The sequence below is a fragment of the Pteronotus mesoamericanus genome, unplaced genomic scaffold (assembly GCF_021234165.1).
Source record: "Pteronotus mesoamericanus isolate MK-2021 breed Mesoamerican mustached bat unplaced genomic scaffold, CSHL_Meso_final contig_169, whole genome shotgun sequence".
NCBI classification, from domain to species: domain Eukaryota; kingdom Metazoa; phylum Chordata; class Mammalia; order Chiroptera; family Mormoopidae; genus Pteronotus; species Pteronotus mesoamericanus.
Window position 1 is genome coordinate 14,660,409 of NW_026555068.1, and position 71,425 is coordinate 14,731,833.

At 47.3% G+C, this 71,425-nt stretch overlaps 1 protein-coding gene across 1 annotated transcript; it reads left to right on the forward strand.

Moving 5' to 3' along the window:
- Nucleotides 1-7,361: 7,361 nt before the first annotated feature.
- On the forward strand, nucleotides 7,362-56,268 carry PRAG1 (PEAK1 related, kinase-activating pseudokinase 1). The gene is made up of 6 exons (XM_054566088.1): nucleotides 7,362-7,450; nucleotides 11,857-12,273; nucleotides 14,238-16,081; nucleotides 36,847-37,004; nucleotides 47,749-48,506; nucleotides 55,044-56,268. Exons 2-6 carry the CDS (start codon nucleotides 11,944-11,946, stop codon nucleotides 56,208-56,210), a joined length of 4,257 nt encoding a protein of 1,418 aa, XP_054422063.1. The 5' UTR covers nucleotides 7,362-7,450; nucleotides 11,857-11,943; the 3' UTR covers nucleotides 56,211-56,268.
- The last annotated feature ends 15,157 nt before the right edge of the window (nucleotides 56,269-71,425 follow it).

Below are 71,425 nucleotides of genomic sequence, written 5' to 3' on the forward strand. Positions count from 1 at the left end.
ACCATAAAGTTCAACTGTTTTAAGTGCACAATTCAATAATTTTTAGTAAATTTGTCGAGTTGTTCAATCATTATGACAATCCAAATTTAGAACATTTTCATCATCCCATAAAACCTCACACATTCATTTACAATTATTCCTTGTTTCCATACCCCACCCCCACCTCAGAGCTGGCAACCACTAATCCACTTTCTGTCTCTACCAGAGTTGCCTTATCTAGATATTTCATATAAATGGAATCAACACATTAGTCTTCTGTGTTTGGCTTCTTTCACATCGTAATGTTTTTGAGATCCATCCATTTTTTTCACATGTATCAGTTTATCAGTATTTCTCTCTTTTTTTTTAATACTGATAAGATATTCCATTATATGGAAATATTACATATTGTTTATTCATTCACCAGTTGATGGACATTTGAGTTGTTTCTACTCTTTAGCTATAATAAATAATGCTGTATAAACATTTGTATGCAAGTTTTTGTGTGGACATATTTTCATTTCTCTTAGCTGAGCCTTATGACAAATTTATAGTGAACTCTTTAAGAAATTATCAAAGTGTTTTCCAAAATGACTGCAACATTAGGAGATTTTCTTCAGGCTAACTAAACAGATCTTTCCAGTGGGGTATTTTATTTTTTGTGACCCTTCTTAATGTAAAATATTCTGCTTCTTTCCAACTCTGACCCCAGCTCAGTCAGAAAGCCAAGCAGTGGGTGTTATGAATTAATTCCTCAAACAGTTCTCATTTTCACATCCTTGACACACAGCAGAGTTCACATTAAAACCAAACAACCTTGAAAGTTCAGAAGAACAGTGTTATGAAATGTTTAATGAGACCTTGGACAAGTCACGTTTGTCATTTAGAGACTCCACGTCCCCATTTGTCAGTGAAAGATTAGACCTAGGCAATCTCTAATGTCCATTAATGGCATCACTGGAAATGTGTGTGGGTCCAGAACAACCCCCTGATGGGCTTTGAGATGTGTCTTAGCTCACACTGCCTGTGTGAGGAGGGAAAGAGTTTCTCAATTGTGCAAATGCCAGCTCGGTTAAGGAACTGGGACGTCCCCCAAGCGGGGCCACCAAATACTGAAAAAGACGGACCTACGGATGGGAGGGTAAGCATTCTCTTCCTAGAGCAGGCTGAAGGAAGGGACACTCTGACCTCCTTACAGTAAACTATCTGGCATTACAACCCCAGGGGCCATTAATGAACAGGTTTCCTGTATGTCATGTATGTTCCTTTGAGTTGATTTTTGAGAAATCTTTATTTTCTGTCTAGAAACAATATATCACTCATCGGCACATTTTCATTTTAGTAACTACATCAGTTTCCTAATTACCGTATCAGCTGCCATAAAAAAGTACCAAAAACAAAACCAAACCAAACCTGACTGACTTAAAACAGTAGAGATGTACTCTCTCATAGCTCTGGAGGCTAGAAGTCCAAGGTTAAGGTGTCAGCAAGGGCCGGGCTCTTTTTGACAGCTCAAGGGAAGACTCTCACCTGTGTCTCCTTGCTTCTGGTACATTCTGGCAATTCTTGGATTTCCTTGGCCACTCGATGTGTCTCTTCAGTCACATGGCCTCTGCTCCCTTTGCATCTTCACACTGTGTTTCCTGTGTGTGTGTCTGTCTCTGGGTCCAACGGTTCCCCCTTTTTATAATGACCAGTCATGCTGAGTTAAGGACTACTTTACTGACCTTATTTTAATTTGACCTCCATAAAGACCCTACTTCCATATAAAAGGTCACATTCTGAGGTATTGAGGGTTAGGACTTCAGTATATCTTTTGGGAAGGTGGGGCAAGACAATTCAACCCACAACAGTAATATTTTGGGAGAAAAATGAGGTTTGCAATAAGAGATCTGTCACTGAATGCATGTCTAACTGTAATTATATTATAAAAGGGGAAAAAACTGTTTTCTTTCTTCAACACCTGACATCTGAGCTCTTGATCCCAAAGAAAGATCATAACAATCTTGAACTCTTGGCCCTCAGTCCCATGTGGTTGGAGATTCTGATATCCTGCAGTTATTTAAATAATAGCTTTCAGTTTGGGGGTGGAAATCTATTCGGTGCTTGGAATGTGATACTATAAATTACTTAGAATATTTCATCCTGTGGAGAACTGCCTAGGACTAAAGTCAGGGAGAATGGGGTATTGAAAATGTTTTTTTTTTTAAAAGGTTGAGACACAGGACAGGGATCAACTGATAAGATTGCTCGAATACCCACATCTCAGAGAAAGAAAAGATAACCCTGGGCTGGCAACTCAAAAGAGCTGATTATCACCGAGGAGGAAAGAGGAGTGAGGGAGGGAGGGGGCCGAGTATGCTTGCTGGATGAGGCTTTAACTGACTTACTGAGATCCTATCCTTGAAGGAACCCAGAAGGGCTGCTCCCAGCAAATTTTCAAAAGTCCTTTTCCCTCCCCTTCCCCCTCTCCTAATTCTCTCCGTGGTGGTTTTGGGACCCCAGATACCACCAGCACGGGTCCAGCACATGTCATGGCTTCCAGGTTCTCTATCCTCCCTCACCCGGAGTCGCCCTCCTCCCCTTGCTAAATGCTTCTAGTCCCTACTTGCAGCCTTATCCAGCCCGCCTATCCCATTCCATTTGCCTTCCCCCTGACTTAGCTCTTTCACAGGGTCTTTTGGAACCTCCTGCTGTTATAAACAAAGCCCCTAAGAGCTTCATCTGGACTCAGACACTCCCCAGCTCATGAATTAACTGAAACCTGGACTTCCCCTGACAACACCTCCTCCCTGGTGAGCCCCTCCAAGACACTTCTCTCCATACCACTCTGGGTTTCAAAAGCCTGGGAGAGGGGGTCCACACTCCTTTTCTTCATGACTTCTTCTAGATTCCTGTGTCTCCAGCTTTTCAACTCTTCCAATCGTCTTTCCTCCTGCTTCACCACACTCCCCAGCCTCTTCCGCTTTTCCTGCGGCTCCAAACACCACACGTGGCAAGGTCACCTCACTCAGCACATGGCTCGCACACACTTCAGGCTCAGGAGACGGCAGACTAAACCCTCTGACTTCCCTGTTTATACTTATGATACCGTCATTAATGCTGCCCGTCTCTGAGGCTAAAGTTCATCTCTGATTCCTTTCTCTGCCTCAGTAACAGCACCGACCTTGGAATATCTGTGAGGTTTCAGTGAGAGAAGGGACGTAAATCATTTAGCATGTAGGGTCTGAGACAGCACAAGTGCTCCATAATGTAAACGATGATTAATGAACATCTTACTGTTCATGATGAATCAGTAGCCAGCCCCCGTAGCTTCCTCTTAGTGTCTTTCAAAACCACCCATCCAACATCTATTCTTCCATTCCCCCTGCCACCTCCCTTATGAAGGCCCTTTACCTCCCACCTGGACAAGAGATAGTAACTCTAGGCCAGTTTCCTTGTCTCTAATCTTCCCTCCCACTTCCTGGCCCATCTGAGATATAAGGTCTAGATAGAGCTAATGAAAAAAAGCCAACTTGGATAACACCATTCTGCTACTCAGGAGTATCGGCGCTCTTCTGCTGGCTCAGTTGGGGGCCCAGCCTTTACTGCCGAGTGTCATGCTGCGTTCCCAGCCTTGTCTCCAGCCAGACGGGTTAGCGAATCTCTGAAAAAGCCTCTGCCTCTCCCATGTCCATCCCTTGGTGGCTACCGTCTCTCGGTCTGGAAAGTCCCCATTGTCCACAAATTAAAATCCTTCTCACCTAAGTCCTCTTCCTTCATGAAAGCACTGTTTGTTTCTGTCTTCCGACTCCCTCTCACAGTGTCTATATTTGGTCTCTTACTCATGTTTCTTTTTCTCCCTCTAGTACTTCATCATGTGCCTCATAACTAGAGGGCACTCAATAAATGTTTATTGATAAAAAAATTGACCACCTTTCTCACTTTAAGGGGAGAGACCCTCTGCTTTTTGAGGTCTGTTCTCCTACTGGGGACATATCTCAGATGGGATATCTTTGATCCAGTTTTCACACTGCCTAACCCCTCGGATACCCCAGCTGGTATTTTCTCAGTACAGTCATGCGCCGCTGAGCAATGTTGATATACTGTGAGAAATGCGTGGTTAGGTGATTTCATCACTGTGCGAACACCACCGAGGGCATTTACGCAAACTTAGATACTATAGCCTACACACCTAGGCTCTACCAGATAGCCCACTGCTCCTGGACTACAAGGCTGTACAGCAGGTCACTGTACAAAACAACATAACATTAAATCAAGCACAAGAGAAAATGATGCAATCAGGAGACAAGGGAAACTCGACATGTATGAAGCTGCTACATGTATGAAGTTTGTTTGGCAGCAAACTGTTTTAGAAGCAGAAAGAGTACACTCTAAAATAAAGGTAAATAGAATGTATAGTAAATACATAAGTCCATAGGATAGTCACTTATCATCAAGTAGTATGTACATAATAGTATGTCCTATACTTTTATACAACGGGCAACGCAGTAAGTTTGTTTTTGTCAGCGGCACCACAAACACATGAGTAACGCGCTGCCTTACAATGTTATGATGGCTACAACACCCCTAGTCTAGAGGAATTTTTTATCTCCATTACAATCTTAGGGGACAATTGTCATACGAGCTGTCTGTCATTGACTGTAATGTGGTTGTTATGCAGCGCACAACTGTAAGTTAATGCTGTACATTTCCTCATCCTGCCTTTTTGCCTTTCTAATTCTGAACGACTTTACCTTCTCCACCCTCAAGCCCCACCTGTCCCAGCTCATGTCCCTATTTCCTGAAATTTAACTGTTCTCTTGTACAGTACGGTGCTCATGGATTGAAACCCTGAAGGGAATCACTCTTCTTCAAGGTCTGATCTGTATCAGGGAACCCAAGCCCTACAGTGCAAAGTGTCCTGAAAATGGACTGATAAGCAGGTAGAAGCAGAATGCTGTGTGTACACAAATTGCCCTGCATTGCAGGGTGCAGTTTGGAAGTTCAAGCAAGAATTGTTTATTAAAATGCATGAGCCTACCATAGCTTTACTGAGGAGATAACATGCTTAACGGTCACTGGTGGAGAACCACATAAGAAAATGGACATTTTATGTGGATCTAAGGGAGCCTTTGGAAGTATTTTTTTTATTCTTTTCATTAGACAAGATGAAGCTACCTTTAGGCCACATTGCTGGCATAAAAAACGATGCACATTAGATGTCAGCAACTACAGTATAATGCATGTATTTTGTGTGAGCCCAGAAAAACGCTTGAGAATAGTTTATTTTGCAGGAAGACTGAATTAACACTTCGATTGCTGTTCCATACCACAGAGCCTCCTCCAATCTTGTCACCCTAGCAAGCCTTTTCTTCAGCCAGTTAACGCAGTAAGGACAGATGAGGTGAGGAGGAGGAAATACAGTGGGGAGGTGAGTGCTCGCTCTGTAATCAGTCCTGTCAGGTGAGTACCCCCCCCCCCCCCGGGGCCTCACCGAGGAGAAACCTCTCCTGAATCATGGGAACCTGAAGCTTCTCAAACACTTGCATTTGCCCTCTCACGGGGCAGCCGAGTTGCATGCACCTGCTGATGTCATTTATTTCTCCAGCACAGATCACTTTGTACCTGCTTGCCTCGTGGGTGTTGGTAAATGAATGGGCTGGACCCTTCAGCTTTGTTGGATGCTGATGGAGCCTAACCAGTCTGGGTAAAACACCAGTTTTCCCTCACTTTGGAAAAAAAGAAAAAGAGTGCTGGCTCCGGTACTTGGAGAGCGCGGCCTGGCCCAGTGGACGTGCCCATCAGCGGAGCCAGACTGTTCGAGGTTCCAATCCCAGTATTACTGCTTATCAGATGAGGGGCTCAGGCGAATTATGGTCCGTTTGCATCTCAGTTTACTTCTATAATATGGGGAGGATGGCCCGCCCACGGGGTTGCTTGGCACAGGGTAGGTACTTCAGGAATATTAGTTCCACTTCCATCCCTCTATGCCTTCTCCCAAATTCCATATTTATCAGAAACATTGGAGCATAAGAAAGTATTCTCCCTGCTCCTTCTACCTTCCTCCTTTTTTCATAGAAGCCAAACCTCAAAAGTATGCCTCCTCCCTGTCTCTAGTCCACCTACCTTCTCACCCTCTAAGTCTTGCTACGTCAAGCTAGATCGCGGGAACGCAGGAACAAGCCTTCCTTTACTCAGCGGGGTGGGGCTGGTAGGTTCATCCTGATAGGCTGCCGCTCACAGGACCCTCATTGGAATTACAATACACTGACTCCCGGGGAGGCGCGGAGCTGAGAAGAGGTCAGCAGGTATTTTTCCGGGGTCGTCTTCCTGTTCCATTTCACCTCATTCCTCAACCCAGGCAAGCGAAAAGTTTGAGCCACCTTGGCGCTGGCTGCCTGATGACACACTCAGGTCAAGGTGTGAGCCTGTGTTAGGCAGCAAAAGGAAGGGAGGGGACTGACTGGGCCTTAGGCTGCCGTCCTCTCGGCGAAAAGATTTTTAGCCCGAGGACTCTCTCTGACTCGTTCCATCTCAGTGAAAGAGTCACTTGGTGGAGACGGCGCAAACACAGGTGTCGTAGTGACCTGCAGAAGACCTGACAGGCCCAGGGTCTTGGAAGATCAGCTATCTCCAGTTCAACTCTTGCATTCCACATCCAGGAAAGCACAATTCAAAGAGATTAAGCAAGTTGCCTGAGGCTTCGAATCGGTCCAGAGACTGGGCAGGACCTGGAACCGGCCGTCGGGATTCCCAGCCCGCCTGGGTCTGGCGCCACCTTCCTCCCAAGGACGTGAGTAATTGACGATCACGGTGCCCACGCAGCTTTCAGATCCCGTCTCGGGTCTTGACCTCATCATTCCACCCGCGACCCCTCGTTTTCTGGTTCTCCAATCCAGAGCTGGTGCTATACCCTCTCAGTCCCCCCCCCCCCCCCCCCAACTTTAACCACCCCTTGGCCCCCGCAGAGCCTGCTAGATGAAGGAACACCTATGCGAACGTCGCGGAAGGCCGCAAACACCGAGAAACTCGACCCCGCAGAACCGCGCTGAGCCATCGCTGGGGAGGGGTGCCAATGGGGGCTTGGCTCGGGGTCAGACTGCGCCAAGTCTGGGGCTGGGGCGGAGCCTCACGGTGGGGAACGGGAGGGGCAGGAGGAGGGGCCGGGCGTGGAGAGTTTGGAGGAATCGGGCTGGTGAGAAGGATCCCGCCCGGGAGGGAGCGGACGGTGTGCGGGACCGAGGGAGTCCCGGCCGCGAGCGCGGAGTGCAGAGGTGCCGCGGGAGCCCGCCGCGCGGCGTCACCGGAGGCGGAGGGGGCGGAGCCGCGTTCTCAGCTGCCACCCCGCCGCCGGGCTCGGCAGACGACACCCGCCCGCGGCCGGGCACGCACCGCGCGCACACACTGTCCTAACAATGCTCCGAGGCGCCCTGCCGGACGGCTGGCGGCTCGGCGACCGACGGCGAGGCCGGGAGAGCGCGGCCCCGAGGTGAGCCCGCGACGCTTTCTCCAAATTCGGCCTCTTTTTGTTTAGCAAACGTGGCCGTAGAGAGGAGCTTTAGAGGAGCGCTGCGATCACCGGGCGGGAGATCCCCTGTCTGCGTCCGCTGGGGTGACAGGCGGCCGCTTGGGGCGGGTGGAGCGTCCGGACCGCGTGCGCCCGGGGTTGTGCCCGAGGCGGAGGCGCAGAGCCCGGAGGGCACGGGTGCCGGAGGGGTGTTTTCGATTCATTCGAGAATTGCGCTCCTGGAAACGGGGAAACTTTCCTTGGAGTTCCGGGAGGGGAAACCGACTCTTGTGCTGTTCTTGCCGGCCCCGCTGCTCCTTCTGGGGCAAGACTGAAGAGTATTGGGACTGCTAGTGCGGAGACTTCCTTTCCGCCGCAGCAGGGTTGTCAAAGGAGCGGAGAGGGGGGTGATGGTTTAGGGCCCCAGGGTCGTGGCTGCCCCTTATGCGGCAGCGGGTTAGATGCCAGCTTCAGAGTCTCCAGAGGTACTGAGATGATGCCTTTTTCCTGAGCCATGGCTGAGCCTCCTGTAGGGCATGCCGTGGGCATGTTCAGAACCCTGGCCTCTGCTGTCCCTTCCCCAGCCGCCCCCGTCCCCACACACACACAGACAAAATAGAACCTCGCCACTTTCAGGTGCTGTGAATGGGAATGGAGGCAGGGCCAGCTAACTGTGTAACAGTGTATATCTCTCTGCGATAAAGCCCAGCCTGCAAGCACATGGCTGTGCAGAGCCGATGGGATAGCAGAGCCCAAAGGTCTAGGGGCCAGTTTTGCAATGCCTCCGGTCCAGAGGCAGGCTCCTGAGGCCTTATTGATCACTGGCTAGAACTGATGTTAACAAACCCTTCCCTTTTTGAAACTGAAATTGGACATGAAACCCTGGGGAATTCTGCAGTTGTTTTCTTATTGTGGGGTCTTGTGGAACTCAGGATCCTGACTGGTTCAGACTGTAGTGGGTCTAACCCAGAACACATTCCTGCTCCTGAGATTAGATTACATAGCATTGGAGAAGACAAAAAGGATATAAAAAGTTGGGTGAATATCATGACTTGCCCTCTGAGTATGTGTTTGCAGGTGTGTGTTGGTGTGTGTTTGGAGGCTGTCGCTTTTCTCCTTTCAACAGCCCCTGCCAGTGGGTTGTTGAAATCCAGACCCTTTCCGTACATATTTTCTTTTTCTCATGTTGCATTAATTTAATTGTAATATATGTAAATTTTATAGAGGAGTGTTTTCTGGTATTCTGTCGTTTCAGGGGAAGGCATAAACAACTTTTGTTGCAAGTATGAGGGGCAATATTATGAGCCAAAGTATTTAATTCTGTGGATCTGGATCTAGCCAGCATTCTTCATATTCTTTTAAAAAGGAAGTGGGAATCTGTCTGACAGCTTCAGTCTTGCATATTGTAGCCACAAGTCTAGTGCACAGGTTTGCAGAGGCAAAGGTATTTTATCATGACTTGGATCAGAAAGAATGCTGAAATCTTTTTCTAGTCTCACACGGCTGCCTCCCACAGAAATGAGGGAATTTGCATAATTCTGGGGGCCGCCTCCCCTCAGAGGTAAGGAATGTGGGCTGGTAAGGTGCCATTCCCAGGCTGGGGAGAGCTAGCTGGTAGGCGAGGCGCTGCTCCCGACCCGTGAATGCCACTTGAGTTTTTCATCATCTTTTACTTAAAACAAATAGAGATCTTTTCAGGCCCTCTCTAAACAAATAGAACTGGAAAAGATCTTTTCGTGCTTGACCTGGTGGGAAGTTGTTTGCTATGACCGAGAAACCGGTTTAAGAAGATGCTGCGAGCCCGTGATGGGAAGAAGCCCGGGGCTCTGTTGACCTTGGCGTCTCTGAGCGGTCGTGCTGGTGAAAGTTGTGCCCACTGTTAGAGGATTCCAGAGCCCGGACGGGAGCCGAGGGGGTGCTCATTGACCCCGGCGGTGGGGGGGCAAGGGGTTCTGAAGGACGCCTCTCCATGTGGGTAACCCAGAGCCTGCCCCGAGTCCCCGAGGGAGTGGCTACAAAGTCTACAAAGGAGGGGGACGTCTGGCACCAGGCCACCATGACAAGTTTGTTGCTCTCAGTCGTCTGTTGAGGAAATGAGATGTGACCACCCCAAACAACTTCTTCATGGATCTATGGTAGCTCTGAGGAAGGAGTTAGACGCCCAACCCCTCAGATAGCCCAGCCTCATGAGGCACTGCAGGAATGTGGGGAGCCCACCCGGAACTGGTTTCCAAGCTCTCTTCCTCCAGCCCACCGAGGGGCTCCAGAGCCTCTCCCTGCGCTTCAAGGGGTGGGGGTTGGGGGGCTGCCTTTTCCGTGGCTGGGAAGATGACCTTCCTCAGCTCCCGGGAAAGAAAAGGACCTGCTCCTCACCTTGGGGCAAGAGTGTGGAGACTTGTACTACTAAACACCAAAATGCTCCTCCGCTTTTTCCCTCTTTCAGAATTTAGCAGCAGAGCTCAGGCCAGGCCCTCTGTGGCCTGGGATTGTAGGAGAAGGAAAAAAAATCCCTGCTGTCCTCCTCTGCTGGTTGAAGCTTAGTGACCTCTTCTGGGCAAGTTGGCAAGGGATGAACCTGCTCCTTGGGCGTAGGGAGAAGAACCTAACCTGCAATCATCTTCAAGGGAGGCATGTGTGTGATCCTAACAACGGTTGCTGAAAGACAAATATTGTCTTTTATTTCAGAATGTTCTTTTAGCTTTAAAGATGCAGTGCTTCAAGGTTACCTTTGGAGGGAAAAGAGGCAAACATAGCTTCGGCATTTGTTGAATAAGCACTCCTGTCTGTGAGTATGGGAGATCAGAAAGATAGCACTTCCCACAAAGATTCTGGAATGATCTTTGGGACACCTGGCTCATTCCACCTCGTTAGCCCTGTTGATAGTATAGAGAACGTCAGCCTCAAAGCAAGTTCTCACGGGAAGAAAGTGGAGAGCAAACCTGGGGCAAAACCCTCCCTATTTAATGAGAATCTGTTCACTTGAGGTTCTTAAAGACTGTTTTCTAAGGGATAGTCTCCTTATGAGGAAGTCGCTTTACTTAAAAGAGGACAAAAGAGCTTTCAGTCTAACCCAGTGATTTTCAACCTTTTTCATCTCATGGCACACATAAACTCATTACTAAAATTCTGCAACGCACCAAAAATATTTTTTGCCAACCTGGACAGCAATTGTTGTGTTGGTTGTGCCCCTTACTATATAGTCAGCATCACACGTTGTAAAAATGCTTGTGGCACACCGAGTGAAAACTGCTCGTCCAACCGGTGACACGTGAGGCGAGGAGCTGCCAGCAAAGTTGGCTTCCCTTTGCAGAGCCACCAGACTCTCTGTGTCTTATGGACAGGTCTTAGTTTATGTGGCTGCCATGGTTCTCCCATCTATATAAATGGGAGAGAGCCGCCTGACACTGTGTTACTCAGGTTAATTAATTGATACCTGCAACCCTTTGGGCTCCTCCTTGATGGGGAATTTACAAGGTGCTGTGATGCAAACGCTCTGCTTTCGGTTTTATTCTCAGAGGCAGCTTTCAGCCAGCTGACAGCCTTAACTCCAGGGTTATCATTGGGAAAATTACTGCGTGATCCTCTCCCCGCTCTCCTGTAGCCTGTCCTGCCACCCCTAGACCACAGCGCTGCGGTGCATCTACATTTCTGCCTGCTTTCCCCTTGGCCTGCAGCTTCAGCTCTGCTGAGCTCACTGAGCACGGGGCTGAATGATCTATATGAAGCAGGGGAAGGAGGTAAATTCCCAGGATGCCAGACCTTCTGACGAGAGTCCCCTGTGGGGCCAGGCTGGCACCACTCCTTTCGTCTTTCTCACCCTGCTCTGTCTCCGCCTGGTTTCCAGTTTTGGATTACAGCCCTGATGTTAGGGCCTAGGCTTGTCCCGCCCCCCAGCCCCCGACTCGTGTAGTTCTTGGTTAAAAATTTTGGCTTATCCTCCAGAAGCCACTGTTTGTATTCGCTGTACTACTCAGTTCTTGTTTCCCTGGGGCAGCCCCAGGCTCTAGACCCCTAGCGGCAGGGAATGCGTGGATGAGATAACAGGCTTCTCATCTCTGTCATTTCTTTTCATTTAACTGCCCTCAAGTCTCCAGGTGCTTGGGATTTCCAGGGACTGAAATGTCCTTTCTGTTCTCTGTTCCCGTAACAGAGCTGTGTTTAGTTTTTACAGCTTCTGATAAGGCCACGCCACGAGAGAGTGACTAAAAGCCTTATGAGAAATGGGTGAAGGCCTGGGCATAAATGGAATATGAATCTTTAGCCTTTTTCCCCCTCCTTTCCTCCTTCCTCCCCCTCTTCTCCCCAGTCAGACTGTCAGACCTTCAGCGATAATGCACTTGTCCTCTGGCGAGGAGACCTCTGAGCAGGCCAGTGTTCTTCCTTTCCAGGAAGCAGCTCTGTGACCCACATCTGCCTCCCACGAGACCACACCAGAGAGCTGGGTGCAGGATGAACCAGCGCACTGTCCGCCTAAGATGCACCAGACCATCCGACTGAACCCCGAGAGCCCGAAAATGTCCGCGTGCAGTGACTTTGTGGAGCACATCTGGAAGCCTGGGTCCTGTAAGAACTGCTTCTGCCTTCGGAGCGACCACCAGCTGCCACCTGGCCGTCCCCAGCCCAGGGCGGGCAGCCTGCCCCCTGCTCCCCGCCTGCCCCCCAGGCCTGAGGACTGCCGCCCGGAAGATGACGGTGTGAACAGCTCGCCCTACTCCAAGCCCACCATAGCTGTGAAGCCCACCATGCTGAGCTCTGATGCCTCTGATATGTGGACAGAGGCGAACGTGAGCGGTGACGTCCCACAGGTGAGCCTGACTAATCCCTGGTGTTTTTACAGGGGCTTTTCCGGTTGCCGGACTTGGTGACGGGCTGGCAGCCAGGAAGGGCCATGACAACAAGGCTCCCACAGGACAGCTGCCCATCCGCTTGCCTCAGGACGGCTCCTTCCTGACAGTTGCCCCCTTATCTGTTTGCTCCTTTAGGCTAAGGACCATTAATTCGCTCCCTCAAAGTCTATTTGGAGACTGTATTCATTATTTATTTGGATAAATATCAGGGCACACAAAATGAAGCTTCTTAAGACTTTTTAATCAATGATTTTAAATCTGTGAACAAGTAGCAATATGGGGCAAATTCCATGCACCCGCCACGATTTGGCCTGTGTCAACAACCATCAACTCATGACCAGTGTTGGTTCATCTCTGCCCCTCCTTCCCATGACTTTAAGTCATCACATCATTTTGGTATGTCTTTTAAAAAAACAAAGTTTTTAAAAAAGTATAACCACAATACCATTATAACACTTAAAAATATTCTCATTAATTCCTTGATAATATCCCATTCCCAGCCTCGTGTTCGTATTTTCCATTATGAAGCTTGGATTTTACCAGCTTTGACTTAGGATCATTAAAAAGTTACATCCCTAGAGAATAGGCCATTCAGCTCAACCCACAGGTCACGCTTGCAAAGGCATATTATTTAGAGGGCATGGAGAGTCTGCTGCCTCCAGGTGTGCTCACAGAGTGGACATCTGGGACATATTCTTTTTTTAAAATTTTTTAAAAGATTTATTTATTTTTTAGAGAGAAGGAAAAGGAGAGAGAAAGAGAGGGAGAAAAACATTGACGTGCAAGAGAAACGTCATCGATGGGTTGCCTCTCACAGGTCCCCGACCAGGCACCTGGCCTGCAACCCGGGCATGTGCCCTGATCAGGAATTGAACCAGCGACCATTTGTTTGCAGCCTAGCACTCAACCCACTGAGCTACACCAGCCAGGGCTGGGGCATATTCTGAGAGCTGCTTGTGACCTCTTTGTCTGTTTTAGTTTTCCCAAACGATCATAATGAGTGAATCAGAAAGGGTGAGTGACGTTATGTGAAATCAGAGGTCAGGGTTAAGTCGAGGGCGGCGTCATCGAAGAGAGGCATCTCCTGCGGTTGCACTGAGCTGTTTCCCCTCAGAGTGGCTCATTTTTGGTGCGCCAGTTACATCCTCTCACCAGATCAACCTTCGCAGACAGGAGCCAGGACTCTTTCTGTCCAGAATCATCTTGGAAAGGAGCCATGCAGGGCCAACTTCGAGGCTGCGGCTAGAAGCGGTATCAGGGGAGCCTTAGCAGGGGAGAAGGAGGGGACAGTGGCTCCAGCGGTGAGAATGGCCAGTTCGCCTCACTGTCCCATAGCTCAACTACTCCAGCCCCTTCGGCAGGCGCAGGCAGAGGTCACTGCCTGCCGCTGGGAGAAGGAGCAGCTCTTTGGCACAGCCCAGCCCCGAAACCACCCCTCGCCCTCCCACCTACACCCCCACCACTCACCCAAGGTGTTTTTAAAAGCCTCATGACTGCTTTCTTCAGGAATGTATCATGATACAGTTATCAAAAGACTAACAAATGCAAAACAAAAATTAAACAAAACCCAAAAATCGATTTCCAAAGCCTGTAAGGGAACTTATCTCATCCAGCAGTTTCGAGGGAGAAGGCAAAATGTCCTTTTCTAGAACCTTTTTCTAGGGGATGGTTCCCCCCGCCCACTCCACGTCACCGAGCTGAGCCTTAAGAACGACAGGCTCGGGCAGACCACAGGCCCCCTGGGGCCCGGCTGCGAGGACAGGGCTGCGGGGAGGTCTGGCGGCGGGCGTGCTGCCCTGCTTCTGCGCTGCGGCCAGGAAGACAGTTTGCAAAGTCACGGCACTTCCTTCTCACTTTTTCTCTCTCCTTTTTTGTTCTCTGACAAGGTCTAATGTGAGTCTTTTCACCCCGGGGCTGTGTAGGTCATCTGGAGACGGCCCTCCGTCAAGCTCCCCTTCCCGAAGCAGGAAGACCGGCCCATGGTTTACCCGGGCAGCCTCCCTGGCGTTCAGAAGCCCGCCGGGCCCCCCGCCCCCGCGGACGGCCACCCTCGCTGCCCGCCCGTGTACGCCACGGTCGGCCTGCACAGCCCAGACGCCCGGGGGGAACGGAACGCCGCCTTCCACCCGCTGACTTTCCCCGAAGAGAAGGCTGGGCGAGAAGAAAAACCCACGTTTCCCTACCAAGAGCTGACTTCCACTCAGGAGAGCTTCCACCAGAAACAGGCTGCCTTTGGCAGGATGACATCAGGCTGTCACAGGGGTGCTGGGCGCCACCCCTCCCCACAGCCTCTGCGGGAGTCCCTGCCCTCGGAGGATGACAGCGATCAAAGGTGCTCCCCCTCCGGGGACAGTGAAGGGGGAGAATACTGCTCTATCCTGGACTGTTGCTCCCTGAGGCCTGCACCCCAGGACCCCTCACAGGCCGAGGGACCCCCGTGCAGGCCTGGCGGCGGGGACTGCTCTCCAACATGCTGGGAGCAGAGACTGTGTGCGGGGCCCGCTGAGGACACGAAGCGCGTTTTGGGCTTCCCGAGGGAGTGCTTCAGCCAGGGCTCCACAGAGAACCCGCCCCGTCTGGGTCCCAAGCAGCTGTCCCCTCCCTCGGAGGCCACCAGTTCCTGTGACGGTCTCTCCTGCGGGAGCACCAGCAGCGGCACCAGCAGCCCCTTCCCCCCACCTCTTGAGAGCGATTACTGCTCTCTCGCGAAAGAACCTGTGCAGGGGAAGCCGCAGGACTCTGGCTTCCCCTCAGGAGCCTCCAGCAGGTGCCTTGGGCCGACCGGAGAGCCTCAGCCCCCAGCCCACCCCAGGGAGGCTGTGCAGCCTGAGCCCATCTACGCTGAGAGCACCAAGAGGAAGAAGGCGGTTCCAGTGCCATCCAGGCCACAGGTCAAGGCACCGCAGGCAGTAGCAGCCCCCGCCCACGGCCCGGGCCAGGGCCAGGTACGGACAGCTAACACCTGGGCTCAGAAAACGGCATCTGGCTGGGGCCAGGACAGGGACGGCCTAGATATGGCCCCCCAGGTGGCGGCCACCATCACAGTCATGGCGGCCCACCCGAAAGAGGACCACCGGACAATCTACCTGAGCAGCCCGGACTCCGCAGTGGGGGTGCAGTGGCCACGCCAGCCTGCGAGCCGGGACCCTGAGGCGGGTGATGAGGAGACCTCCGCTGGGCAGGGGAGGAGCCCCAGAGAAGGCCGCCGTCATGATGGGAGCGAGAGCGCCTCCAAGGGGCGGCCTGCCATTCCTCCCAAGCTGTCCAGGAGTAGCCCCGGAGGGTCCCCTGTGTCACCGTCACCCTCCCCACTGTCAGACCTCAGCGAAGGGAGCTCGGGTGGGGGCACTGGGCCTCAGTCTTCATCCAGGTGCCCCGCCGACCCCACTTCCTCCTGCCGGGCCAACGGTGTCGCCAGCCGTGACTCTGCCAAGTGTTCCCCCCCGACTACCACCTCCTCAGCCTTGGACCAGAGGCGGCCCCGGTACCAGACTGGGGCCTGGAGTCGTCAGTGCCGGATTGAGGAAGAGGAGGAAGTGGAACAAGACTTGTTGAGTCAAAGCTGGGGAAGAGAGACAGAAAATGGCACTACGGACCCCTCGAACTCCTCTACCTGGCACCGTGTCTGCCCCGCAGACAGCTCCTCTGGGCAGAACGACAAAGCTGGGACTGGGATGAGCAAATCGGCCTCTTTCGCCTTTGAGTTTCCCAAGGACAGAAATGGGATTGAGACCTTCTCACCCCCACCACCTCCTCCAAAGTCAAGGTGAGTACGAATGTCCGTGTGTGACTCAGGCCTCGCCTGGCAGGACACGGGTCTTTCCGGAACCTTTCCTGCCTGCACCAAAGGCCTTCAGCCCAGGTTTGGAGCCCTGCACTCAGGACCAGTGTCTATCCAGCCCTCGTACCTTTAGGTAAATTTTTGAGAGCTATCGCTCTTTTTGGGGGGCGCGAACAAAGCTACAAGCAGCGCCCTGCCTGGGATCGGCAATTTGGAATGAATTTTTCCAAGACGCCCTGCCAAGCTGTCACTCTTTCCCGGTGCCCATAATTTTATCCTCTGGTGCTCTTTTGTACCTGTCTCTCTGAAGTATCTTCAGTGGGCTTTTTCAAGGAAACTCTGAAATTCTCCATTGACTTAAAGAAAGAAGGAGGCTGTGCCTCAGGATTTGGGGAGGCAAAGGGGCATTGCCAAATGGTCACTGCAGGAACTGCCCCCACCCCGCCACGGCCAGGAGGCCTCAGGGCCAAAAGCAGAATAGTAGGAGGCTCTGTACATGGTTAGTGACTCTCAGATGTGAGTTTTTAAAGGGAAAAAAAAGTGTAGTTTCACTTTAGCGTGCTGAAACTCACAGCTTTCTCCACTGCTTCACTGCTATCTCCTGCCAGTTCATAGTACCTTTCAAAGGCCCAAGAAAAATAAATGCCTTTTTAAAAGTATCCAGTTGTTCATGGAATTTAAATTCTGGAGGAAAAATTTCCCTCTATTAAAGCAAAACTGATTCTTATCAGGAAAAGGAGAAACCTGCTGTTTTTCAGAAAAAAAAAATTATCTTTCTGTTCAGACTTTCTCTAGTCACATCATTTCCGGTGGTTCCGCTTCAGATCCTGTACGTCCAGGTTGATGTCAGAAGCAGGGACTTGACCACAGAGAGAAGCAGCTGTGATGCTTGACTTTGAACATCCAGGTGTCTAAGGCTGTGAGGTGTTCTAACGTGGGCTCTTTTCATGGCCACGACTTTGTTCTGGTGTTGCATTGGCCGCCTGCCATGCCAGGTAGACATCCTCCAGATTCTCCAGGGAATTGCTGACTCTTTGGTTACAGTTTCAACTCCCTAAATGAAGGAGGGGTTCAGCAGCGAAGAGGCGCTCCCATGTATATGGCACTTGCTATGGACTGGGAGTTAGACATACTAACTCGTTTGATCCTCGGAACAGCCTCAGAGGTAGGAATTACCACACCCAATTTACAGACCACAAAACAGAGATAGAGCTAAAGGAACCCGCTGAGGTTACATGGCCAAACCTGGCAATCTGGCTCTTGAGTCTGTGGTCTTAAACACAGAGGGCACGTCAGCGGGCAGAGGAAGTGAGCAGGGCATGAGAATGAAACCGGGGCATTGTGTCTGTCTGCCTCAGGCCTGCGTAGGTGAGTAAGAAACACTGGTTTTAGCAATAGCAACCCAGTTCATATTGCATCTTTCTCACCTACAGGCTGAATGATTTTGAACAAGCCACTCGCAATGCCTGAGCCTCCAAGTTACTCTTCTCTAAAACAGGATGACAATAACCATAATAACACCATTTATTGAAAGGCTCACATGAGATTCACAGGAACCAATGCAGAGGTTAGTTGTTATGTAGGCAGAAGCTGTTGACTATGACAGGGACACCCACAGCCTATGGGATTAAGCTTGGCCCAATCCCAGACATGCCACCTAAGCTTTGGAGAAGGAACTAAAATTTTCTTGTTTAAGCATAGTAGGGCCTGAAGAAACCCCGGTTACCATAGCAATGTGTTTAAGAACGAAAATCCAACCAAATAAAGTTAAAGATCTAACGGGCTCTGTTAAACAATTCATGAATCAGGCAGCATCTCTTCTAGTAAATACGAAGGTGCTCCAAGGAACTGTGTAAAATCAAAGGCTTTTATAGGCACAGACAGAGTGGGACAAGGAAATCATAAAAGAGCATTATTTCAGGCAAGCTCACCTTCCCTTACCAGGAGGCAGGCGGTCCTATAGGGCAGATTTCCTCACTAGGGTTGACCAGAAATTCCAAACTGATTGGTTTAAAATTCTACTCTTGGGAGAGGCTAAAATTACAATTAGATTAGATATTAGGTCTTGGTGGGACTTAGCAAAAGTGACTCTATTTGGGGCCTGTTGTTTCCTTTCAACAATCTGAGAGATGTGATCAAAATGGAAGGCATCAACACCACCCCTCTATAGTAGTTCTCAAAACTTCATTGATCCCTTTTTGTCCGCTGAACCTCTCTGGTTGCAATTTAAGGCTCACAGTTTTTTTTGGGGTAAATCCTGTCAGGCACAAACCCCTTCCACTAAGGTGGCATTGTTAATGAGTTCATTCTCAGGAATTGTTGCCTTCGCCCATTTGAGCTAAGAGTCAGTTAGGTTTCCTCCTAACCTGAAGTAAATGTTCTCCTAAGTTCCAGCCGTTACACACCTTAGCAATGGTCTGAGAGATCCAGGTGGTGGCATTACCTTTTACTGTGGCCAGTGCCAGGGTTAAGGGAAAGTAGGAAGTCTTGATCTGGTCTCCTGGGCAGAAGCAGTCTACATTACTGTGAGCTGCTTCTCTTTTTAGTCTAGCATTTGGATAAAAGTTATAGTCATCCTTCTCAGTTCATTCAGTCTCATGTAATTAATTCCTCTTTTGAATCTTTTTTTTTTAATGAGTTCTGGAAATTTCCACCCAGCTCTGCTCTGTGATCTCAAAGTCATCTGAAATCTGCACTTGTCAGAAGTCCCCTCCGTGAGTGTCCTTGAAGATAAAGCCCTTTCTAGGAACACTTTAGTAAACTGTCAGAGTAAAGCAGTAACTATAAATGACAGATGACTTGAAAATGTCCATTGTTAAAGATCTGGTGTGAGTTTATCATAATGGAATTGACAAGGAAATTTGGTCATTCCTGATACATGCAACATTTTATAACATTATACCAGAACATACTATTTTAGGAATTTCATATAATTACTACAACACTTTTAACGTATACTTACACTAATACAACATTAAGCTTAGTATTCTTATTCAAAAATACTTCCCATGTATATTAACTTATCAGATGAGCCTAATTATTTTAACATCTCCCTTCTTATGAGGTGTGAGAAGAAAATTTTTTAAGTATTCAAGGAGCTGTCTAGAAAATGCCAAGTTAGCTCGAGGTCAAAAAGACTTCACTTGAAATTCAATTTGGGGGAGTTTGTTAAAAATAGCAAAAGGTTTTAAAACATTTAGTCAAATAGGATCATAGTTTACTATGAAACAATACTTAGTTATCCATTCAACCAAAGTCACAATTGAAGGTTTCACAGGCAAATAATAGAAGATTACAAGGTTCTGAGAAAAACTTAGCTCTTTTAATACCAACAAGATTAGGTCTACCAAAAACATACACCCTGCTTCCTTGTATACAGAATTGTTCCCTTACTGTTTTCTAGTAGCTTTAATTACATATAGTAGAATTCTTAACCCTTACAGACCTTTCATTTCTAGTGAAAACTAAGAAGTAAGCAATTGTGAACTGTCTTGGTAGACTTATAAATACTTTCTATGATTTCTAGAAATGGGATTTCTCACAAAATTTCTCAGTATGGCACAAAATATGTTTAAACACCAAGAGACCCAAATCTTATCTTTAGTTCCTCTGTAAAAGGAAGCCACAAGTAGGGGGTGAGGAACCTCTCTGTTTAGTAATTAATGTTTTAATATTTTATTTTAATTGGAAATGATCTAGATATTTTATAAATTTTCATCATTTAGCATGATCCTAACAAAACTAAAGTTTCAAGTTACGGAAGAGATTTGGAGTAACTGTTTAAAAAGTTCACCTAACAACTTTTTATCCTACTTACGCTTATTTAATTTACTTGTCCCTAACAATTATGTTTAGATTACTTACGAAAATTTTCCGAGATGGAAAAATATTGGAAGGTCTTGGAGCAACATACAAGGTTAACGTAATGTCTTCACTTGGGTCATCTGTTACATGGGTTCCATTTCTGAGGATCAGTGCCCCACTCCCCTGCACTGTGAACAGAGATGGCGGACCTTGTGCTGTGTGTTACGTTCACTTCAGAACCCGGGAGGAAGGGGCTGTTTGACGCAGGGCAGTGTTATCGTACCTACCCTCGCTTCGATCCATCGGCTTTCTAGGACCGTTACGAAAGAACAGAGAATGATTTCTAGTTTGCCCGCGGTCCTGTTTTACAAAACTGACTCTGACTTGGAAGGGAAAAAAAGGCTGTTGGGAATGACTTGGCTTTCGTGTGGTCTTGTTCTGAATGCTTGGCAGTCGCTTATCTGTCTGTTGGAGATACTGTCCTCTGTAAACTCCCATGAGGGTTCCTGAGAAACCTCCTGCTGTAATGCCATGTAGGACAAAGGTCCTCAGGGCTCATTGGATGGGCTGACAGCGCTTCAGCTTTCAAGGTGTTTAAGCGTGTGCCCAGCCCTCCTCCCGGCCGGGTGAGGCAGAGCCTGGGTCCTTCCTTACCTGCTGCTGCCAGGGCAGCCTCCTGCAGCCACAAGCTCACACCTGCTGAGACGGGCGGGTCTGCCGAGTCTCTTGGTCACCCTGCTGTGATTTAGAGCAGAATGAGAAAGCGAGGAGTGAGGGAGACTGCTGGCTAGAAAACTAAAGCCTGCAGGAAAGGAGAGCGGACTTCCCAGTTTGAATGTCAGTGTCAAGGCTCAAGGCAGTTTAGTGAGAGCAGAAGTGCCTGCGGAAGTAATTAAAATGCGAAAGAATCAAATTTATTTCTGCCTTTTTTTCCTTCCCAGATGCGAATCTGTTTTTAAATGGCTTGTGGCTTTTGAGTGACAAGGTCAGTTGCAGGAGAATCAGCTGATTAGTGCAGACAAACATCTCACAGAGAAACCCCAGATTAGGAAGGTAGGCCTGCGCTCAGAGGTGGAATTGGAGGACAACAGGTGAACGGAAATAAGACAACTCTACATGGTTTTAGTTTTCTAAACAGCCTTTGGCCCTTGTGAGACTGATGGGAAGAAAGGAAAGTTTCACCAAGAAAGTGAGAGATGACTTTGTTCTGCAGTTGTCACTCATATTTGTAATTGTCATTAGCGGGGATTCTGGGGAGCAGAGACCAAGTCTGCTCTTGGGCTTTTGGTCACTCTTAATGTTCCTCCCTCCCTCCCATGCTGCTTCTCCGCAGACAGGTGGTGACAGTGTCCTAAGTGCACCTCCTTTTTTGTCCATGAATGGGGCCACTGCGCTGACTGAGCCATCGACTGACTTCCTTGTGTGCTCTCGGTCACACGGTCTCTCAGCATGAGCCAGGGATGGGAACAGAGGGAGTGAGATGGGAATTGGCCCCCAGTCCCCACATATCCAATTGGATTAAAGCTCCAAATGCTGCTTTTTCACTCTGGTGGCACTTTCTGCCACAGTGGGTTATGGGGGCGGGGCGTGGGAGGTGCGGCAGCCTATGAGGAAATCCCATCGCCTCGATGCATACTGGGTTTTTCCATGTGGCATTTTGAAAATCACGCTTTGTATTAGAAAGTGCTGTATGTACTTAGAGAACCTTCTCTGACTATGTTTTGCTTTTTTGACAAAACTGAAATAAGTTGAAGGAGGTTGAATGGGCCCAGGAGAGAATGAACACTGGGCATACTTCAGGGAGAGAATTCTCCCCCGCAACCCCATACACAGAGTTTGGCAAACATAACAAAGCACGTGTATCAACAATGCAAGTTTATGTTCTGTTCCATGCCAGGGGCAAATTACTATTTGGCTTCTTCCCATGAGCTTGTGGATAGAGCCTAAAAACACCGGGCATCTAATGATGCCACAGCACTGAGGATTAAGATCGATTCTTATCTTTCTATTCCATAATTAAAAAAAAAAAAATCCCTGAGTTGAATAGTGGTGTAATATAAAATATTTATGACATTCTTTCCATTTTTAAGCATGTGTCCATGGCTCAAACTCAGGATTAGAGATTCTCTTAATTCATCAATATCCTCTAATGGCCCCCTTTCTGTTACACTTTGTGCAAGGTGTGAAAAAAGCCAGTGACTTCCCCTTAAGGCCCCTGAGGGTTGAGTTGATATAATTAACACAGCAGATGTGTAATGTGACCACCAAAGGCTCACCCCTGCTTTGATTCCCCACGAAGAGACTGGTTATCATGGCAACTGCATTCAGCAATGCAAGGTAAGCTCAGCTTGGTGCGCGGCAGTAGTCCTTCCTTTTGACCTGATCCAAGATCAAGGTCAAGCTTGGTACAGGCATATAGATAACCATTTATTAAAGAAAAAAAAAATGCCAGATGCTTCTTGATGAAGAGCGTGCTTAGCCATCTGTAATTTCATAATCTCCTGTTTGGTGCCTGGCACAAAATAGATGCTCAAGAAATATTCGTTAAATAGTTATAGGCAGAGAATACTCCCATTTATTTCAGTTTCTCCAAAAGTACCTAACGCTATGCTTTGAAATGGTTAAGAAAGGAACAGAAGCTTTAAATACTTGTATCAAAGTTCCTTTCAGAAACCAGGTCTCCTCATTGCCCCAGTGCTCTGTTCATGCCTCTGTTTGGGTCATTAACACAGAGTGTCTTGCATTGTATGAAGTTGGAACCATGTTAATATCCATTCATGAACTCCTTGGTGTACTACACAGGAACCATGTTTCTTTTTCTTTATTTTTCTTTTTTCTTTCTTTTTTTTTACTTTCCTATGGGATGTCTTAGCACAGTGCCTGGGATTACTGAATTAGAAAAAAAAGGTCAGTGTGAACTACAAATTTTTCACTGGACACCCCATTATAATTCTGTTGCTAAACTTGTTCTACAGAACATTGTCACCTTCAGTTAAAGAAGCTGAGGTTAATAATTAGCAATGCTTCAAGGTGGGTAAACGCCATGCGGGCACAATGCATCCTTTCATGGATTTAGTCCCCAGTGATTGTATGTTTCACTTTTGCTACTGTTTTCTCTTACCTGGCTCTCTTTTCTTAAGCTGAGCAGGTGTGTGGAGCCCACCCTTTCTTGCCACAGAATGTTCCTTTCAGGTAGTAATCACCTAAGGACTTGTTCCCCCACCACCAATGAGTTGCACGGAATTCTAGGGTGTGGTTTTGCTTCTCTGAATATAGATTTTCCATGTTTTCTGAGGCAGGTTGGAAAACACATACCTGGGCCATATGATCAAACTCCTCTTATCTCAAGTGATCAGAGGGTCTTTGTTCCTGGAATGGTCAGCCTACAGTTTGGATGTGGAACTCACCAACTCGTTAGAAACTTGTTCTATTTGTGTCGCAGTTAACTTGTTGCTGTTTTAGGACCGTTAGTGTGCTGTGAAAGGGTTTGCACTTCCTTCCACGAGGGTTGATAGACCAACTACAAAGAACAGTCAGCAGCCCTTTCTGCAGCTAGTGATTTTCAGAATTTAAGATCAAAGTCTTCATCCTCTATGCTGAAATTGCTCATTATTTCTCTTCTGACTTTTGGGCAGATCCCTAAAAATGTCGGGCATGGGGTGCTCCTGCTGGTTCCATACCACTCTGTAAAAGTCCCTGCTGCAGTTAGCTTCTGTCTAATGCCCTGGACAGCTTATTCCCTGTGCCTCTCTAACAGGCTGACTTGCATCAACAACTGTCCTTCATTGGGGGAGAAGTGGAACTTCAGATCAAAGACTACTTTAAAAAAATCCTTCCCTTTTTACTCAGATATTTTACTCTCCGGTTAATTTTAGTAGCCATCACTATCAAGTGATGTCCCTGACTTCACTGGTCATTTGTTTCTGAGCCATTTCATTCCCACTAGTGTGTGTGCTATAAAAACTAAGGTTTGAAACGCAGGCAGATAACTGGGGGTGGTACCGCTGCGGCGCTGAGCTGTATGTAGAAAGCCCTGCAGAGTGGCCCCTGCTCTGCAGAAGCTCCTCCACACGACAGCCAAACGACAGTCAAATGAGCCACAACACACCTCCATTGGATGAATACAAGAACAGTTGAGATGAACTGACATGTATATAAGTAATATGACTTTGGAGAGCAGGAAGAGAGCTAAGAAGAATTTTAAAATCAGTCATAGAGGCTGACCACTGAAATAATTCCTACGATTATGTGCAGATGAAAAGGAAGATTTTGTGATTGCCCCTTTTTGAACCATGAGGGCAAAGAGGCTGGATCCTCCATACCAATTCTGGCCCATTGGAGCAACAGTCTGGAGCTCCCTGTAGGAGACAGGGAGGCCATGGGTCCAGCCTGCAGGACAGCTTGCTGCAATCAGTCCGCAGTCTTCAGGTCATGGGAGAGGGGCGTGCAGACATGGGTGCTGGCTATTGGCCAATCCAGCTGTAGAATCTAAAATTGACCACCTATCATGCAAACTCATTGGTGGTTGACAACTGCTCCCTGTACGAATTTAACAGTTCCATACCTGGGAGGGGACCTGTGATCTGTCCAGCCCAGGTGGCCCTGAGCAAAGTATTTGGCAAAGGGTGGTCATCCTCTTGGATGACAGCTTCAAATTCCAGACTGTAATGCCAAAATGTTTTGTTTCTGCTTAATGAGTAATTATAAATATTTCATGAATTTTAATAAGCGATTATGACTAGTCCACAAATTTTTGCAACTTGGCATTTTAGTAAATGACAGTTACCATTAAATCTATTATCCAGTATTTAAAGTCTTATTTCTCTTTATGGACCTTACAATAACTTTTTCAGTCCTTAAATCTTGTTAAATAATGTGTGTCCACTTAGCCTCAGCCTCTCTGGCTTGTAACGCTGACTTTCTATGCCCCAGACTGGACAGTGAGGAGGCAGGGGCAGGAGGTGTGTCAGAACCTTCTGGAGGAATAGTTTAAAAATAGAAATTAAATATTATAATACACATTTAAATGTGAGAAATAAAAGCAAAATGACTGTTTTTATAATACCTAGTACATGTAATTGTTTTCAAGTCTTCGTGACAAGTTAGGCCATCATTTTTATGGAGATGTTTAACTTGGGGGCACAGTAGGTCTCTCTAGGAGAAAGCAGAAGAAACCAGGACAGGAACATTCCCGATTTATTACATGTACTAGGTGACCTCCCTCCGAATCTCTCCAAATGCCTCCTCTGTAGTCACGTCCTTCCCTACACCTGAGACAGGAAATTGCCTGTGTGGTGACTCCCAAATCCGGCCTCTGGGTCCTACTTCTTACCCTACTTTCAGTGCTTGTCCATGTTTCCTATAAAAGCAGAGAAAGATAATGAAATCCATTCTTCTTACAGTTCAGAGTCTGAGACTTTCTTGTTCTTGACAGTATTTAATCACTAAATACTGAGGACTTAGTGTAGCTAGAGCTAATATGAATTACCCAGGAAAATTAAGGATAAGACTACATTATGCATCCACAATCTTTATTCCGAGTGTATGCCTTAGAGAAATGCGCACATAGGTCAAGAAGGGGACATAAACAATGAAGATTATTATTACAACACTGTTTATAGCAGGTAACTGGGGCAAACCCAAGTATTCGTCTCTAGGGAAACAGAAAAGTAAACGGTGCTGAGTATAAAATGAAGTACTTAATAGCAGTCATATGGACTAGATATATATACAGAAACATGATGGACCTTAAACTGGTATTGAGTGAAATGATGAAGAAACAGAATAAGATCTGTAACACAATGTAATTAATACAAATTTAAACCACACAAAGTAACACTATATATATAAAAATCAAAGGGTATGCATCCAAGGAAATGTGATGTAAGCACCTGAGAGTGAGAAATTGGGAAAGCTGAGACTTAGAGATGGAGATGAAGAGAAAAATTTAAATAATGCAGGTTAACTGGGAAAGTGTATAATTAATTGAGGCAAGGGGTTATCTCACATGCCTGCGCTGAAAGTAAGTACAAACATGACGAGAGGCCGTGAATCATGGAGGGATAGAGGATTTACTTGAAAGAGGCAAAATTTAGAGTATCAAGAAAGGTGATGAATGTCTGGAAGAACTACTTTGGAAAATGGGAGGTCAAGTACAAGGATGGCCAGGGAGCCCAGGAGCTTCTTGAAGGCAGGAAGCAGGAGTCAATTGCGGCCCCAGGCTGCGTGGTTGTGCACTTTCCTAGCGAAATTCTGGTCTGCCTGGCACAGGAGTGAAGATGGACCATGTTTGCAGTTACCCCATGTATATTGTGGTTGATATTAAGAAATACATATTTGGTGTTCCTCCGCAGTGCTGCCGCAGAACTCCTAAAACCCTTGGAATTTCCGAAGAGCCACAAAGGTGCTTTTTATTCTGTGAATGAGGTGATTTTTGGAACCCCCCCTAAAAATGGAACTGGTTGCCAGGAAAAGCAACCATTGTGATTAGAGGGTTGGAACTTTCCGCCCCACAACCTTCCTGGAGGGTAGAAGGACTAGAGGTTGAATCTGTTGCCAATGGTCAGTGATTGAGTCAATCATGCCTGTGTGATGAAGCCTCCATGAAAACACACAAGGACATGGTTTGGAGAGTTGCCAGGTTGGCGAACACATGGCAATGTGAGGAGAGTGATGTATTCAGAGAAGGCATGGAAGCTCCGCACCCTTTCCCCATACCTCACCCTGCTCATCTCCCATCTGGCTGTTCCTGAGTCTTATCTTTTTAAGTAATTTTTTTCTCTGAGTTCTGAGTGCTCCTTTGCATTATTAATAGAGCTCAAGGAGGGGCCCTGGGAACCTCCAAACCTGCATCCAGTCAGTCAGAAGCACAGGTGACAACCTGGACTTCAACTTGGCATCTGCAGTAGAGGGGAGTCTTATGGGACTGAGCCCTTAACCTGTGGGATCTAATGCTGTCTCCACATAGATAATGTCAGAATTTAGCCAAATGGTAAGAGAGCCAGCTCGTGCCCAAGAATTGGTGGGCTGGGGAACACCCCACAGTGGATTTGAGTGACTAGCATAGAGTGGCTTCAGCCAAGGCTGAGGAGAGGGAGATGGAGCTGTTGACGGACAGGTAAGAGAGAGCTGAAGAACGAACCTGGGAATGGGAAGGGAACTTCATCCTTACTTGACAACGTGTTGGACCAGAGTTGGGGTGGAGAAGTAGGTCAAGCCAGGAGGGTAGAAATGAAATCTAATATAAGCAAACACATATTTCTTAAGCCAAATAGTTGGGCTCAAGATCTGGGTCAACAAAGTGGACTTAAAGCGTTTGCTGATTCAAGGGAAGGAGAGAGAGAATTCTGAAAGCGCAGTTGCCAAAAACCAGTAGTCTAGAAACAAAAAGATTTTGGTCAGGCCAATCATCTTGGTGGGTGGATTCCAACAGGGGTAGGTCAGGACTAGAACAGCAGCAAGTCCCAAGGTGGTGAAGAACCACTCCCTACTGTTTTTGTTTAGTCCGTCAGCTGAGTCCTCTGTGTGTTGGCGGAAAGGGTGGGGAGAGGTGTGTAGAGGGAAGGAATCATGAGAGGTTCTTTTTTTGTAGGGGGAAGCAAGCTAATGAAATAAAATGTTATTCTGTTTTTAAATTTTTGTATAATGGAACAAAGTAAGCATAATGGTGTATGTCAGCCACTGAACCCGGGGCTATGCTGAAAATGATCAAGCTCTTGAATATGTAGGTTCAAAGTGAGGTCTGGGTAATGGACAAATCAACTCTGCTTAGTTATTTTAGAATAATGCATGCGATCAAAGCATCACCTTGATTAACTGTCTTCTTAAAGTTTCCGTAAGGACATAATAAAAGTAGAGGTATCAGGAAAGTGAAATCTCCAGCCCGTCTGCTGTTTTCTGCTTCTATCCAGGTAGTGAAAAGCATTGTGGGTTTCCTGGAGGCTGCTGACGTTCCTCTCCATGTCTCTGCCTTCCTGTGTCTCTGTTCCTGTTCCCCTCTCTCTCCGTTCTCCCGACCATCTGCCTGTCTGTCCATCCGTCCACCCATCCATCCATATTCATCTTCCTATTTAACATAACACTTTTCTGTGTACCTGGTGCTATTTGTAGCACTCATTACACAGTAACTCAATGAACCTTCCTATCAGCCCCATGAGGTATTATTGCCATGCTCACTTTATAGATGGGCAGCTGAAGCAGAGAGAGGATAAAAGCCTTTTCCAAAGCCTACAGCCAGAATGACGGGTGGGGCCAGGACCCTAACCCAGGCAGCGGAGACCCAGACTTCACACTCTCACCCGCCACATTCATGGGCCTCCTGGGTGACTCTGAAATCCATCTGGGACGTTTACTCAAGTGCTTGCATGGTGGTTCTTTCCCTGAGGAAAGGCCTTTCCTGAGGGCCCTCCCACCCACACTGGCCTGCGGGCTGGGCAGCTGGTGGGAGGGGCCCCTCGCTGGATTGCAGCTGCTGTGTCTTTACCTCCATTTGTTATGCATCTTTTCCTTTTCATCTTCTCTTCCCATCTGCCCCTTGCGTGAACAGATGTAAGAACTTCCTCCTTGAGTTTCCAGGCCAGGAGCTGGGGACTCAGGGTTCTCAAGCCATTGTATTAGAGATGAAAGCGTAGTGGACGACGGGGTGATGGGGCCATAGTGGACGGGGTGGTGGGGCCAGCCGCTGGGTTTTCTGCACTCTCGTACCTGCTCCTCAGCAGCTGCCTGTCCATCTTCAGCCTTGGCTGAAACCCCTCAGCTCTGGGTAACTCCAAACACTTGCTGTCGCTCTCCTGCCCCAGGCACACTGGAGCTGCTTTACAAAAGCATGTTCCCATGCAGGCTCAAGCCACAGGTAAAGCACTTGGAACTTCTGAGACCAGAAAGGTCACCTTTGAAAAGTATTGCTATCTCTCAATGTCAAGGTATATCTGTATATAGTCAGGCAAATGCCCGCATATTTTCATTTGACCAATTTAAGCATTTTTATCTCTGACCAAAACCAACTGGTAACCTAAATGTGAATGTGTGTTTCTATCTTTAAAAATAAGTATGGCATTAGTCCAATCTTTAAATGGTTTCCACTGAATGCAAAATATGTTCATCTTCAGGTTGAACCAAAGGGTTTTTCTGCTTGCTGAGTGCTGCAGTTGCTAGAGCATTAACTGCACAATGCAAATTAATAGGCCGGCACCATAAAGTCATATGACCAGCAATGAAACTGACTTCCTACCTTTGTATATGCTGATAGGTCAGTGGGGGAAACATGCCCCCAGAGCAGACTGGACTCATTAGTCCTTTCAAGTGGCACTTAGACACTTGCTAAATGACTCCCTTAACATTTTCACCTAAGAACACCAAAGATAAAAGCAATAAAAACCTTTCCAGTTTAGCTCTCTGCCTTTTTCATGTCTCAGAAAACAGCAACAACAGTGCAAAAACTACAGGCTTTGTGCAAATTCAGGCTACTCTGGGACTGTTGTATTTTATAGATACGAGAAGGATCCAGCTATTGAATCCAGCTTTCTGGAGGGTTGTTGCTTGCTCGCTGTTCCTGCCTTTTGCAAGTTTTGCTGGGCAAGTGTAATTTTTTTCTTAAAGGAAACATTTATCCTCCCAGATGCCACTGAGTTATTGAAACAGAGGCAGATAAACTTAATTGAGAAGGACTTAATAATTACTCTGTGTTCCAGTACGTCCTGACTATGACACAGCTCCTCAAACAGCTTATAATTTGGGGGTAGTAACAAGCCTATTTCACATGAGACAATCAGAGTAATCTAACCAGGATTATAACCCCATGCTCAGGGATGGGCGCCAAGCCCAGTTCAGTGCGAGTTCCAGAGGGGACCGACGAGTCAGAAGGCTGAAATGGTTTGGGAGGGATTTGTAGGTGATCCTGAGGCTGGTCTCGGGATGGAAGTGGGGTGAAGGGGACAGAGAATTGTTTCCTGTGAGTCAGCATGGGGAAGGGAGAGGAACACGGTGCTTTAGGGACAGTAAGAGACTAGCCCCATTGGAGCAAAGGATTTTACAAGGAGGAAGAGGAGTATATTAACCAAAATGGTGATGATTTTTTTTTCCCAAACCACAAATCTAGGCATAGGTTGTAATGTATAAACAGTGGAGGGAGGAGCGTTTGAAAGCAAGATTGTCAAAGGAAATCTAGAATGTATGTTTCTGTCACCATGGAGGACCTTTGCATGTGGTAGCGGAGGTCAAGAATCCTTACAGGAGCCCTGGGTAAGGCTCTTCTGAATTAGCCAGCATCTGTGGCACAGTATTTTGGAAAGTTTCTAAGTCAGGATGTTCTACCCCAAGGCTGCAGATCATTTCTGACAATGTGGCTTGAACCCTCTGTCCAGTTTTTTCGAGGAGCTTGACAAATAAGGGATGGTGTCAGCTCTACCCACTCTTGTATCCCAACACTTAACACGGGTGCTCAGCACACAGTAGGTAGTCAGTAGTCACTTGTTGCAAAACCTGGAAATGGTATTCAGGATAGACAGGATGGGGGACACCCTGCAGGTAAGACAGGCACGAATTTAAAACAGGGTGATCTTATTTTCCACAGAAACCCAGTGTTTCAGCTTGAATCGTTTAAGGATTTTGACTTTAGGATATGGCTAAAAAGCAAGAATAAACGGAGGGAAGCTTAGTGCATTTGTGAGAGTATTTGAGTGGCTTCTAATGATGGAGCCCAGTAGGACAATTGGAGACTGAATGCAGCGGAGCTCAGAGGCAGAGCAGGGCCTTCCCTGCTTTCCTGTGCTTTTGCAGGAAGTGCATTTTGTAGAAAAGGCAGAGAGGAACTGAGCTGGTGATTCACAGCAGGCTGACAAGGCACCGCGGCCGCCCCTGAAGCTGGCCCCGCATCCTCGGGGCTGCCCCGCAGGCCCCGGCAGTCGCTGGCCCAGCCTGTCACGCGGCTCTGGGCGGCCCAGCTGAGGAGCGCGGCACCACGGGCTGGAGTCTAGGATGGTAAGAAGTTCTCATTCTTTGATTTAGGCATGACTTGGTCTATTTGCATCGAAACCAGTTCTGTTTTCCCCTTGGTAATTTTTAAACTGTAGGTAGAACTTTCTAACCTGTTTATGCCGTCAGAGCTACCTCAGAGTTCTTCTCTGAGTCATTGCTGAACTTAGCAATGAACTTGACCAATCCAGAGACTTGATGGTGTGAGCGTGGACTGGGTGGAGAAGGCTAGTCTAAAACCGCATGCCAGCGTTATTTGAATTTTCCTATGGCAAAACGCGCTCAACCAAATGTCTGTGGACTAGCCAAAGTGAGGGCAGTGAAAATGAAAATTTGCCGCCGCCCCACGTGAATTGTGCTCGTGGGTGCGGATTCCAGCCGCCGGCCATGTGAGGTTTGACGTACGGTGTCTGCCACACGCTGGGGCCGGCATCCATGAAGAATTTCGGAGGTCCTGAAAGCTAGGGGTATTTTTAGAGGAGGCTTGTTCCGACAAATGAGGAAGTCTGGCAGATGGCTCTTCCGCCTGGATTATTTTTTCTAGCTTTCTACCAATACAGTATGGAGAGAACGCTGGCAAGACTTCTTTTTCTGAGGACAATGGGGGGAAAAGCCATTCTGAAAACACTGGGCAGCAGCTGCAGGGCTTGAGTCTCTAAGGACGCCATGCCACTGGCTGTGGATGTCACCTTACTCTCCTGTGACCGTGTGTAATCAACAGGGGGAGGCAGGAAAGGAAGTCTGAGCAAGACCCAATCGTTTATCACACTGCGTGAGCGAAGACATCTGTGCGGCGTTATAGTCTCACCGCCCCGATAAGACTGTTATTCACCACCCAGAGAGGAAAGGCTAGAGTCACTGAAACCACTTCCTTAAATGACATGACATCAGATTTCACCTTAAAGATGGTTTGCGCCAGTTTTATGAAAGACAAACTGCCATTAATGAGGGGAAAGGGCCCTTAAAAAAAAAAAAGTATAATCTTGTTATATGCTGTTGCACGTATCTGGATTATCATTTTGCCTTAGGTCTGGCAGAAGAACCTATTAGGACCCCGCAGAGTGACCTTCAGAATATTAAGCCCTTTCCGGGGATTTTTAAGAAACCTATTGCACACACAGACTGAAGACACAAAAGCAACGTGTTGGTCAGCCGTGACTGTGATGGCAAGCATCACCCCTCACTTTGAAATCTGGGGTGTTTAAATTTGCTCATTCTCTAAGTAAAGGGACTGTTCTCTGAGAGTGCAGGTGACACAGGTCTCTGGGGTGGCAGAGCTCTGCCGCATGTCACACAGAAGAGTCATCACTCCCAAGATTTTGCTATTCAGAGAAGGGGCTCGCCTGTCTCCCTCCCCGCTTACACCTGAGCATTCCAAGCGCCTGTTGGGTTTTAGTGACCTGGTAGGCACCTGGGCTCCTTCAGCCTTTTTTAGTAGAGAAATAGTAATAATGTCCCCAGAAGCCATGACGACATGAAATTGTGGCTCCCTCCCCACATCGCCCCCCCCCCTCACACACACACAGAGCCCGCGGAGAATTTATTATATAGTCATAGGAATACTCCGATTTTGTCTGCATTCACTTGGGGAGTCCTCCAAACTGACTTTTCCCTCATAGTGACTAAATACAGAAGAATGAACCCCCACAGAGTCTCTGAAGAGTTGTCAGGTCTGAGAAATAAGTTTTTTCTTCCATGAGCATGTTCTGCAGTGGAATCAGCCCTCCCCTGAGCCTGCCTGCCCCGCCGTGGGGCCTCAGGAAAACCCCCTGGGCCATCCCTTGTGCTCAGTGCCTCTCAGAGGCCCGCGGACGGATGAACAGCATGGCCATCCCTGGCCTCATGCGGGCCCTCGTGATTTTTGTTCCTTCTAGAAATGTTCATTTTCACATTACCTAATATTTCAAGCATCAGTAAAGTTCAAAAATGACTGAACTGACATTCCTATATCTCCCTTTTTCAACTATTGACATTTTGTCCATGTTTGAGTTTCTCTAGGTCTGCACTCTACAGTGTGGTAGCCATAAGTATAAAATGTGGCTAGTCTAAATTGCCATGTACAATAGGTGTAAAATACACAGCAGATATTGAAGACTTAGAATGAAAAAAAAAAGAATGTCAAATATCTTATTAATAATTTTTATATTCACCTCATGTTGAAATGATATTTTTATATATTTTGTTAAAATATATTGCTAAAATAATTTCACCTTAATTCAGCTACCAAAAATTTTTAAATTATATATATGACTTGCATTTTATTTACATGTAACACGCACAGGCCAGGCATCTGTGTTTATAAGTCAATTTTTATTGGAAAACATGCCTAGCCATTTACATATTACCTCTGGCTGCTTTCCTTCTATAGTAGCATGGTTGGGTGGTTGCAACTGAGATTATATGGCCCTTGAGCCTAAGATATTTCCCATCTGCCCCATTAAAGAAAAGTTTGTTAACCCTTACTCTAGGGCAATGATTTTTTAACCTTTTTTAAACCAGGACCCACAAAAGAAATATATTAACTGTGATCCGTCCCACACACTCTTGAAACAAAAGTTTTACAAAACAAAATTTTGTAAATCCTTACTGTATATGTTTATATTGTCTGGTCGGTTCTTTCTTTTTTTTTTTTTTTTTCTGATTAACTGCTTGTCAATAAATTGCCATAACTCACTAAATTCAGTTAGACATTCATTCACTGCTAGTCACTTGAATATCATTGCTCAAAGATACAGACCTAAAAATGAAATAACTTCATTATAAGAATATTCATATCGAACTTTAAAAGAGTCATCAAAGTGTTATTCAGAGTCTGTGTGTGCATATCAATCTTAACTCCCACAAACAGTGCAAGAAGGGTCCCATTTTCCATCATCCTTAACAATATCTCATATTGATATTGCCAGACTGATCTGATAGTTGTGAAATGAAATCTTTTATTTATAATCTGATTACTAGTAAGTTTGATCATCTTTTCATGTGTCAATTGACTTTTCATATTTTTTATTTGTAAATTGTTTTTTCAAATCTATTATCTTTTTTTATTGATGGGGTCATTTGTTGTATTCTTTTTATATTCTGGATACCAGTATTTTATCAGTTGCATAGGTTGCAAATATATGAGTTTTCGACTCCAAAGTTTAGTTTTTTACGCTTTCTTTATGGTGTCTTATTTTATCAGGCTGAAGTTTTAAATTTTAAAGCAATTATATTTATCTCTTTTTTCTATGGGTCTATTTTTTAAAATATCATTTAAGAGATCCTTCTTTACCCAAAGATCATCAATATTTTCTCTGATATTATCTTCTAACAGACTTTATATCTTGGGGGTTTTTTCCCTTCAAAAATTCCTGTTTGTCCTATTATCTGTTAATAGCTGGTGTATGACTGTCGTGAACTGACTTGTCCATCTTCCCGTCACTGAGGCAACACTGCATTTGTCACATCACAGGTCCCATTGACAGAGATCTCTTTCCACAAAATCATGGCCCCTGGTTTATCAGAAACAAATGTTTACTGGTCTCATTCATACTGTAGTAAGGTCTAGATGGTTTCACAGACAAATTTTAGTAGTCTTCCAAGGAATACATAACCCCTATCTTACACAAACTATCTAAGATCATTGAAAAAGAGAAAAAGTTACCCAATTCATTTTATGAGTCTAATTTAACTTTCACACCAAAACTAGACAAGAACTGTACAAGAAATGAAATTGTGGGCTAACCTCACATTTGAATGTAAATGTAAGAATCCTAAGTTAAACATTAGTGAAACGGAATCCAGCCATGTTTAGTAAATTAAGTTTATGCAAAGTGTGCAAGTTACCAGTGTAATTCATCACATTAATAGAATAAAGGAGGAAAACGATGATTTTTGCATAGAAAAAAAATTTGGTCAAATTCAATAACTATAAATGACTTAATAGAAAACACTTAGAAAACTTGGAATAGGAACTCTTTAACCTGATAAAGAATGTCTACTAGAACCCGCAACAAGCATGCACTCACTGTTGAAGCATATCTTTTTTTACAATATTTTATTTATTTATTTTTAGAGAGAGGGAGGGAGGAAGAAAGAGAGGGAGAAAAGCATCAATCAGTTGCCTCTTACACACTCCCAACTGGGGAACCTGGCCTAGTAACCCAGGTATGTGCCCTCACTGGGAATCAAACCTACAACCCTCCTGTTCACAGGCCGGCATTTAATCCACTGAGCCACACCGGCCAGGGTTGTTGAAGGATATCTTGTAATGCCCTTTATTGAGTTCCCTCTTTGCCCCTGAGAACTTTTCTTTCTTTCAATGCTTTGCTGTTACTTTAAATAATTACATGCATGTGTGTATACTCATTCACACATTTGTGTGTTTTTTAGTTTCGCCTACATATGTGTTGAGTGTTTCTAAGTTTGTGCAATGCAAGCTGGGCCAGCTAAGCAGCGATGGTGCTGGAATTTCTCCCTTGGCAGTTTTCTGGGCCTGAAGACCCAAGAGACAGCAGAGAGCACTCGGGAGAGGACAGAGTAGCTGGATTGTCATAGAGCTGGTTTCTCTCCCAGAATGAGGAGTTGTCGCTATTCACAACTTCAGGTTTTGGCTCCATCTGAGAAGCCATTACTGATGGATCTGATGAGGATAAAAATATTTTATGAAACTCCCATGATTGTATTTTGCCACCCCCTTCCTAATGATTTGATATTTCCAAGATCCCTGCAGTGATACTGAAATACAGCGATACTGTTCATCATAATCCTGTTGTCGCTGTCACGCTTCCATTTAAAAGCTTTAAAACATTTTTCATGGTGGGTCTAAGGGATGGAGAAGGATGGGGAGAGAGATGTTTCTAGAAAGCACTTTTCCTGATAGCAAACAAACTTTCTCTAAATTTTCTGTTAATGAATAAGGGATTCCAGTGATTGCGAAGACCAATACAGGGCCTGGCCACACTGAGCCCAAAGAGCAATCAATACATTCTTGGCTGTAAGGTCATACGCATTAAATAAGGCAGTTCTGATGCCAAATCAATACTGTATTGTCTATTTCTTGCAGCAGATATAGAGATATAGATCTGCTGTCAGGGGAACAAGAATATCATCAGGAAATATCACTTCGGACAAATCTAGGTTACTACCAACAGGGAAAGAACTGGATTGATTGTGGTGTGTCTCACTTTGTGGTGAAAATGTCAGATCAGAGTGAATATTCATGTGGTTCTTGGAAAGAAGGAAGGAGAAATCAATAAGCTAAACACTCTACCTAATAATGGAACTGTGTTTTCCAAGGTGAAGTTCTTTTTTCTTGAACTTGGTATTCCTGTCCCTGATGTATTGGTAATGCTGTCTTAGAGATGCCACGAAAAGATTTCACAGGAAGCTCAAGGGCAGATTTATTCCACAGTTCAGGAATAAGGGTTAGGTTAACATGGTCTTATCTGGGCATTGCACTTGAAGTCTGGTTAAAATTAAGATGAAGTTTCCCTTAGTTCCAAGGAACCACTTAGGTTCTTTGAAGCTATGTCAAGAGAGTAGCAGGCAAAAAAGAAATCCCACGTCTTTAGCCTTGATTTGCAGTTCACTTGTTTTGTGATTTTGCAAAAGCTACCTAGTCTCTGTTTGTCTCTATACATTGGCTTGTATGATAATATTCAGTTTCTTTTTAGAGATGGTACAAGGACATGATAGAGGACATAGATGTTTTAGCAGATGGTGTCAGAATATGAAAACACTTGCTCCCAAATCATGATTTTGGCATTTGTCTAAATTTAATAGACTCCCTTCTCCTAACCACACCCAAGAAATGGCCCACCATTTATGTTTATAAGGTTTCAAAAGAACCCCTGCTCTCTCCTCCCAAAATCATCTTTTCAAAACTTGCTGGCTTTGGTCAGGTTTCAAGAGCACAGTAGGTTCATGGTCAATAGACCTGGTTTTTGACTAGAGACCAAATTAATCACTGTCATTGTTTGTTCCAAACTTTTCAGGCACCTTTTAAAGATGAACAAGAGCAGCTCTGATTTGGAGAAAGTGAGCCAGGGCTCGGCGGAGAGCCTCAGCCCCCCCTTCAGGAGCGCCCACGTCAGCTTCACCACGGGCTCCACCGACAGCCTGGCCTCGGACTCCAGGACCTGCAGCGATGGAGGTAACAGGCTTGACCTCAACAGGGAGGCTGAGATGCTCCTAAGCCTGCAGGGCCAGGCCTGGGTTAACGGCCAGGATTTGAGAGGGCTGAGCGGGCCCTACTTCCTGGGCCCTGCTTTCCCCATGAAGCAGGCTCTACCAAGGAGTCGTTGACGGTAGTTCCCTAGTGAACATATGGCAAGGTGCCTCACCCCATGCTGTGTTCCCCACTTCTGCACAATGCATCCACATGGCAACAAGACGGAGGAGGCAGAAGTGGAAAGCACGCTGAAAGCCTCCTGATTCCTTGAGGAATGAGCCATCTATGTGTAGGTGTGCTCTCCCTTTCTTTCCTCAGGATGAGTTCTCAGGGGATTGGATACATGCTGACCACAAGTCATCTCTCTCTTGCCAACCCTCTGTGTTTCTCTCTCTCTTTCTCCCTCCCTCCTCTAACCCCATCCCCCACCTCATGCTCTGTCGTCTGTGTGCATGTACACACATGTATGCATGCACACACATGAACACAACAGGCGTTTACATAAATGTTTGCTGAATGAAAAGCACACGGGCTTCATTAGACTACCAGCTGTTCTAGTTTCTGGATAAAGCTCTAAGGCATAATGGGTGAGTCCATCCTGACTGGGCGTATTTCTGAAAAGGAGCTCCTGTTTCTCCATTTTCACCCTTGTAACGTGTGTGCGCGCTCCCTCTCCCGCATTGCTCTTGGACTTGGCCATAGCTCGTTAGGTTTCGACATGCACTACCACGACTTCCTCTCTCACTCCTTTGGAAGTATTCCTTCTCAATAGGCAATTTTTCTTTGGAAATTTACTGTCACCAATGTTTTTCTCTTTAAAAGATGAGTACTGCTAAGACAAAAACATATATTATAAGTCAGTCTGTGGTGTGTTCTGGTGGGAAATTTCTGATAGCTCTAACTTAAAAACAGGAAATGTCTTAACCTTGATTTGGGTGGGATGTGACCAAATAGGATTTTTTTTTTTCTGCAGACTTTCCTGGGCTTCTATCTTTTTCCTCTTCCCATCCCATTGTGCAAACATTCCACAAGGCAGATTATTCCGCAGAGGCCAGGCCGCCCAGGAGTCATAAGTCCCTGTGCTGGCCAGCCCTGAGCCACTTTCCAGGGACTGTGGCCCATGGTGAGGGAGCAGGCTACCATGGAGCCCTCTGTCAGCAGCCGGCCAGCTGGTGCTGCAGAGAACAGGACTTTGCTTCTCAGCACCAGCAAATCATGATGTTTGCTCTCAGAGCTCTTAAGTCTATCTAGGAAGATAAGGTTAAAACATGTGATACAGGGGTGGGTGGTATAAGCTAGGAAATTGGGCTGCCCAGGACGTGGGTGTTTATAAAGGCTTCCGGAAGGATAAATCAACGAGGGCTGCTGGAGGGTTCAGGGAAGGCTTTTGGAGAAGATGGGACTTCCACCCGTGTTTGAAGCACGGTCAGAATTAAGGAGGAATGGGCTTTGCAGGCTAAGGAGACACTAAAGAGGAAGAAAGGCTCAATGTTAGTGCACACTGGGAAGAGGGTAGGGCCAGCCGGCCACCCTCGGACTGAGGCTGGTGGGAAGCGGAGGCTGGGTTGTACAAGGCTCTAGAAACCAATTAATGCAGGCAGGAAAAAGGAAGCCTTCAGGGGTCGATGAGCATAATGATCACACCTAACCTAGACATTTTTTTAAAAATTACAATGATTACATTTTTATGGTTATTCCTTTATCATGATCCAGTTATTCAATGGAAATGCACTTCAAAATTTGGATCCCCAGATCCACAAGAAGGTATATATACTTTGGTTCAGACTCTGGATCCTTAGAGCAAACTAAGTTTTTCTAACTACTGCTCCTGTGTATGGCTCTATACCCAGACCATGCTTTGAAACTAACAAGAGACCCAATAGGGGCTCAATACGCTCTGTCTCTCTCCTGACATCTCTTAAACATTAATCCAGAGAATATCTAGAACCACCAGTCATGAAATGTGAGAAGCCCTTCATTTAGCTTCTCATGTTAACCAAGGCTGCTTGCTTAAGATCTTGTTGAGTAACTATCTTTCAGTCTCATGAGTCTTTACTCACTTTTACCATGTAGCCAAAATATCATTCGTTGACTTCTACTACTATTTACCATCTAGTACTAACGCCGAGAGAGTGGCTCAGAATAGGAGAGGCAGAATTAGTTCAAACCAAAGTCCCTTGAACCAGAATGTAGTGTCTACCTCTAATATTACATATCAACATAATATACCTTTAGACTATATATTTATTTTGCTGGTTGGAATTCAGGAACACAAAGAACGCATTAAATTTTTGCATCCACATTGTAGGCTGGCCAGAGTGAGGTGGGGACAAAGTCATTCCAGGGCATATCATAATAGTAGCTTGTGTGAACTTCTTGGAAGTGCATCGGGACTCATGATTAAAGCTAGATTTCTCCTATTCAGGTTTTGTAACCAAAAAAAAAAAAAAGTTTTAAATTTTATAAGAAAAACAATTATAATCTATAACTGCCACATTTTAAACATAAGTTTGTCTAAATTTTATGTTTACGAGTATCATTTTTGTATCATTATTAATTTTATGTCTTTATGCTTGTATCGCATTTCATGCTCCTCAAAGCACATCTGTTATCCCATTTGTCCATGTGGGCAGTTCAATTGAACAGTGAGTCAACTCAGTGGAAGGAAAAATCCGTCTCAGCAGTTGTTTAAGCTTCGGTGGGAGGAACAAAGTGCCTGTGTCAGGACAGATCTATGGATGCCGCCAAGGGGAAGCCTGTCTGTCGCGAACAGATGGATGGACGTGAAGGAAAGCGATCAGCTGAATGAAATGTTCATCAGAAGACCCTTGTGCTTTAAATGGTTCCTTTTAAATATGCCAACCTCATGTCCTGTTGAGGTGATTTTCTTTTTTGGTTTAGGGAAACAAAATTCAGTTCAGCAATTTCAGTAGCATCTACGGATGCCAGGTTCCCATTGTGCTGGAGACTAGAGAGGGCTTCACTGAACTGAAATGCTGGATAGGAGGTCTAACTGTGCAGTGAGCACAGGTCTAAGCCATGCGCAGATATATACCAGGGCAGCGTGGGTATTATTTTTATAGCTAGCAAACCACAGACACAGAAAGTTAATCAAGTATCTTGACAGTAGTCAGCTTGTTTTTCTCAATAATAATGCCAGGTAGGTTTTTGAAATATATACATTGATTCAGTCATTGATTTGATAGATATTTGTTGAATGTAAACTCTGTGCTGGGTACAATTTCAGATGGTGAAGATACAGCAGTGACAAAAAATAAAAAAATAAAAAAGCCCAGTCCCTTCTTTCATGGAGTTCCATTCTAGTGGGGAGAGGTGGGCAGTGAGGAAGATAAGGGCAGGAAGTAGCCAGTGTGTCCCGTGGCAGTAGGTGCTTCAGGGAAAATCTAGCCAGGAGAGTGATGGGGCGGGTGGGAGGACCTGTGGAGGGGAGAGACAGTAAGTCCTCAAAGATCAGGCATCAGTCAGAATGAGTGACAGCCCAGCTTTCTCTGCTGTCACCTGAGACTCTGTAAGAAGAAATAGTCTATTTTTTCAAAGAGGGTCTTAAAAAAAAGCATCTAAGACTCTCTAGCTAAGCATAGTGTGTTTCCTGACTATTAACAGGCTGGTTAAAGAGCTTGACCCTAAACTGACAGATTCAGTCTCATGTAGTATATTGAATCATGGGTTCTGTTCTGCGAGGTCTGTTACTGAGGATGAAAGCAGTATCCCAAAGGAAAGAACATACTCATTTTTTAGATTGTTTATGGCCTGAGCCCTTACAATATCACTGAAGTGAAGCTTCATCTTTGTTAAAACAATTCCCATTGAAACCGAATTTTAAATATATGTGATTACTTCGATAAAGTCAATGCATGTCTATTGTAAAAATTCAGACAACGGAGAAGGGTACGGTGTGGAAAGGCAGAGTCTCCACACAACCTGATCGCGGCTCCCGCCACTGCTTTGGACGTTTTTTTCTGTATCATCTCAGAAATTTTTATCGGTACTTTAAGTACTATAAACTTTATTTCTATGCTTTTTTGTTTTTAATATATCTTGAAGTCTTTCAATCGTAACCTCTAGATCTACCTCATTTTTTTATAATGCTGAGTAGTCTTTCATTGTATGAATTGGTTAAAATCCTTATCAATGCACATTTAGGTTATTTTTATTACAAGTCTACAGTAAGATCCTGTGGCATACAGTGAAATAATTTTGTGGACATATCTGTAAGATAAATTCATAGAAGTGGGAATTGATGTGTCAAAATATATATGCATTTTAAGTAGATGTTACCAAATTATCCTCTAAAAATGTCAGTATACACTTCCATCAACAGCATGTGAAAGCGCTCTGAGCTAACTTTTAATTTTACTGTTAATTTGGAAGAAATCCCTTAATGCTCGTGTTATAACAGGGAACTGGAAGATCACGGTTCCTGAAACATACTTGGGCTGTAGGCATGGAGTGTTTTCCACGAGCCTTTTTTCCAAACTGAGACAGCATGTCTCTTTTGCATGTAAATCGCATTCATGTCGAGATTATTATTTCGTGGGATGATTAAGTGGTCCAGAGAGACTCTCACAAACGCCACATTTTCCATCCAGTTGTAAAATGCTAATAACATGCTTCCATTTTCAGACCACGTTTACCTTCTTGAAAAGCAAGAATTCCTTTTGAAGGAATGTTTTGTTGTTTTGGGGTTTTTTTTAAATGTTCAGAGTTGAGACTATTAAAACTGTGGGACCAAACAAGAGGTTGCACAATTTTCCTTTGGAGGAAAAAGTTACATGTGAGGCTAGAACATTCCCTCGCCCCAACCCTTCCCATCTTCTGGGGGCGGGGAGAAGGGGTAGGCAGAACCTGCAACACTGCTACTTCCTGTGTGAATCTGGCAAGGTGCCTACACAGATGGCTTTGGTTTTCTCACCTTCAACAGGAAGGGGCTGAAGGAGCCGCAGGGCATGGGTGTGAGGTTTTCTCTGTCTGCTTTGTTCCCTGTGCCTTTCATTTAGTTACTACTTTAGTAGATGCTTAAGAAATACTGACAGAATGAACAGATAGATCTATACAGCCATTTCCAGCTATACAATCTGTTACCCTTATTTTGAAAAAATAGCCTTAAGTTTTTTGACCAAAAGAAAATTCCATTTGCTCTACCTTACCGGAAGTTGGAGGATAGTCAGCCACAAGAGCTAAGGTTTGGCACCTGGGGGCTCGTCGCTGGGACTCTGTCCTTGGCCTCCACACTTGCTCTGGCCCAGCTGCTGCAGAAGGCAGAGCTGAGCCTCCAAGGAGCCCAACGTGTTCATTCATACAGCTCAGGCTTGGACTGACTACTTCCTCCTTAAGCTCAGCTCTCATTTTGTCTGCAGAGAACAATGACAGAACAATGACAATTAAAAACCAGCAAGAAAAGGACCCTATAATAAGAAAAACCTCCCAGTGCCACTAGGTTTGAACTTTGGCCTGCATTTCTGCATAGGGATTAAGCTGTCTTTCCTGGCCATTGAAATCCTGGCTTCTCTTCTAAATATCATGGCACTAACTGGTATACCTTCCCCTAGGTTCCTTTAAGATCCCAGCAGTGCACTGTATTTGGTGTGTGGCTTCCCGCTAGAAACACCCTCTTGGCCCAAAGCACATGCACGAAAGCTGCGGAGGTGTTTGTTCTCTGTCATCAGCTACTGGCTTTACGTGCAGAATTGGAAATTGGGAGGGAAACTTCAGAGCTGGGATTTGGAGCTCTCTGGCCCAATTAGCATGCAAAATCATTTTTAAAAAAATACAGTGTTGTAACTATGATGTAGGTAGACTGCCCTGAAAAGTATTTTCCGTTCTCACCTCTTTTATACCCTAATTGTAAGCCAGAATTTGGAGTGATCTAATGCCAGCATAAAACTGGCATATGCAGACGTACCTCATTTCACTGTGCTTTGCTTTATTGCGTTTCTTCTACAAATTGAAGACCAGCCCCTCTGCCAGCAAAAAGATGACAGCTCACTTTGCTGCAGCAGTCCGGGACTGAACCTGCAGTCTCTCGAGGTCTGCCTGATACTCAGTTTGTCTCATGTGCCCTTGGAGCTGAGTCCTAAGAATACGGGTGGTTGGCCAAAGTTTTTCAGGTGTTTTTCGGCACAATCTTCTGAACCAGTGGTTTGCCTGTGAATTCGGAAACTATTTCAGGTGTCAAGGCATATGGGTTCCTTCTCTTTTTGGGGCGGGGGGGTGCCCGGGGGGAGGTGCTGTTCTAAATTGAGAGTGTGGCAGCTGCTGCAAATAGTAAGGCTCTAGCTACTGTGTTTAGGAGGAGATTCTCCACATAAGAATTAAAAAAACAACAGAGCCAGAGTGGGTCTTCCAGGGCAGCCCGGACCCCATAGGAGACAGGTGCTTGTGGTGGAGAAATCAGGTTCACTGAGAAGGGCCTGCACTTTGGCATCCGCTTCAGAGTAGCCCAAAGAATATTAACAGCCGGGACATCATATGGTTCTGAGGGGGCTGGAGGCTATCACAGTGAATTATGATCTTCTCACCAGCTGTGTTTCCACATCTGGAGAACAGCTTCAAGGAGCCGTAAGTTCAGGGTGCCTCAGGTCAGAAGGTGGTACGCCTATGACAAAACTAGGCAGTGTTTTTTTTTCCCAACTATAAAAAGCACAATATGCCTACATAATGCCTGTTATTCAGGTAAAGCACACACTTCAGATGAGCACTTTACCTGGCAAGATCCCTCTAAGTACTGTCCTCGGTAGCCTCTGGGGAGCGCGTGCTTGGTGAGCGTCTTTCTGCAGTGCCATTCTCTGATTAGACATGCTTTTAGCAGGATTGTTGGGGACAAACAGGTAGCATCTGAGAAATAAAGAGAAATGAACCAGTCCAAGTTCTGATCCTTGAAGTCACATCTCCTCCTAATACCCAGCACTCCTTGCCTAAGGGGTTATGGGATATGGGTCTGATCAAAGTTGTGGACCAGCACGGTCCCCAGAAAAGCCAGAGAAAGTCGTTTCCTTCCCACTGCCTGAACACACGAGTTGTTTGTTTGTTTGTTTGTTTGTTTGGGGGGTTTTTTTGTGCTAAAGCAGAAATCTTGATTCTCTTTGGTAATCTACGGAATAAGAGTGTACAGAATTTTTCTTTTTAAAGATCCCTGCTGTCCTAACAGATGGGAAAGCTCACCGTGGGCAGCTGTGGGAAGAGCTGGGGAGTGGAAATGCGGGAGCAGCAGAGCCATCTGCCTAGAGGTATTTTATTTCGGGGGCAGCTCTGAGACAAAGTGCATGTTAGCAGAGGTCGAACGTCGAGGGAGTGGCTGAAATTACAGACTATCAGTGCTGGAAGAGGCCTTCCCCGGGTGGCACCCGGTCAGTGTTTAAATGGGGAAACTCGACCGGGGGGCGGTCGCCAGCTGGTTACAGGTTCATCCCTCAGAGCAGAGCAGAGGCAGAAAGGGACACGTTGGAGGCGTCAAGGAGAACCTTACAAGGAAGGCAAAGAGGGAAAACCAATAAGGATTGGAAAATAAAACAAGCACAAGGCTTACAGAGGAAACTAGCCAAGGAACTGATTTGTCAGAACCTGCTCAGCCCCTGGACTGGGGACCGGAGTCCCGACGAGAGGCCGGCTGTCCCTGGCGCTGGAGGCGCTGATTAATGCATTTACCGGGGACTCTCACACTCCACTTTGTCTCCTCTTCCCCCATGCTCTGCATTTTGATAATAAATAAACTGAGAGTCCAACAGCCTGACAGGGTGGGCGACTGTGACTGAGATCACAGAAAGGCCAGGGACGTGGGCATGGCCCGGCCGCCCGCCCTCCTGCTCATCACCCGGGTGCTCCGCGGGCAAGGCTGAGTGTCCTTTGAGGGCCCCATACCTAAGGGACCTTGCTCCTCCCTTTTGTCGCGTAGAAGCTAGTAAGTGACCCTCCCCCTCTCGCAGCTGGAGGAAGGAGGGGCAGAAATGACTCACCGCCCCAGCCCTCATCTGCCTCCTTGCTTACCGAGCTCTTGGAGGAAAAAAGCTCCCGCCCCGGAGCAGGGGCTGGAGGACCTTCGGACTTGGGGCTGCAGCCTGCCGAGATCAGCTGCGGCGGGGCCCCCCCTCCTCTGCGATGCCGGCTGGCCCTCTGGGCCCCCATTCCGATGGTCGGGGGGAAGGAGGTGCATAGGCGCATGAAGTGACTCGTCCCCACTGTGCCACTGCTGCTTGATTTATAATTAACCTGGGCTTCCTGGAAGGGATGGAACTCGCTACTCCTTCAGGCTTGCGGGCGGGTGCCCCGACTGCCCTTAGCTGGCGGGGCAAGGTGGTTAGGGAAGCTTGCCACAATCTTGACAAACTGCCGGAAAGTGAGAGTGGCAGCCCACTGCAGACGTGGGAGCCTGCGAGGCGTCACGCTTCCTCCTGGGCCTGGTGACAGAGGTGGAGCCAGAAAAGGTGGTGGTGGTTGTGTGCAGCCTGTCGGCCTCGCTGTTGCCCTGGGCTTCTCTTTGCACGAACCCGTTCGTTCCGGGCTCCTGTGTTCGATGAGCTGAGTGCACCAACTCTGTCCTCCTAAGAGCTTGGCATTCGGGGTTGTATTGGGCAGGAGGTCCCCTGCTGTCACACATGGTCTTGGGTCTCCATGGCAGTGAGGCTGGGGCAGGGATATCAGTGCCCTCCCTGCCCGGGGCAAGGGTCATTCCCCTTGCTCCTGAGAGGGCCCCCTCTTCCTCTGGAGCATCCCAAGTGAGGAGACCCCTTGAAGATCTGCGGGGCTTGGTGCCAGCACATGTCCTTAGGGGTCCATTCTGTCCCCATTTGGGTTGGAGAAAGCAGAGAGGCACTCGCTGTGGGCATAGAAGGCTATTAACTATTCAGGAGCAGCCGTAGAAAGGTCAGGTGCATGAGGTGATACAAAACTAACAGACAGTTTGTGTCTCTTGGAGTCTTTTACCACTTGCCTCGGACCCATGTGTTTGTCGTGCCTCCTCCTCTCTGGCCGTTTTGCTGAGGCGGGAGCGGAACAGGCCTCGTGCCCTGCCCTGGAGGTGACCTGGCCAAGTGAGCGAGATGAGGGGTTCCCAACATAAGTACCTGTTCCCTTGAATCTAAGACCCATATTTCTTTAACACTTGAACCTTCAGGATGATAGGGTGCATTTTCCAACCTATGAATACAGTTAATGTTTGTTTTTATCCCCCTAAAAGCTGTTATTAAAATAATGGGTACCTCTCCCAGTCAGTTCTTAGAATGAAAGAAATGAGTATTATTTCAATTTGCCCTTTCCTGTTTCCAATGTCCATAGCTTTTTCTTACACATTGTATTACGCGAATCCTTGTTTCTCTCTAAAACTCAGTTTTATACATCGATACAAAGAGGATGGTGCAGCCCCGGCCTGTTTGGCTCAGTTGGTTGGAGCGTAATTTGTACACCAAAAGGTTTTGGGTCTGATTCCCAGTCAGAGCACATGCCTGGTTGCAGGTTTGATCCCCAGTCGGGGCACATATGAGAGGCAACCAATTGATCTCTCTCTCTCTTTCTCTCTCTCTTTCTCTCTGTCTCCCCACCCCACCCTTTATCCCCCTTCCTCTGTCTCTAAAAGCAATGAAAAAATGTTCTCAGTTGAAGATTTAAAAAAAGAGTAAAGTGCAGTCTCCACCCTATCCAGGTGATCTCATCATCTGGACGGTTCTGAACGTCCCTGGGCTCGTGGGAGAACTGCAGAGCCTCCCGCGCCTCAGAGTCAGTGTCCATGGGCACTCCTCTGGGACTGACTTGTTTTCCCTTGAGATCTCTTTTTTTTCTTTAATAAAGCCACATTCCTGTGCCTTCTAAAATGTTTGTGGGCCAGCTCTGTTCCCAAGTCACTACAGTGTTTGTCAAAACTCAAAGAACTACCTGGTGGGGAGGTAGAAGAAGATAAAGGGGGGTAAATGGCAATGGAAGGAGACTTGACTTGGAGCAGTGAACACACAGTACAATACACAGATGATGGATTGTAGAACTGTACGCCTACAACCTATATAATTTTATTAACCAGTGTCATCCCAATAAAGTCAATAAAGTCAAAATAAAAACTCTTAGAACGTAAAAGGGCAGAATTTTACTGTAGGTAAATTGTACCCTCTATAAACCTCACTTTTTAAAAAAATGATTTAAACCACACACATCCAGGGTTGTGGTTGCTGTTGCAGCATTGTTTGCAAAATATCAGAGGCCACCTCCTTGACTATCAGGAGGGCACTGGATAAATGAATTATGGTCCTCGTGTGCTATGACATGTAATGGGCTAGCTGTTAAAAGGAACTAAATGAATCTGTACGCCTGCTGTGAAATATTGCCAAGATGTCACATCAAGTGAAGCCAAGCAATATTCCAAACAGTGGGCAAGTTAGCCCTCCTTCGCGTAAACGTGTGCATGGCATCTGTGGGTTTGTTTGGTGCATCCCCAGGACTCGTAAGAAATTGCTGTGGCTGTTTCCACTCATGAGAAGGCCTGGGGGCTGAAGCCAGAGGAAGGGGAAGCCTTTGTCAGCACCGTACGCTGTTGTAGCATTTAAACTTCGTTCATTGTGTGTATATTGTTACTTCCAGAGATTAATAAAAATGAATTGCTTTGAGAGAGGCAGGGAGAGAGAGAGAGAGAGAGAATAGATGAATAGGTGGATGCAGGACCACGAAGCCCCGGGACTGCCTGGCAGTGACCTCCAGCCTGATTGTTTCTGTTTCCTGTTTTCAGGCCCTTCATCTGAGCCGACTCACTCACCCCCCAGCAGTGGGAAGAAGCTCTTTGCTCCTGTTCCTTTCCCTTCGGGCTCCGCTGAAGATGTGTCTCCCAGCGGCCCCCTGCAACCCCCACCCCTCCCCCAGAAGAAGCTAGTGAGCCGCGCAGCCTCTTCTCCAGATGGCTTCTTCTGGAACCAGGGCTCCCCCAAGCCAAGAACAGCGAGCCCCAAGCTGAACCTCAGCCACTCGGAAACCAACGTCTGTGCGCGTGAGGAGTCCCACTTCGGCTTCTCCTCAAACCCCGGGAGCCACCACCATCATACCTTCTCTTCTTCGGAGCGTCTGGAGAAAACGTTCAAGGGCAATGGCCACTGGGTCCCAGCACCTGGGCTGGCAGGCAGCAGAAGTGGCAGCGGGAGCCCCAGCCTCCAGGGCAAAGGGGCCCCCTCGGCCTCTTCCTCCCAGCTGAGCGTGGCCAGCCAGGCCTCCACCAGCAGCACCCAGTTTCAGCTCCACAGCCTCCTGAGCAGCATCAGCAGCAAGGAGGGCACCTACACCAAGCTGGTGGGGCTCTACGCCCAGTCGCTGGTCCGTCTCCTGGCCAAGTGTGAGGACCTCTTCATGGGCGGCCAGAAAAAGGAGCTGCACTTCGATGAGAATAACTGGTCACTCTTCAAGCTGACTTGCAACAAACCTTGTTGTGACTCGGGGGATGCCATTTACTACTGTGCCACCTGCTCCGAGGACCCGGGCAGCACCTATGCTGTGAAAGTAGGTACCCATCCCCCGCCCCCGCCCCCGCCCCCGCCCCAGTTCCTCAGTGCAGCCAGCTGGTCCCGGCTTTGGCAGCATTATGACCTGAGCAAGTCCTCTCACCGCTCCAGGCTTCAGGGGGAGGGTTGGGTGCTAAGGTTCCTTTTCACACAATGTTCAGTGATCTCACTCTGCCTGGTGTGGGCCACGGTACAATGAGATTTCTACTACGAGTAGAAGATTGATTCTGTGCATTCAGGCAGGAACTTATGTGATCTAGCCAGACTGAGAAAGCAGTTGCCTTTTAATGCAACAGGGAGTTTATTCATTTATTCTGTGGGTTTTTACTGAGAGCCTACTCTATGCCAGGTGTTTTGTCAAGATCTGAGTATCGAGAGGAGAACATACAGAACTTGTATTCTAGTACAGAAGATGGACAGTTAGGGCATTGTTCTTCAAATAGAGCCAGAAGGAGACCTAGACCTAGGCCTCATCTTGAACAATAAGAGTAAGAGCATTGATTGAACATTTACTGTACAATTAGACTCTTGAGTGTATTAACTACATGACCTTGAACCCTCACGGGGTACGTAGGTTTTACACATGAGGACTCTGAACCTTAAAATGATTAAGTAATTTGCCCATAGCTAGCTGGTGGCTGAGATGGATTCAAACCCTGCTTTGTCTTGTCTCCAAAGTCTCTGATACCATCATGTCAGTTAAGAAAAATGAAGTTCTGAGAAGTTAAGGGATTAGACCAAGGTAACACAACTCTTTAATGTTTGCCACTAGATCAGGGCTAATGCTACCACATCCCGCTGTTCTCTCGGGGTACAGTGCTGAGCCAGCTGTTTGAGCGTCTGCACATCTGGCCATTCTGATCTTGGCCGCTGACTCAAGTATTCCCATAAGACTCCTTTCTGCATCTCCTTTTAGTGTCCTTTGAACAGCTGATGGGTCTATGGCCCTTCTATAAAAGCAGATTTTGTCAGGAATGGGGAGGGGAACGCTGAGCTCTTTTTTGCCATCATGTGTCTCAAGATATTTTATTTCCAGTTAGAAAAAATGTAAATCGGAAACTCATGTGAAATAGCCTTTGAGGGTAGGACAGCTTCCTACTTAGGAGTGGTGAAATTATTTTAAAAATTAAAATTATTTGCCAAGGAAAATGGCAATGAATTTTATGAGATTTTTCTTTTAAAAAATTGATGACACTCCCATAAAACATAGATTGGGAACTGCCGATTTCTATGTTCAAGGGACTGTATACAATTACTTGTTGCCTGCCGATGAAAAAACTAGGGAGAGGGTCGCTACTAGGAGGGTCCAGTTGTTGTACAGAAAACAAGGCCTCCTGCAAGATTTGGGGGTGTGGCCAAGGTGGCAGGCACTGGGTGGAAGGAAAACTCAAATGTCTGGACTGCAAGTCTGTGGATTTCCTGAACTTCGTTGCCTCTTTATATCTAAAACAAGCAGCTTGTCTCTTAGTAAAGTCCCTTCCCTGCCACTTCCCCAACCATGACTAAAAAATGAAAAGAAACAACCCCAGCTTTTCCTTTCCTGTTCGGGTGGTGCTATATCCAGTAGAGAAAGAAGGGAGTGTCCTCTCCAGTGCGCCAGACGTGACTGGCCCATTACACATTCAGCCCAGGGGGTCTGTATTCATCCAATGAAAGGAACGTAGATTTGAGATCCTTGAATCTCAAGGAGAGGGCGGCACCTTAGGAAGGCCTTCGTTTTTGCCAGCCCCAGGGAACCTGAGACAGGGCATCTGCCTGCCTGCCTGCGTTCACGGGCATCCGTCATTCTAACTTATCTCCTGGGCTGCAGCTGGGGGCTCATTCATTGTCCAGAGACAGTGGACCTCTGCATTCCGAGGGAGAAGGAGCCTGGTGGAAGGGGCTTGATCCCTCTTGATCATGGGGTAGAAGTGATGTGATCCTACTGCAAAGAGCCAAGGGGCCACCTGGCAAAGTCTGCCAGGGTTTGGGTTTTTATACACAGAAGCGATTGTGATGTGCAGCTTGCATTCTAGAACCTCCTATAATAATGTGGAATCAGCTAGATTCTCGGAAGAGCAATGCAGAAAATGCAGCTTTCCCAGAGGATGGTAGAAGCAAGCCCTGCTTCTCACTTCAGCAGAAATGTAAACTATGAGGAAACTGGAAGACAGGCCGTGGTCCTCTGAGGAAGAAGGGCCCAGGGCTCTCCTCTCTGATTTTGCCAAATGCTCGGCAACTCAAGGATTACCTCTGTGCCACTGAGAAGGAACTTTGGAGACGAGCATGAAATGTTCAGAGGCTGGGGAACAACAATATCAGTTTGCACATGTGCCCAGCCTGGCGGCGGGGGGCCGGGGGCGGGGTGTGGAGCATCATTTCGCACGTGCAGCTGTTCCGCTTCATTACCTTCACAGTCTAGACGGAAGGCGGTCGTCTGGGATCCAAGGGAGGGGGAACGGGTCCTTCTCCGAAGCCTGTCTGTTGCTGAGCTCATTTCATCTGTGCCTGGTAAGGCTCGCACCTGCTCCCACTGCTGCTGGGCCCTGGTGCTCAGGCTCAGCGCCTCGCAGCAGTGAGGGGAGGAAGCCGGCTCTGTCGCCCTGCTCCAACGGTGCACGGCAGAAAAAAATCATTAGGTGCGTGTGAGCTTTCAAAGCCCGTTTCATTCCTCAGTCAACTAGAACTCCAGTTGAGTAATTAGGGACCCGTATGTAGCTGGCTGCGCCTTTTTTATTTCACAGACGTGACTTAGCCCAGATTTTCAACCGTGAATGAGGCCCAGGCTGCGAAGTTTAAAGTGAGACTTGGCTCAACAAAACGTTTGAAATTTGAGCTGAACCAAAGGTTTGTGTGAAAGTCTTGAGCCAAAACAAAAGCAATTGCCCCCTGAAAATGAAATGAGAGGGTTGGGGGAGGGGGAGAGCGGGATGGAAAGGAAGCCCCGTCCTGCTTCCTGTCCCGGTATCTCCCCATCTCTCCGTGCTGCCAGAAGGCCAGCTCCTTGCTTTTGAACCACTTCCAGCCCAGTTACCATTCACTCTGTGCCCTCATTTACATCTCTGTGCAAACTGTCAGCAGCTGCACGGGGAGTGTTTACTGGGCCCAGGCCTTTGATACCCTGGAGAACTGGGATCCTTGGAAACACTTCTTAGGCCCCAGGCAGCTGCGCCCTCCGGGTTGGTAAAATCACCTCCCCGCCAGCTCTGGATCCTGTACTAAGCATCGCAGCCGCCAAACCTGCCGGAGCAATCACCATAGCAACCTGTCCTGGTGACTGCTCACCTGGGCTAGGCGCTGTGGGAAAGCCACACCCGTGTGGTGTCACTTCATGCTGCTAGTGGCCCTGTGAGGATGGAGCTGTCACTGCCCCTGATACACAGAGGCAAAGGCAGGCTTTGAGAAAAAGGCAGCCAATCCTCATTATTCGTGGATTCTGTGTTACATGTTCACTGCTGGAATTTATTTGTGACCCAAATCAATACTTGTGGTATTTTTGTGGTCATTTCTGGACATGCACTGAGTAGGGGAATTTGAGTCACCCCACATGCAAATTCCCAGTTGAGGTGGCACAAGGGGGCGCTGTGCCTTGCCTAGCCCTCACATGGCCAATAGTATTCCTTCCGTGGTTTTATTTAGTGCTTCATTCTTCACGTTTTTGTGCCTCTTGGTGGTGACTTCGCTGTTAAAATGGCCAGGCTGAGCCCTGAAGTCCTGTCTAGTGTTTCTAAGGTGCAAGAAGGCTGCAGTGCCTTCGGGAGAGTATTAGGTCAGCGTCGTTCAGGCATGAGGTACAGCGCTGTTGGCCATGAATTCAGTGTTGATAATCAACAATATCTATTAATAAGGCATCTTTAAACAGAAACCCACATAAAATAAGGTTATATATTGGCCAGTTGATGAAAACATGTGACCCAAGACTTTCATGCCTTCTGGGAGCAGTGGTTCAGTGTTCATTAATTCATTGTTGGTGGCTACTCCAGAGAACAAAACTACTGCAAGTAACCAGGCTCCACTGTAACTTGTCAGTATTCGCAGTGTGTATATTTAAACCAAGGTCTTTTGCACTCTTAAGCCCATCCTTTGACATCTCAGATATTTCTCGGTTCTACAGCCTTGAACAAATAATTTAACCTCTTGGACCCTCAGTCTCCCCCTCTGTGATACCACCCACCTCATCCTGTAGTTTGAGATTGAATGAGACACTGTGCGTGAAGTGCTGAGCAGGCAGAGCGCCTCACGTGCGCCAGGAGTTCAGGAGGTGCCTGCGTGGGTTAGAAGCCCTCGCCTGGCAGGTCCATAGGCGGCACAGCGGACAGGCCAGCATGCAGCAGCTGGTATTTCTATGCGAGACTATTCGTAAGGACCCCCCCACCCAACTTTCCTTTAGTTTTGTAGGGTGCCAGAAACTGGCCATTTAAAAGCTAAAGACAGTGGGTGGGCTAGAATAAGAAAGAGCCTACAAAAATGCCCTTTAGATACGTATTCCAGAATCATGTTTGCAGTGTAATTGAAACCACTATCTAGGATAAGTGCACTTCCTTTTTATTTCTATTTTAATTCCATAATAGAGAGATTACTAGATTAATGTGTTACCTCCTCCACCTCCCAATTACCTTGATAAAAGTTTCCTGAGCGGCTGAACTCTTTTATCTCAGGTGCTGTGCTGAGAAGGTTTGGATAGCAGCAATATAAATAAATCTCCGTGAAAAGGTGCTTGCCATGCAACTTCTACAGACAGCACCTGTGAGCACTGTGGCGTGTCACGGCCACTGCTGTAGTCACCTGAGTGTGGCAGCGCAGCAGCCCGAAGGGTGATTTTCGGGATTGTTTGCAGGATGATGTTTTCTCGGTAGATGCAAGGTGCCTTTCTTCATGGGATTACACGCTGATCCTTACCTTTCTATAAAGCCCGGCTGAGGCTGCACAATAGCCTTTGAGGAAGGAGACCGCAGACCACATTCAGTCCTTTTCAGGGTAATTACAGGGAAGTCGAGGCCAATGGTGTCTGGATAAGGCCTCCCCAGTTGTGTGGTGGCATAATGCAGATTAGCGTGCTGAGGATCCTTGGGTGGCTGGCTCTGTCATTAGCATAAGGAGATGTTGAAGGGGCCGAAGAGAGATGGGTGGGGGGATTCCCCACGGAGCTTGCGATCACCTGTTTATTTATTCCTGCTTTCAGCTCAGAGGGTGCCTTTGGCCCCTAGGGTTCCCTGGCCCTGGAGAGCTTTCTGTTTTCTTCAGCTGCTCTGACTCAGGGGTTAGTTTCCACATAGCAGTTTCATTAAAAGCAACCCTGCTGGTCATGCCAGCTAGTAGGCACATTTCCTGGATCTAGAAACTACAGCAGTCTCAGAGAGTGTGGCCAAGCTCTAGAGCAGGGGTGTCCAGCCTTTGGGCGTCTCTGGGCCACGCTGGAAGAAGAAGAGCTGTCTTGGGCCACACATTAAATGTGTTACGTAATCACAAAAACATCTCATAATGTTTTAAGTAATTTACGATTGTGTGTTGGGCCGCATCCACAGCCATCCTGGGCTGCATGTGGCCCGCAGGCCGCAGGTTGGACACTCCTACCCTAGAGGCCTAGGGTCTGCATCTGCCCATGAGGGTCCCCGAAAAAGGGACACCGCAGCGGCCAGGCACATCCCTTCAGGGTGGGCACGGGACTGGCTGCTGTGTCAGCCCTGATCCGCCTTCCTGGGGTTCATCCGGCCCACACCGTGGGCCAAGGGAGGCCTTTCTACCAACACCAGGAGGCCACACTGCATGTTGTCGTTCAGAGACCCTGCTGTTGCTGGGTTGTATGATAATTTTATGTTTAACTTTTTAAGAAATTGCCAAACTGTGTCCCAAAATGGCTGCACCCCTTTACAAACTACCTGAAATACAGGAGTGTTCCCATTTCTCCACATCTCATAGACACCTGTCATTGTCTGCCATTTGTCTCATGGCCCTTTTAGTGGGTGGTAGCTAGTATGTCACTGTGGGTTTGATTTGCATTTCCCTAATGACTCATGATGTTAAACATCTTTTCATGTGCCTACGGTCATTTACATGTATCTTTGGTGAAATGCCTATTAATATCTTTGCCCTACTGTTTTGGTTGGGAAATTTATCTTACTACTGAGTTTACAAGAGTTTTTTTGGAAACTCTGGATACAAATCATTTATCAGATATGTGTTTAGCACATATTTTCTCCCAGTCTGTCACTTGCCTTTCTGTTTTCCTAATAAAAGCATATTTTGAAGTGCAAAAGCTTTGAATTTTGATGGGGTCAAGTTTTTCAATTCTTTCTTTTACGGACCTTGCTTTTGCTGTGGTATCAGAAATCTTTGCTCAAATTAAGGTCTCAAAGGTTCTCTCCTATGTCTTCTTTTAAAATTGGTTTGGGCTCTTACCCCTAAGTCTGTGTGATCCATTTAGAATTCATTTGTGTGTATGGTGTGAAGGGTTTCAGTTCACCTTTTCACATGGGGATTTACGGATGTCCTAACCCCATTTGCTGACCAGAGTGATGGATCCCACTCTTAACCTCACTTCTCCTTTTCCCCGCAGATCTGCAAAACCCCTGAGCCCAAAATGGCCTCCTACTGCAGCCCTTCCGTGCCCGTGCACTTCAACATCCAGCAGGACTGCGGCCACTTTGTGGCCTCGGTGCCCTCCAGCATGCTCGCCTCTCCCGATGCACCCAAGGACCCTCTGCCTGCCCAGGAGCAGGACTGCGTGGTGGTCATCACCCGAGAGGTGCCCCACCAGACCGCCTCTGACTTTGTGCGGGACTCGGCCGGCAGCCATCAGTCCGAGCCCGAGGCCTACGAGCGGCGCGTGTGCTTCCTGCTTCTGCAGCTCTGCAACGGGCTGGAGCACCTGAAGGAGCACGGGGTCATCCACGGAGACCTGTGCCTGGAGAACCTGCTGTTGGTGCACTGCACACCCCAGGCCTCCCCCAGCCCCGCCCCTGCCGCCGCCAGGCCCCCTGTCTCCTCTGCCGCCTCTAGCACCCCTCCCTCCAACACACCCCATGCCCCTGCTGCTACTCCCTCCCCTTGCCCCTCTGCCATCCTCCCAGCCAGTGTCACCCCCAGGCCCCCGGTGGCCCCTGCCTGTCAGGGGGTGCCCAGTGAGAAGCACCTGCCCCGGCTCATTATCAGCAACTTCCTGAAGGCCACCACCAACCTGCAGCAGGTGAAGAGCCAGGCCCGGCTGGCCCCGGAGATCGTGTCTGCCTCCCAGTACAGCAAGTCCGACGAGTTCCAAGCAGGCATCCTCATCTACGAGCTGCTCCACCAGCCCAACCCGTTCGAGGTGCAGGCCCAGCTGCGGGCCCAGCAGCGGGAGCAGGGCTACCGGCAGAAAGACCTGCCACCCCTGCCCGCCCTGTCCCTCTACTCGCCCGGCCTGCAGCAGCTCGCCCACCTGCTGCTGGAGGCCGACCCCAGCAAGCGCATCCGCATCAGCGAGGCCAGGCGGGTGCTGCAGTGCCTGCTGTGGGGGCCGCGGCGGGAGCTGGTGGAGCAGCGGGGCACCTCGGAGGAGGCGCTGTGCAACACGCTGCACAACTGGATCGACATGAAGCGCGCCCTGATGATGATGAAGTTTGCCGAGAAGGCTGTGGACCGCAGGCGCGGGGTGGAGCTGGAGGACTGGCTTTGCTGCCAGTACCTGGCGGCCGCGGAGCCCGGAGCCCTCTTACAGTCACTCAGGCTCCTGCAGCTTCTGTGAGCGCAGCCCCCAGCCCTGCACTTTAGCTGACCCCTTCTGCGCCCGCCCCAGCCCCTTGCCCCACCGCCTCGGAAACGTTCGTGTCTCCCTGGGAAATGGTACAAATGACTGCCATACTTGGATGTAATATATACATATATATAATATATAAATATAAAAGACTGAGGATGTCATTGCCCACTCAGGCCTCCTCTGTCCCTGGAGTTGCCCAAGTTTTCTCCTGCTGTTCTAGTTCAGCGAGAGGTCCCGAGGGCGGTCCTGCCAACGGAGTGAAGCCTGGACTCCACGCGTCCTCGCTGCCCCATTGTGGGATCTCTGCACCTTCCTGTCAAGTGGTTATTTACAAAAAAACAAAAAATGTCATTAAAAAAAATTTGATTGAGCCATGAGCCAAGTTCTTTTATCCCCAAATGCCCAGGTACATTAGCATTTGTGGTCTGTAAAGTTGAAGACAAGCCTCTGAAGCAGTGGCTTTGGCCACTTCAAGTGTCCTTGGCCTTACACTTCTCGGGAGACAGAGCAGCAGGCGCCCAGGGCCCCCAGACAGGCAGTCCCAGCTTCTCTCCCCACCTGGCAGTCTCAGGAAGAATCCAGATGTGGCTGGTGTGATCCCACAGATTGGGAATTCAGTCCCACTGCCCCAAACCATTTCCATTTGCTAGTGCTGGTTACCACTTGTATCAGTCAGAGGCCTGGCTGAAAATAAAATCTACCCCAGATGGTTCAAATGTAAAAACCTCAACAGGGACCACTTAGGAAGCAGTGGGCAGGGTGAAGGGAAAAACTGATGAGGCAAGAGCAAGGGCTGGCATAGGAAAATCACCTATTCACTCTGTTTTCCAGCTGTCACCTCCAGGCCAAGACCAATGGGACACCAGATTGGGGGGCGGAGGGGAGTCCTGGTTGGTGCACCAAGAAGGATCAGCCTCCCCGAGCAGGGAAGAGCAGGGAACGGGGATGGGTGGATGGGGCACCAATGGACAAACAGCTGACTGTTCCTGCTCCCTGGAAACGGGCAGCGCAGAAGCAGAAATCAGGAGTTGCCCCTCCCAGACCACCACCCTCCCTGCTGTTCTAAGCTGCTGGAGTTCCCAGTTTTAAAAACTCATGCCTTTGACACTTATTGGCACCTCCTATCTGCTGTAGTCAATGTTTGCCACCAGGCCTTTAAAGTGCACAGAGAATTAGGAAGCTCCAGAGTTTTCCTCTTCAAAGCAGCACACAAAAAAGTAAACAATTGCTCATTTGAAGGGGAAGAGCCCCAAGACCCTATTTTTATCTAAAGAATAATCTTCCAATTTGAATGAATTTCTAAAACCTCATTAATAATGATGCGCAATTTGAAGCAAATGCAAAGATTTTAATGGGTGTCCTAAAAATCTGGGAGTGTGGCTAGCAACCGGGGTGAGGAAATCTCCCAGGTCACCCTCTGCCTGTTAATATCAGTGTTTTTGCAAGCTCCACCTTCCTGCCCTGGGACTATGAGTAAACATCCACATTCCCATGCATCTGGGGTGAAGAAAGCGCCTGTAGGGCACATTTCTTATTTCAATTGTTACTTGAGCATTCAGGAAAGGACTGGCTAGAACCAGCTTTCAACTATGTTTTTGTACAAGAGAAAGAGCCTTTGAACACTGAAATCATAATTCTCCATAAGACCTCACTTAGATTCAGAGGGTATGTTTTTGTCAGTTGTTTGTTCCTGAGAATTTTCCAGGCCAACACAATCGTCCACCTTGGATTTGCTGTCTTGCTTTCTCGGCCTTTCTCACTTCAGGTGAATAAACAATAGAGCGGGAGGAGACATCTTCTGCCAGAGGAATGCGGTGCCATTGGGAAACACATGTCTCAAGAGGCACATTTTAAATCTCTGAATTAATTGCATCAATTTTATATGCCACCCACTTCAGGCAAAAATAAATAAATAAATAAGATTGTAAAAAAGTTTTTAAGAACCAAGATAAACCAAAAAGTAAAAGTGGCGGCGGGGGGGGGGGCGGCTATAGCAGTAAATTCTGACAGAGAAGAATGATAGCAATCAAACAGAGAAGGTACTTACGAGCTTTGCACCAACGCAGAAAAAGTAGAAGACAGCTGGTTGCAGAATTCTATGCATAATTTTCAGGCAACAGCCCAGTTCATCGGGAAGAAACCTATTCCTATTGCTTGGTTCTGAAGGGACTTTGTCAAGGAGCTCCTCGTTCAAAGACATTTTTCTAGATGGGGCAATTTCTTATGCCCATCATTGGTGAAATCCAAGTGGGTAGCATTCAATCCAGGTCCATCAAGGAGGTTCGATAGGGTAATCACCATGTGTTCCTGTCCATTGGTTGGCTTTTTCCATAAATGATAAGCCATGTGGGTCATATGACTACAAATACTAGGTTCGGCTAACAACTTCAATCACACTAAATTCAGGGGCCCAATTTAACTTTTTTTGTAAGCCCCAAGATACGTGCATGATGCATGGCTTTCTCTCAGAAAGCTCAGCACTAAATAGATTAAGTCCAGAAACCACAGCTTATTCCTCACGATCGAGGTTCAGAAATAAGCAGGGACTCTTGGATGATGACAGTCTCATAACATCCGGTTATTTAATACTCCTGGTATCTCTGAGTTCATCTCCCTTTTTCTTGGCTTTCGACCCAACTACTGGTATTGAAATCTCCAGGTTTTTTCTCCCCTCTCCTGCTCTGAGTCAGGTCGCCCCCACATCCTCTTCATGTTTATAATTTCTGTTGTTAACGTGCCTTTCCCTCTTTATGCCAAGATGTGGATTCTTTTTTTCTTCTAAATTCTTTCCTGGAGGCGTTATGAAGCTGTACGTCTGAATTGTTATATCCTTGCCAGAAGCAAGATAAGCACTTCAGAGATTATTTATTTATCATAACACATGGCTCAGATCTAAAAAGGCAGGGCTCCGGGTAGCTGTAGCTGCCGCTCTGTGTAACACTTCCTGGCCTTCAAGAACATAGGGCTGGAGAAAGCTCTTTTGTGATGTCCACACGTAGGCCAAATGATTAGGAGGGTTTTGAAGAGGGAAAACACATGTTACTTGAATGACTTCTCCCAAAACTTGATCTTTAAATATATAGCCAATAAATGAGGCAGTCCTTTCCCACTCTGTTGAATATCTATAAATCCTTGAAGATCTAAGGGCAAGCTTACTAAATCTTATTAAAAAGTAGCTTTGTAATGTAAAATCTGCTCGGCATATTTGATGGAGGGTGATGCGTGTGGAATTGACTCATTAGAAACTCAAATCAAACCCAACTGATGTCATTGCTAAAAATAAAAGACTAGAATAAAATGTTTGGGGCAAGTTCCACGGGGTGAATATCTTGAAAAGTTACTCTTTTATTCTCTGTTCTAATGTTCATTAGTGAGGGTAAAGAACAGCCAAGGAGAACTATTCCTGGGGGGAGTTTTCCTAGGAGGACTCGTGCCCTGGGAAGGAGGTCATGAGGTGTCCTGGACTGAGGATTGAGGCAAGGAGTCCAAATTAACCCAAACACGTATCATTGATTTATGGGGAACTGAGGTTGGTCCAGAACTTCCATAACCAATTTGGATCCTTATGGATCCTGGATACTCTTGTCTTCTCTGATCTGCATCTTTTCTCCTAGGACTTGACTACATCTATGCTAAGATTATGGAATGGAGGAAGCAAAGTCAAGTTTACTCAGGATTTTTCTGCATGCCAACAAGCCAGCTTGGTATTGGACTATCTCAGTGGGGACTTGGACATAAACACTTATCACATATTCTGAATTCTGGATTCAAATCCTCCTGGATCTTTTATCAGATATGATAATAGCTATTTCCTATAAGACACTGTACTATACAGTGAATATGCTAAGACTATCAAAACTTTTATGTATGGTATTAGGACTTAAAGCTTATTTTGCAGACTCCAGACAATGCATTATTGGGGATAATAAGGCTGAGAGAACTAAGCATGGAGGTTTAAGGAGAGAAGAGAAAATAGGAAATGAGAAGGCAAGGTTCAGAGACAAATCCCCTGTATGACCACTTGCTAGATCCAGCCCTAATAACTCCCCACAGCCTCCAAAAGGTTGTGCATGGGTCTCAGTCTAGCCATGCTGCTCTAACGAAATACTATAGACTGCATGGCTTATAAACAACAGACATTCATTTCTCACAGTTCTGGGAGCTGGGAAGTCCAAGCCCAAGGTGCCAACAATTCAGTTCTGGTGGGAGCCCAATTCCAAGTTCATAGACAGCCATATTCTTGAGCTGTTTTCTCATTTGGGAGAAAAGGCAATGGATCTCCCTAGAGTTTCTTTTATAAGGGCACTAATTCCATTCATGAGGGCTCCACCTTCCCAGCCTAATTACCTCTCAAAGACTGCACCACTTAATCCCATCACAATGAGGATTATGTTTCAACAGAAAAATTTTGTGGGAGACACAAACATTAATAGTCACACTTGTCAGCCCTTCACTGGGATCATACAAATACTTGCATGTCTATTTTATTCTCAAAAATTCCCAGAGATGAGGAAGCTCTAGACCTCTAGATTGTGTTGATCTTAACCTCAGAGCTTAAATCAGATTTCTTAAAATGCAGAAAGACTTTAAAAAGTGTGCTCTTTGTTTATGTCCTTTATTTACTGACTATCATCACCATCATGATGATAAAGACAATTTTCAGTTTTCCTAAAAAATTAACAGATTTCTTCTCCCTTACCCCTCAGCCTGGCTGGTTTTATATTGAATATGTAAAATAACATGACACTAAGTGCCAAAACTATTTTTTAAAAAAATACTTGAAGAAGTATCACTCCCCTATACCCTCTCCTCCTCCATCATTTCCACCCTACTCCATCAATTCATTAATTCATTCAACTTTTAACAGTCTCTCATTGGTATTGTTCCTTGGCTCTTTGGACACCATACTTTATTTCCATTGGAAGATAGGGACATTTTCCCTCCCAGGTGGAAATCATGAGGTTGGCCTCCAAACCGTCTTTGGCATTGGCAGCAGACCCTTGAGTGAAACAAGGAAATTCATCCTTGGGCCCTTACTCTTTTCTGGAGTGACGTTAGTTCTCAAACTTGAAACCCAACACTTCTTTGATAAACTGTACACTGATCCCTTGCTGCAAACCCAACCTGGTAACTATGGCCAGGTCTCAGAGGAAAATACTTCTGGATGATCTTCCAGAAAGTGTGTTTAAGAAAGAAAGAGATTGTGCTACTCTGTGGCTTGGCTCTTCTGTGGCTCCAGTGTGGTCATTTCTTTCATGGACTTTAGAGAGCTGCCCTCTAAGCAACAAGGACTCCACTCATTGGAATCGTTTATGGAACTTACAGTTAACTCTTCCACAAAAGAAGCCTGATGCTGTTGGTCTTGGCTGAGTCTAACATGAGTCATCTGCTGTTTCAAGTACCTGAATGAATATGGACAGAATAAAGGGGCTCTCTGGGTGTCTCAACTGGATGTCCCCAGTTGAACAGTCCCATGCAGAGACAAGGGTTGAGGAGAGAGGAGGCGGTGGAAGTTATGCTCCCAGCACAGAAAACACGTGGGGCAACTGAGCAGCTGGGGTTGGCAGCCGCCGCCAGCCCCCCCAAGCTATGAGTCACACAGTCAATCACAGCCCTCATCCTGCGGACAGGCCCGGCTTGGGCCAGCCTCGGGGCCCTTGCTTATCACGGGACAACTCCCTTTGTTTCAACTCTGAAAAGGCAATGCCCATTGGAGAAAGCTTCGGGAGGAATAAGACTGAGAGCATTGTCACAGGGGGGTCATAGCTATGCTGTCCTTTGACTAGGATAACCACTTCTCAAGCGCATCTGGCTTACAAGCGCTCCTACGAAGGGCTCTCGTTAGGGCACACGCAGGCCTCTGGGAGCGGCTCTCTGGAGCTGTGGGCTGGCGCGGGGCATCACCACTTTCCAGGGTGCAGGTCCTGGAAGGTCTGAAATTCCTCCTTTGTGGTACCTCGAACGTTTCCGTGAAGGGAAAGAAAGGATGTAGGAGAGACACTGTACTCCTGGAGCGATGTTATTAGAGCATATGCCACAAGCCCTGGGAAAGGCTACAGCTGGGCCCTCTTTGGTGTCTTTGTGACATTGAGCAAACAGAAACTGGCCAGATAATCCAAGTCCTTTGTCTAGTTTTCACTCACATACCCCTGTGTTCTGAGTACCATGAAAGGAATTCCTTCATAAGAGCAAACCTTTCATTCATAGGCTCCCTGGGTTGCATAAACAGAAGTTTTTAGTTTGGTGTCTAATGAAAACATTGAAAAACTATGAATGACATAATAATAGTCTCTTTGTTTACCTGACTTCTCTGTTCCAAAAGACTTAAAGTCCTGGTATTAAGAATATCCCTTTACCTTCTTACAATATCTTTCTGATGTATGTAGGAACCAGGATGGGTGATCTACGTTTTGAGAGAAAATAAGGTGTGGATAGGTGAATAGCGAGGTGAACTATAAACCCAGGACTTGTGTCTGGGCAGCATGCCTCTTGTTCTCCGCTAAGCACTCCGTACCATGTGTGATTGAGTGTTTACAAGGGGACCCAGTGACATCCTAGCTGTCCTTCAACATTCAGCTCATTTTGCTCTGCCCATGAAAACTAGTGTCCCTTTCTCCTCTGCACTCACTCACTCACTCACTCACTCACTCACTCCTGGGTCATTCTTGATCCAGCACTTTTCGACTCTCTATTGGGTCTCTGTTAGGCACGTAGGCCCTGTTTTTTATTTTAGTAACAGCAGTGGTGATGTAGCCCGTTCTTTCTCAATAAATAGGCTGTGAGCCCCTGGAGGTCAACAGCCGTGTCTGAAACCGCTTTGGTTCCTGTTCCCTAACCCCTTGTGTTATATACAGTCAGCGTGTAATAAAAGTGTTGATGCCGTTTATGACGATGCGTGGCTTCCAGTTGGTGACAACGGCCACTGCTTAGGAAAAATGATGCCCCGCAACCCTCACAGGGTCTCACAGTGGCAAAGCACCGCCACAGACCTGATCTCACACCAGCCCCCTCAGGCCATACAGCACCCTCAAGTACAGAGCCTGACAACGAGCGTCAGAGACCGTGACTTGCCAGACAGCCCTGGCGATGGTGAGTGACATGACTCAGACTGGAGACAAGTCATCTCTATTCAAATGCACAGCACAACCAGCACCCTTGTCTCTGAAGAATGCCACCCTTGTCTTCACACCGAGCCCCCAAGGCCGCTGCTCTGTGTGTCGGAGCTGGTATGTGTTTCTTCTGTACTATTCAGTGGCTCCCACTAGAATAGTAACTGCACAGGGCTCCATTATGAATATCAAAAGTTAAAATCAAAGCAACATTTCATATTTTGGTAGGCACGTCATGCAAATACTCTGTCTCTCTGAAAAGTATAGTGATGAAGTGGGTAGTAACAGATGCACACACATTGTATTAGAACCATTTTCAACTTAACTTCCTTAAATACACTCCCACAGTGACAGAGTACCCTGGGGTACCCCAGAGAAACAACAGTCTCTCTGGGATCATCTGGTCCACCCAGGCCAGCGCTCTCCCAAGCTGCTGGCCCCCACACGCCGAGGCCTCGACAGACCTTATCACATAGGCATGTGGGAGACGTCCAAGGTGTCCGCCCAGCGCAGCCACCGCCACTGGGCCCTGTGCCAGGCTCCGCTTCCGGCCGCACAGGCAGCATGCTGGCCTTGAAACTGCCGTGACTTCATGGTCACCTTCCTGAGGTATCTCCCTCCTCAGACTTGTCCACTCAGGGCTCAGCCCCAAGCAGGAAAGCGGGACAGAGAGAGGAGCCCAGTGTCTCTGGCGGACTGCTGTGGAACACCGATTTCCATTCTCTGCACCCAGCCCAGGCTTCCGGGGCAGAAAGGGAGCAGGAACCTTCAGCTTCCCAAGCTTTTCACTCTGTGTTAGGCGAGCTGGCATCAGGATGCCAGCTTGGCGAGACACCTCAGGTATATCATGAGACTGTCCCAACATTCCCAGCAACTGAGCCTTTGAAACAGAGCTCCGCAGAGTTGGTGTCAGTGCTGAAAGGCGTCCCGGGCACACGGCTAAGTCAGCAGGTCTACAGGCAGCGCATTTACAGAAGGTTCTCAGGCAACTCCTTACACCGGAGGCCCGTTTATTCCTCAATGCTCAGGTGAAACGCAGGATGCAATTTGATGAGAACCCCCTGAATCCATAAGTGTATGTTTACAGATCATTGAAATGTTCATCCATGACTTTAAAGAAATACAGTTGGTTGAAAAATTTCCTTATGTTGTAGTGTTCTGCTCTCTGAGGTTGCCCAAATTTGGGTCGGCTTGAAGACACACTTCTATGTCTTGCGGCCCAAGGTACCTGGCTTACGAGCTGCTTCTCAGGGTTATGTTTTTGCAGCAGGAATTCAATTTTCCAAAATAATGCCTCAGTCTTTCTGAGGTAGAGGGTCCATAAAGCTCAAGAACCTATCCCAGTGTCCCTGGCAGTGACACTTGTGGAGCTCAGACCTCGGCCTGGTTTCTCTCTGTTTCCAGTCGAATGGTCTGAGAAAGTGAGCTAAATCCTCAGTAGATTATTTCATCAGCCCTAATAAAGGCCTGTCAGGGCTCTGCCAGGAAGAATCTGGTTTCAGAAGCAAGGTTCCTTTTAAAGGACCAGCGTAATCACTTCTGCCCAAACCCCTGAGGATCGCATTGCAGGAAGCAAAAATATGATTGCATGGCATCTTGGCAGACAAGCTCCTTCCCACTCCCCCTCCACCTCCAAACAAATGGCTCTCTGGGGGAGTGATGTCTACATCAAAAGCTGCTTGTCACTCAGTGGGCCTCCCAGATGGGGAAGTGTTTGCTTTGGCTGCAACCAAGTGTATTCTCTGCATCCGGAGCCAGGGGCTGGCTGCTGTGGACACTTTCTGGCTGCAGTAGGGTGGATTGGCGGGTGCCCGGCCTCTTCCAGCTCTCATCGCCCAGAAAGGTCGGAGGAAGGTTAGACCATACAAGAACAGAAGATCTCCAGTTGAGGCTGCTAGGTGAGCTGTAGATGTTATAAAAGCTCTTGTTAAACTTCTGAGTTGATAACATCCAGCCCTTGGTAAAAATCACAACAGAGAGAAACATGTAAATCTTCCTACTTAATTCATTCATGCATCCACAGATCTTAGGAAAGTTGTCTGCATTCAAAAGTCAATGAAGCAAGTGGCATAACAGCATTCTGGGGTGAGAAACTGTGTTTTCTCGCTGTCAATCACTGAGCAGTAATGCAATCACTCTTTGATGTCCTGAGCCCTAACCAATTTCCCCAGTCATTGCTTTTCTGATTGATAGAAATTTGTAGCATCGTTCAGCTACTAAGAGCTATGACAATCTCAGAAAGCTTCCCTAAGTCGCTTTTACACTCAGGTGAGACTCTCCCTCTCAGTTGTTAATCACCGGTCCAGCATCCTTAGTAAGGAATGGGCTAGCCACGTGGGGAAAAAACTAGAGAACAGAGCCACGATTCTGTCCTGTCACTTTTATAGATGACAGTGATAGAAGCAGAGATTATTGGCTTAAGATACGGATAGTCAGGAAACAGTGGCTAAAATAAATTAGTATTGAGTCAGGTCTTGCAAAAAAGTTAGTCATTTTCTCAGAGAGATCTAAGTGCTAGAACTTGAATAGTCCTCATAAAATTGTATAACACTTTTTACAGTCTTTGTATACAGTCTTTGTATAGATGTACGCCTTCTTTTCTCTTGGGTAAATACCTAGGCGTGGCTAAATACCTAGGACTGAGTCATAGGGTAGACAGTAGGTTAAATTTTTAGGACCTGCCAAACAGTTTTCCATAGTTTTTGTACTATTATACATAGTCACCTGCAGTGTATGAGCTCTATTTCCTCCACATGACTTGGTATGGCCGGTTTTTTTCATTTTAATTTTACACGCTTTGTGCATGGGAGAACACATTTCCTAAGAGTCCCTTCGAAGAAAATCATCCAGGCGGTATCAGCATTTAAATCTCTTGTTCTGTATTGCCAACTGTTTTCCATAAAATTCTTTATTTATGTGCCCTTCTAACAGATTTTATCCTATTGACCTTTCCTTCTTAAAATCCTCTTTCATTTCCCTGGAATTCCTGAACAGAAAGGCCCCATGCCCCATCCTTCCGGCGGGGCAGTGTATGTGGAGAGGGGTTTTGTTGTTTGTATGTTTTTCAATCATTGGCCTTCTTTGCCCCTGCATTTTCAGGTTATCTCTCTGAAGGCAAGGCCTCCAGAGCACCAGGTGGGAGGCGCTGGCGAGGTAGAGAGCCAGGACGCAGACTGGAACAGGTGTGGAAGGTGCTGTAATGAGCGTCTAGACCATGAGCTCCATTTTTGCTCAAGTATAAGGACTTGGAGTTTCTTTGAACTTGATTAAAACTACTTTTATTTTTCTGCCTCTCAAGCACCACCTCGCTATTTATATCACTTATAAATATGTTAATTTTTTGCCCTGGCTGGTGTGGCTCAGTGGATTGAGCTCTGGCCTGTGAACCACAGGGTGGCCAGTTCGATCCCCAGTCGGGGCACATGCCTGAGTTGCGGGCCAGCTCCCCAGTAGGGGGTGTGCAGGAGGCAACCACACATTGATGTTTCTCTCTCTCCCTTCCCCTCTGTCTAAAAATAAAATAAATAAAATCTTTTTAAAAAATGTTTATTTTTTTTATCATCCATCCATCTAAAAGAGTTTTTTGGAGAAACATAGTCCAGGGGTTACATTAGAGGATAACCTGTAATGTCTTTTCCAGTTTTGTGGTTCTCTGGAGGCTATTTCCTTTTAGAAAAACAAATCACTCCTGCTTCTGTCCTGTTAAGCAGTGAAGGTTTCCGCCCTTTCACAGATGTTAGAGAACTTTATCGTTCATGCAACCCCGGCACTTTACCTTGACCTTTCACTTGGCAATTCAGGCATTTATTTTTCCTGTCACGTTTTCACCCACTATGATTCTTCATAAGGACAGTCTGGAGGGATGTCGGGGTCTGCCTCCCTTGGCAACTGACTCACGCCGACCTAAAAAGGGACTGGACACGACAATTCTTTTTAAACACTAGCCAGAACCAGCTGAAAACCCTGTATAAAGGTCGGGCTTCCTGCCTCAGAGAGAACTCTAATCAGAAGGAAACCGATTAGAATTAGACTTGGTTTCTGCCCCTTTGTTTTGACCGGAGTCCTCCACATTGTTGGTGGTCCTGGGGCACATCAGACATTGGCCTTTTTTGTGCTTTGTGGGTATTTTGAGAGCCTTGCCTGGGAGCACATGGGGAGGTACCAGATAAACTCTTCCTGACTAGATGCACTCAATCTTTTAACTTATGATTAAAGTTACTTAAATACACGAATGATTAAGACCCTCTACAGCCATTGTGACCAATCGGGTCACTAAGGAAGAGCCTCTGTCATGGCCTCTTCCTTCCTCACTGCCATTCCTCTGGAATACTTCTCATAGTCTTCGTGTGGAGCTGAGCATTTCTCCAAGAAGTGAAGGCACCCTCAAGAGGACCGAATGGCTCACTGTAGGAGACTTCCTAGAATTTTAACATTGGTTTTCTGCCAACAATGAGTCTCTCTACACTACACATTGATTCTTTTTCCTTTCTTCTCCTCACATTAACTTTCTCTCTCACCCTCTTTGGCTTTCTCTTGATTTCCACCTTCCATCCGTGCAGACATTCCCCTTCTTGAAATACGGTCCCCAGCGTTGCCCTTGCCACTCTGGGAATTGCCCAGTGACACATCCACCCTGCCTCGGTGGCCAGCCCTCAGGGGACACTGTGTGTTTCCCTTCTGAGTCTGTCTGCCTCCCTAGGCAGAGCTGCAGACCTGGAATCCCAACCAAAACCTGAAGAAGAATTTCTCCACCACACCCGCCAGCTGCTCTTTCCTCATCCTTTATCAGGGTACTCCCAGTCCTTCTTTGGCACAACTGAACACTGGTGATTTTTTTACTACAATGCCACCACTGTCTAAACGTGTCTGTTCCTTCTGTATCTTTTTGGGAGACAGCAGGAGGTACCATCAGCTCCGTTTTTAAAAAGAAGGAAACTGTAGGGCATCCAAGTCGCCACACTAACTGGTTACACAATGACTCAGAAGCCATGGGAAAGCCTAAAGTTTGTTTTCTTTCCAAGTTGTATCTGAATTGGTAAACCTCATAATATCTTTTGAACCAATCCAATCTTTCCCATTTCTCTGTTTTCCTGCCTGAACCGGGATTGTTCACAAGGACACGTGATGATGGAGAAAAGAACCACTGCCCCAGATCCACCCTCCCCCATGGCCACCCTCAGTCTGTCTGGTGATCCTTCCCGCCTGGGGAAGGGGAGGGTCCCTCAGCAGCCTGCATTTACCACACAGGTCCCTGTGACTAAGAATTTGTCCTGCAGTCCCACAAACGACCCCAACGGTGGAGCAGAGCTTCAAAGCCCTGGCCTGCTGACCCCCTCTTCCCAACCCATGGAGCCCTCTGAGAAATGGTTTTTCTTGCTGCTCTGCACAAGACTCCCTTGATGTAGAAGGACAAAGGTCACTGATAGGGGTCACCTGCCAAGCTCCCAGGAAAGCGGCCTACTCACAGAAAGAGGGGGTGAGGGCAGGCAGGAGACTGCTGTGGCCGTGAACGGGTGCCCTGCGCGCCCCGAGGACGACGGCGAGGTCAGGGCTGACTGCTGAGGTCGGCCTGATGGAATGCTCCCAGGTGACACGCGCTGCCGGTCCAGGGCAGCGAGTCACGGGGTGAGAGGAGGCCTGCTGAGACATGGGCAAAACTGCACAGCCAGGGCTCACAAAGGGAGGAAAGCCGGGGAGCAGGCCTTCCACCCCTGCAGGGAGCAGGCGGTTAGTCACTCTCCTCTGCCTGGGCAGAGGTTCCATCTGTCGAGGCCCACACATTCGCTTTTTCCAGCAAATCCAACTTCTGGTTGCTCCCCAGACAGATGGGCTCTTCCGGGTTCTTGGGAGTGAGTCGGGGAAGCCCCTCACCCTCACCAGCCACCTGGATGAGGAAGGAAGAACCCGTTCAGTTGAGGACAAGGTGAGACGGTGTCTTGCCCCTACACAAGGTAGGGAATCCGCAACCATCTCCTCACAGAGCTGAGAAGTGGGAGGTCCACACTGGCACTGCCTTCCAGAGCTCTGTCCCTCATGCTCGGGCAGAGTCACGTTTTCTCTGCAGAAGGGATTGGAGCGCAGATCAAGTCACTGACGCGCTCACAAATGGTGCGGGGGGGGGGGGGGGGTGGGGCTCAGCACTTCCACAGTGGGATCTGGCAGCTGGGAGCGGGCAATGGTGGCCTTCCACGTGGAACACAGCGTGTGATTTTTAAAAAAGGAATTTCCACAGAGGTACCGTGGGTCTTCCTGAGACAGGACGACAGCCATGGACTTCAGGCCTCGGGCCGGAAACCTAGAGTTGGGGCGAGCAGGCCTCTCGGAGTCCTGAGCTGGTGTCCCGGGTCTCCTGCGGGCGGGGCAGAGCATGAAGGACAGTCCCAGAGCCTGGGAAAGAAGCCCTCGGCAGGCGAGGTCAGCTGGCTTGGCTAGACCTGGATGCTCACAGAGCATGCGTTCCGTGCCTGGACCCTGCTCCGTTCTCAGCAGCTCTCGCCCTCCTAGGAGAGGCCAGTTGCATGGTCAGGAAGGGATGAACAGAGAACCGTGAATTTGACCTCAGCCATGTCGAGTCATGCGAGTTAGGTGCAGGAGCCCCAGCTGAATGAACCAGGTAGAGGGAGGTTCTCAGGGGTAAGGCCCAGTCACAGCGCCCCATTCACAGGAGGCGGTGAGCTGACTTCTTCCTAACAATCCCTCCTCCGCTGCTCCCACTGTCTTCTCACGACACAGAGACAGACACCTTCCTTCACTAGCCTGGGCTTACAGGGAGTCCTGCTTCCAACAGCCCCTCGTTCACACAGGAATAATCTCACCTGTCATCACCTCATCGCGCTTACCCTGCCGCTCTGTCATTCGGCCTGTCACGTCACCATCGCTGAGTGGTCATGATGTGCCAAAACCTTCAGTAGGCCCGAGGGTACAACGTCCATATCATCACCAGGACCTCTGGTAAATTCTGTGCTGGTGACGAGAGGGACTGTGGGGACAAAGAATAGGGTCCTGCGGGGAGACAGAGACTGAGGGCAGGTCTTGAACGGTGGAGTATGGATTTCTCAGAAAGAGATGTGGTGTTCGTGCAAGAAGAAGGAAGGCATGCACACAGGCCCAGGATCTGAGAAGCACGTTGCATTTTGGAGAGAGACAGCAGCTTAGGATGTCCTGCATTTGCTGAAGCCACAGGGCTGGGGGTTGAGTAGGGGCAGCGGCAGGGCTGGGAATTCCATTTCCTGACTGTCCATCAAGGCTCACGCAGCCCCTGGCCGCGGAGGAGGCTGTGGTCAGCGCGGAACACTCTGTGCTCAGCCCCCACCTCCTCTCCGCCTCTGGGATGATTTATTAATACACCCCTCTCACCTGGATCCGGCCTCCCTTGTCACAAATCCTGCTGGGCCCTGATTTGACTGGTAAGCACCACCTGCTCTGCCACTTTGCCCAGGATGGAAAGGAAAGACTAAATGAGATTAGCAAGTGAATGAATGAGAAATCAGCCATGCCAGGTATCCTAGCAAAAGGCTTCAACAAAAGCAGGAAGAATGTTTCAGAGGAAAAGCCTCAGCCAGGAAGTGGAGAGACAAAAATAAAAAAGAGAAAGGGAAAAACAAATTCAGGTCACCTGTAAAAAAATCACCAAGCTAACTAATAAAATGCAGGATATGACCAAGTGAGTTAGAAAAAGTGAGGAAAAATAATAATAACTAACACTAAAATAACAGTCACTCTCCAAGCCCATTTCTAAGTCGGAAACATTTATTAAGTCTTTGAAGCTTCATGGAAACACCGTGAGGTCTACACTGTGATGACTCCTACTTTACAGACAGGGAGACTGAGGCACAGAGAAAGAAAGAAAATAAAGAAGTGAAAAATGGCTATACACCACATAAGAATTAATAGTCTGTGTATATTATAACAGAAGTTCACAAAAAATAAGTTTACATAAAGGTTTTGGGGACATTCTTCCCTCACCCTCTGTTCTCGCCAGGGACTGTTACGTTCTATGGGGCGTCACGTCAGCTTCAGCCGGAAGTACCTCCAGCTTCGGGATCCGGACCTGGCCAGGGCACGCAGCAGCCTGTTTATGTGAAAACCAAAACG

Excerpts from the sequence above, each read along its gene's own strand:
- PRAG1 (XM_054566088.1), top strand. The coding sequence starts at position 11,944 with ATGCACCAGACCATCCGACTGAACCCCGAGAGCCCGAAAATGTCCGCG. Across the intron at positions 16,082-36,846 it reads CCACCTCCTCCAAAGTCAAG|GCACCTTTTAAAGATGAACA; the intron begins GTGAGTACGAAT and ends CAAACTTTTCAG. Across the intron at positions 48,507-55,043 it reads GCAGCACCTATGCTGTGAAA|ATCTGCAAAACCCCTGAGCC; the intron begins GTAGGTACCCAT and ends TTTTCCCCGCAG.